A 72,089-nucleotide genomic window follows, 5' to 3' on the forward strand; every position below is an offset into this window, starting at 1 on the left:
GGGGAGAGAGAGAGAGAGACTGGGGTAGAGAGAGAGAGACCGGGGGAGAGAGAGAGACTGGGAGGGCGGAGAGAGAACTGGGGAGGGGGAAGAGAGACTGGGGGGAGGGAGAGAGAGACTGGGGGAGAGAAAGAGACTGGGGGGGCGGAGAGAGAACTGGGGAGGGGGGAGAGAGAGACTGGGGAGAGAGAAAGAGAGAGGGGCTGGGGAGAGAGAGACTGTGGAAGGGGAGAGAGAGACTGGGGAGGGGGGGAAAGACACTGGGGAGGGGGGAGAGAGAGACTGGGGAGCGGGAGAGAGACTGGGGAGGAGGGAAAGAAACTGAGGAGGGGAGAGAGACTGGGTAGGGCAGCGAGTGAGAGACACTGGGGAGGGGGTAGAGAGACTGGGGAGGGGAGAGAGAGAACGAGACTGAGGAGAGAGAGACTGGGGAGGGGGAGAGAGACTGGGGAGATGGAGAGAGAGAGACTGGGGAGGGGAAGAGAGACTGGGGAGATGGAGAGAGAGACTGGGGAGGGGGAGAGAGAGACTGGGGAGGGGGGAGAGAGAGACTGGGGAGGGGGAGAGAGACTGGCGGCGGGAGAGAGAAAGAGACTGGGGAGTGGGAAGAGAGAGAGACTGGGGAGTGCAGAGAGAGAGATACTAGGGACGGGGGAGAGAAACACTGGGGAGGGTGGAGAGATAGAGAGACTGGGGGAAAGAGAGAGACTGGGGGGGGAGAGAGAGAGAAATTGGGGGAGAGGGAGAGACTGGGGGGCAGAGAGAAAACTGGGGAGGGGGGTGAGAGAGACTGGGGAGAGAGAAAGACTGGGGATGGGGGGGGAGAGACTGGGGAGAGGGAGGGAGAGATTGGGGAGGGAGCAGAGAGAGACTGGGGGGAGAGAGAGAGGCTAGGGGAGAGAGAGACTGAGGAGGGGGGAGAGAGAAAGACTTGTGAGGGTGGAGTGAGAGACTGGGGAGGGGGAAGAGAGACTGGAGGAGAGAGAGAGTGGGGGGAGAGAGAGACTTGGGGGGGAGAGACAGAGAGAGTGGGGCAGAGAGAATGAGAGAGACGGGGGGAGAGTGAGCGAGACTGGTGGAGAGAGAGGGGACACGGGGGAGGGGATTGGAGGGGAGAGAGGGAACTCAGGGAAGAAGGATCTTGTTGTCCCAACCCCATTCCCTTTACACCAACACCCGATTTCTCGGAAAACTTGGTGTGAGTCAAGGAATGGTAGAAATCTGGAAGTCAAGGCACTGTCACTATTCACCTCATACCCAATAAACCTGTTAACAATCCACACACAATGGCCCATCTATGGTGTGGCGGGAGGCCGCGGTCAGGAACTTGGGCTGGGAGGGGCATGAACTTGGGCTGGTGGGTTCAGGAACTTAGGCTGGGGGTGTCAGGAACTTGGGCTGTAATGGGGGAGCTCTATCCTGTCTGGAGTCAGCAGTCAGAATGGCTCGAATTAAACTTTGCAAAGTCACTCAGAACTTGAGCTGGGCAGTTCTAATTACACATTCCAGAGAAACTGATGGGTGTGTCTTATCCTCCAAGTGGACCAATCAGCAATCAGGTCATGTGATCACAGAGACCCAATCAGAGCATTTCTCTCGTGCAAATAACTACATCCTTAAGAAATCCTGTTATCTGAAAATATTGTGACCAACAAAAATGCGTCCAGGTAAAGAAAGAACTTACACATGCTCAAGATGTCCCATATCATTACAAATATTGCATTACTTGTTACAGTGCAGTCACTCTTATTGTGCAGGCAGACGCAACAGCCAATTTGCATACAGAAAGGCTTCACAACCAAGAAATGGATGCTTTCAGTGATGTTGGTTGAAGGATTAGTATCAGCCAGGACTTCGTCTTGGAACAGTGTTGTAGGGTCTTAATCAGCCACCTTAATGGGCAAGACCGGCCCTTCTTTTAAAAACTGTTTGGAAAGATGGCACCTCTGACAGTGCAGCCCTGCCTCAGTTCTCCACTGACGTGTCAACCCAGATTATGTGCTCAAGTCCAGGAGTGGTTGACCCTACAACGTTCGGACTCAAAGATGAGAGTGCTTCTACTGGAGCTAAGTCAGTCATTGACAGTCCCTTGAAGCGAGGATGACTTGCTTCCACGCCGAAAAGGGATGAGTTCACAGGTGTTTCAATGAAGGACCTAATAGTCCAGGTCTCGAACTACATCTTGAAGGGTGGAAGATGTCTGTGCGTGGATTTTTTTAACATGTGGTGGCCGTTGCACACCAGCCACCACACGGGCTTGACAGAGCTAGTCTCGATCCAGTGGCAAGAGTTACCCAGGACGACTGGAGACCTGCTTTGCTGCACGGACCTAGTGCGCACACATATCACAGTGTGGGCTGGCCCATGGTGCCCCTGGGCCCTCGCTTCTTCTGGGCCACAAACCTTCGCCTCTCCTGGGCCCCGATCACGTCCCTCTACGAACTCTTGCCGCTCCTTTGCCCCGACCTCGCCACTCCTGCTGTACCTGCCCGCACTGCAATCAGCCGTCACCCTCCTGCAGCAGCACGTGTTGATCCCTGCAGTGGTATGCAGGCGCACGCTGCTCCCTCTAATGGCCCGGCCTGCTGATGGTCTTGCAAGACCATCAATTGGAGCTTAAGTAAGCTAGCAGCTCCGTGACATAGTTCTATGAATTTCTCAGACTAGTGCCATCACTGTAAAACGGACACACAAAGCATGATAGTCCAAACATTCAGGAACACTGTAATTCTTTAAACATACAGAGTTGCTGCACCTTTATCTCTATTACCCTGACAAAGCTGTGTGTTTACCTCATTATAGTTGTATAAGCACAGATAGTAAGTGTACAGCGAATTATTGTCAACAAATGCTTTATTACCCGTGGCGTTCAATAGTAAGATCACAGAAACAGAAGGAGAAGATTGTTGATCGGTCGATTTAAAACTGGCAGTGAGCCCACCATCCCCGTAAGCTGCGAGACATTGATCAATTGTACATTGAGGATGTTTGCTTATATTGGACAAAATATTTGGAGATTCAGTAGGGCAGCTTGGGTAATGTTAAATTAATGAACTGAGCAAAACATGGTTCCCCCTAATCTTGCAATCTCAGCGAATAAATGGCAGTAGTGAGCTGGATGGTTGTCCAATGCACAAGCACAGCCAGGGATGACATGAGCTTCATGAAATGAACCATGCTGATAACTGCTTTAGACAAAGGCTCGGGGAAATTGTGATGGGATTTCCAGGGCAGCTTTTCAATGCACTAATTTATCATATCCTTTCTTTTAAAAAAAAGCAGCAGAGAGCACATTCACAGCAGCACTGCGCTATAAAACGCTTGTTCAAACTCAAGGGAACCGGAACTGTCAGATTCATCCAGATTAGTATTCCATCATCCGCTTATTCAACAGTTCATTATTTATATCATCCTGGTAACAGAGCTTGGAATGCATAATGGGGTGTTGAACAACACAACGATCCCTTTTTTGTTCTGACAGAATTGTGGCCTGATCCATAATTTAGATAACATAGAAACATAGAAAATAGAAGCAGTAGTCGGCCATTTGGCCCTTCGAGCACCAAGCTCTAATTTTAAGATTATGCCCCCTTGTTCTGGAATCCCCCCCCCCCCACCAAAGGAAATAGTTTCTCTATCTACCCTATCAACTACTTTAATTGCCTTAAACACCTCAATGTGATCATGGCTGATCCTCTATCTCAACACCATATTCCCACTTTTTCCCCACACACCTTACCTTTTGTTTATAAAAATCTATCTATCTCCCTCTTAAATATCAGTGACTTGGCCTCCACAGCCTCCTGGGGTAGAGAATTCCACAGGTTCACCATCCTCTGAGTGAAAACATTTCTCCTCTCTCGGTCCTAAATTTCCTACCCCGTATCCTGAGACTGTGACTCCTTGTTCTAGACTTCCCAGCCAGGGAAAACATCCTCCCCGCATCCAGTCTCTCCAACCCCGTCAGAATTTTATACGTTTCAATGAGATCCCCTCTCATTCTTCTAATAATAGAATCTTATAGTGCAGAAGGAGGCCATTCGGCCCACCGTGCTTGTGCTGGCTCTCTGAAAGACCTATCCAATTCCTCCCACTGCACTGCTCTTTCCTCATAGCCCTGCAAGTTTTTCCGTTTTGAAGTAGAGAAACATAGCAACAAGAGGAGGCCATTCAGACCTTCGATCCAGCTCCCCCATTCAATTAGATCATGGTTGATCAGCTTCGTAAATCCATTTACCCGCCTTGGTTCCGTAACCCTTAATATCCTTGCCTGACAAAAATCTATCAATCTCCGTTTTTCAATTTTCAATTGACCCCCAACCTCAACAGCTTTTTGGGGGAGAGAGTTCCAAATTCCCACTCTCCTTTGTGTGAAGAACTCCTTCCTGACATTATCCCTGAACAGCCCAGCACTAGTTTTCAGGTGATGCCCCCTTGTTCTGATCCCCCTCCCTCACCAGAGGAAATAGTTTCTCTATCGACCCTATCAAATATTTTAATCAACTTAAACACCTCAATTAGACCACCCCTTCAACTTCTGTAGTCGAGGGAATGCAAGACTACTCTACGGAACCTGTCCTCATAATTTAACCCCGTTAACCCCGGTATCATTCTGGTGAATCTGCACTGCACCCCCTCCAAGGCCGATATATCCTTCCTGAGATGCGATACCCAGAACTGAATGCAGTGCTCCAGGTGAGGCCTAACCAGAGGTCCCTACTACTGTAATTTAACTCACCCCATTGCATTCCAGCCTCAAGATAAAGACGAACATTTCATTTGCCTTTTTAATTATTTTTGCACCTGTCCACTATGATTTAGTGATTTCTGTACAAGGCAAATGGTATGTTGGCCTTCATTGCAAGAGGATTTGAGTACAGGAGCAAGGATGCCTTACTACAGTTATACAGGGCCTTGGTGAGACCACACCTGGAGTATTGTGTGCAGTTTTAGTCTCTTTACCTAAGAAAGGATATACTTGCCATAGAGGGAGTGCAGCAAAGGTTCACCAGACTGATTCCTGGGATAGCAGGACTGTCGTATGAGGAGAGATTGGGTCGACTAGGCCTGTATTCACTAGAGTTTAGAAGAATGAGAGGGGATCTCATTGAAACGTGTAAAATTCTGACGGGGCTGGATAGACTGGATGTGGGGAGGATGTTTCCCCAGGCTGGGAAGTCTAGAACAAGGGGTCACAATCTCAGGATACGGGATAGGAAATTTAGGACCAAGATGAGGAGAAATGTTTTCACTCAGAGGGTGGTGAACCTGTGGAATTTTCTACCCCAGAAGGCTGTGGAGGCCAAGTTACTGAATATATTTAAGAGGGAGATCGATAGATTTCTAGACACAATCAAGGGGTCAGGGGAAAAAGTGGGAATATGGTGTTGAGATAGAGGATCAGCCATCATCATATTGAATGGCGGTGCAGACTCGAAGGGCCGAATGGCCTACTACTGCTCCTATTTTCTATGTTCCTATGTTTCTATGACCCCTCAATCTCTCTACTCCTCCACAGTTCCTAGCTTCTCATCCTTTAGAGATCCAATTCACTTTTGAAAGTCACTATTGAATCTGTTTCCACTACCCTTTCATCCAGATCTTCTCCCCAGTTCCTTTTGCCAAATATCTTGAATCCATGCCTTCTGGTTACCAACCCTCCGGCCAGTGGAAACAGTTTCACACTATCATCTCTATCAAAACCCTTTGTGATTTTGAACACCGCTATTACATCTCCCCTTTAACCTTCTCTGCTCCAAGGAGAATAATCCCAGCTTCTCCAGTCTCTCCACATAACTCAAACCCCTTCTTCCCTGGTATCCTTCTCTTGTAATCTGATCTGCCTCCTCTCTGAGGCTTTGATGTCTTTCCTAACGTGTTCTGTTTCTTTTTATTTAACGTGAATATTGCCGCTGCTCGGCTGCGATACCGCCTACTGAGGCGGGTCTGGTGCGGCCGAGATAGTTGGCGGACTGCGATCCCGCTCCCGGCTCCATCTCGTTCTGTGAAAAGAATTTTACGTTGACGAGGCTTGTTAAGCCCGCCCTCTGAGGTTCCCGGCCAATTAAAATGAAGCAGGTCTGATGACGTCATTTGATGATGCGTCATCAGCCGGTTTCCTTAAAGGGACCATGTCCACATTTACTTTGAAAGTTGTGCTGTCAGTGTTCTACAGCATTGAGGTGCTGCAAACACTAACAACCACTGCACAGAGGCACAGGGCTGCACCCAGGCTCTCCCATGACTCCCTCCATATGCTTATGGAGGGAGTCACAGCATGCAGGGAGGTTCTCTTCACTTCCCATGGGCGGAAGGGATCTCTCCAGGACACCTACGCAGCCTGGTTGCACATTACACAGGAGGGCACAAGCAAGGATGTTGTCAGGAGGACCAGGCTGCAGTGATGCAAACCTTTCAATGATCTCTGTAGATCACAAAACATTATAATAAAGCCACATTCAACCTCATCCTGCTTTGCCACTCATCACATCCCCATCACTCTGTCTTCCTTAACCTACATATCCTTACTCACACCAACTGACCTTGCACCTCCACCCATCCCTCTCTATCTATATTATCCCATCGCCATCTCACAAGTCACCCCTCACACACAGCCTCATCCTAGTCCAACTAACAACACACAAGGGTAGGCACTTGGGTCTTTTAGCCAATGTTAATGTAAAGTTTCTGTTAATGTGTTGCCAAACATTTAAATCTTTATTTTCTTTGCCTTCTTGGACAGATGTGTGTGCACCTTTGGAAGTGGCTTAGTGAGTTGCAGTGAATGGTGAGACATAACAGTAGCCCCTGCAATGGTAATGAGTGTGAAAGAAATGGCTTAGGCATTGTAGGGATTTTTTATGGTGTTAGTGTCATCATCATAGGCAGTCCCTCGAAATCGAGGAAGACTTGCTTCCACTCTAAAAGTGAGTTCTCAGGTAACTGTACAGTCCAATATGGGAATTACAGTCTGTCACAGTGGTTGGAGGAAAGGGTGGGCAGGTAGTCTGGTTTGCCGCACGCTCTTTCCACTGCCTGCGCTTGTTTTCTGCATGCTCTCGGCAATGAGAATCGAGGTGCTCAGCGCCCTCCCAGATGCTCTTCTTCCACTTAGGGCGGTCTTGGGCTAGGGACTCCCAGGTGTCAGTAGGGATGTTGCACTTTATCAGGGAGGTTTTGAGCATGTCCTTGAAATGTTTCCTCTGCCCACCTGGGAATCGCCTGCCATGTAGGAGTTCCGAGTAGAGCGCTTGCTTTGGGAGTCTTGTGTTGGGCATGCGGACAATGTGGACAACGGAGCTGGTCGAGTGTTGTCAGTGCTTCGATGCTGGGGATGTTGGCCTGAGCGAGAACACTGACGTTAGTGTTGGTGTGGGATGGTGCCAACCTGGCGCTTGATGTGGCAGCCAGGGTGTACAGCATCAAGTAAAATAAATTTGGCCTCCCGGGCACCAATGTGGTCAGGTGCTGATGCCCTGTGTCCTGTGCAGCATCAGGTGATTGCGAAGAAGATTGTTGATGCTGTTGGTGTGCCTGGTGTTGGGGCTGATCATGGTGGAATTCTGAGGGGACCAAGGTGAGATGTTTTCAAAGGCACCGAAGCTGATGGAATCGATGGCAGGTGAAATTGAGATGACAGAAACGATCTGTCAATGGTGAGAGAGGTTGTTCCAAGGATGTGACAGTGGTTAGAGAGTTTACTCCAAACACTTTCAACCTCCATAAAGTGTATTCCAAATCCTGAAGGTTCCAGCTTCTAAGACTGGAACTTGAACAGCTGTGAAATGGTTGCTTTCATACCACTTTTGCAGCTGTCAACTATTCTGAGGAATGGGGAGTCATTGAAAACCCAACACACACTTACCTGACGTGATCACCAAGTGCTGGGAACCTCATCAAAAAGCTGGAACAATTGCAAGTACATGGTAAAATGTTGTTTCTATCTTTTGACAAGCTCTTAACAATTTAAATTGCCTCCCCCACCACTTGGTGCCGGGTCTGTAAAGTGCTGACAGACCCGACACTTGGGAAACTGCCGTAGGGTGGGTTGACTGTGGACTGTTGACCCGCTGTCAATCTTTTATATTTTGACAGCGGACCCATCTTCGAACCCGCCCTCCGAGCGCCGGCAAAATTCCGGCCCGAATATGGAAACTATACAGTTTATAAATACCCTTTACAATGGCATGCAGGGCATTTTGAACAGTTTCCCTTTTGTCAATGCAATCAAAGTCTTGTTGGCACAATGTTCCTTTCAGCAAATTTGCACTTCCCTTCGTCAAGCTCACTGAGGTAGAGTATCAGTCATTATCCTTTCTTCATGACCTCTAACAGCGTCCCATCACTAATGACGCGCTGCTTCTTATCCTCCAACCACTTTTTGATCCAAGTTACAGTATCATCTCCTTTTCAGTGTGCATCTTATATTATCAATTAGTCACACAGGAAGGATTATCGATTGTTTAAGAGCCTTACTATGCAACATTAGCTGCTCATCCGCCCCTTGTCTGCAATAGTCAGCCTGCTGTAACAATGCTGGGAGTAAAGATGTTGCAGTACTGAACAGATTTTCTCAGTCAGGAATATCTCACGTCAGTATAAGTGCAGGGCATCTCAATTTCAAACTCTTTTAACAATCAGCGTGCTGCCGTTCTAAAGGCAAGTTGATGGTTTGTCAATTCCTGTAATCACAAAGGCAAATGAGCTTCCAAAATTCCTGCCCTAGATTGTGCTATCCTGACATTAACATCAAACAATGGCAATGGTAATTATGGGACCAAAAGTGAATGAGCACTGGCCCCTCAGATCAAACCAATGCAGAAATGGTGACTGTAATGCATGCACCTGTGAGTATGCTTAAAGGCTTGGACGCATTTCGTCGGCCGGATCCAACTTTTGTACGCCGCCGTGGAATGTCTGATTTAGGTTAACGGGTCTTTGACGGTGCCCCTTCGCTTTGGGAGAGGGGTGCACCAGGGATGCCCCATGTCCAGCCAGTTATATGCCATCTGCGTGAAGCCTTTCCTGCGCCTCTTGTGGAAGTGGCTGATGGGACTGGCTCTGCAAGGGCCAGGCATGGAGATTGTCCTCTCGGCTTACGCCGATGATGTGCTCCTCATGGTCAAGGATCCCGTTGACCTGCGGAGGATGCGTGAGTGCCAGGAGATTTACTCGGCTGCATCCTTCGCCAGGATCAACTGCGAGAAATGTTCCAGACTCCTGGTGGGTCAGTGGTGGATGAACTCCCTGCCGGAGGAGCTCAGGCCTTTTGCCTGGAGCACAACCCATCTCCTCTATCTGGGAGTCCACCTTAGCCCCGACGAGGAAGCCTGGCCGGCGAACTGGCAGGAGCTGGAGGCCAAAGTTGCTGTTTGCCGAGGACACTGGACAGGACTGCTCCGAGTGTTGTCCAACAGGGGTCGAGCACTAGTCATAAACCAGCTGGTGGCCGCTATGCTGTGGTACCGGCTGGTCACTTTGACCCCTCCCCCTGCGTTTGTCGCCAAGATACAGAAGAAGCTGGTGGACTTCTGGAACAACAGAAAGCACTGGGTCTCTGCTGCGGTTTTGAGTCTCCCGCTTAGGGAGGGCGGCCAGGCGTTCGTGTGCGTCAGCACCCAGCTCGCGACTTTCCGTCTTCAGATCCTGCAGAGATACCTGTACGTCGAACCCCCTGCTAGCTGGCGTGTGCTGGCGACTTATTTCTTCCGCCAGCAGTACAGCCTCAATTATGATACGCAGCTCATGTTTGTGAGCCTGGGGGGCATCAGGACGGCCATGCGGGAGTTTCCTGTCTTTTACCAGGAACTCATTAGAGTCGCCACCAAGCACAGCTCTCCCCCGTCTGGAGTGGCGGCTGTCCTGCAGGAGCTGCTGCTCAGGAATCCGTACCTCCACGACCGCGGGCGCACAAAAGGGCTGTGGCTGGTGGGGTGATCAGGGTCAGGGACCTGCTCGATGGCGGAGGAGCGGGCTGGATGGCACCAGATGTGCTGGCACAGTGCCTAAACTGGGCCGACGTCTGGCGCGTGGCCAATGCCATCGAGTCGCTAAAAACAGCGCTGGACCCTGACTCCGTTTGGTGTGTCACGGAGGCTCAAGCACGTGGGGAGATCCCATGTGAACTGACCCTCGTCCGGACGGAATTCCTCATCGACGCCAAGCCAGAAACCTCCCTCGGGAGCCGGCGCCTCACAACTTGAGCCTCCTCGGGGAAATCCCCTCCGTGCCTTTCAGTTCTGCACGGAGGGGTTTCCTGTACGGGCTGCTCCGACACACTCTCCACCTTGCCATCCTTGTCTGCCGTCCGGACACGCCATGGCGCACCATCTTGCTGTCCGGAGGAGGTGGGGGTCCCCAATGGAGTGCACTCTATGCGGGAGTTCTCCCTCCATTTATTGGGGGCTTGGCATGGAGGGTGTTGCACGGAGCAGTCCCGTGCAATATGTTTTTAAGTCGGTTCACCGGCTCCTAGGCCGCTTGTAATTTCTGCGGTCTGGAGGAGTCTGTGTTCCATGTTTTTATGGAATGCGTGAGGTTGCAGCCCCTGTTCCATTATTTGAAGGGGCTGCTCCTCAAATTCTGGTTGCACTTCAGTCCCATGCTCCTAATCTTTGGGCACCCTGTGCGGAGGGGAGCAGGCAGGTTGGAAGGCCTCCTCGTAGGACTGCTCCTGGGCATGGCCAAGTTGGCCATCAGCCGGTCCAGCCAGCGGGCGGTTGAGGGGGTCGTTCAGCCTGACTGCTTGCCTCCCTTCCGCGGTTACATCTGAGCCAGGGTATCCCTGGAGATGGAGCATGCGGTGTCCACCGGTATGCTCGCGGCCTTCTGCGAGAGATGGGCGCCGGAGGGACTGGAATGCATCATCACCCCTGGCAACCAAATAGTTGTAGAGCTGTTGCATTGTGAGTGGCGTAGCCAGTCACGTGGTGTTCACATGACTCAATAAAACCCCAGCCAGTTGGGTTCAGGGGATCCACGATGCTGTGAGCCCGGTGAATAAACTGGTAATGTGTAGTGTGATTGTTAAACCTTTGCTAATAAACCAACTAGTTCCTAATAGCAATGTGTTACTATGAATTCTTAAGCAAAGAACCTGTGAAGCAAATAAATTACAGAGATGAGAATATCAATAAATTAAATGGAGAAAACAGTGAGAAATGGACTTCATTGTGTTGCTTTACTTTCCTTACCTTTGCGTTAACTTCATGGTACAGGTAATAGTACAAAACAGGGTGAATGGAGGAGAAATTCAACACACTGCTGAAATGTTTCGCATGAGAAAATGGATGTCCGTCAGTTAGAAATCTGGGGAAGGGGGCAGAAGTGGGCACTGTGGTTGACCCATTGATGGCCAAGGTCTGTCATGGAACGGGCAAGCAGCCCGCCTGCCTAAAACAAGAGTCAGGACAATACAAATGCAAATTGGGGTCCTTCAGCGGATGAACAATTCAGGTACAAACCTGGCCCATGCCAGGTACGATTCCCCCTAGTTGTGCCAGGACATTTATAAAGCTCCAGTTAGGCCACAACTGGAGTATTGTGTCCAGTTCTGGTCACCGCACTTTAGGAAGGATGTGGAGGTCCTTGAGAGGGTGCAGAGGAGATTTACCAGAATGGTTCCAGGGCTGAGGGATTTTAGCTTCAAGGTTAGGTTGGAGAAGCTGGGGTTCTCCTTGGAGCAAAGGAGGTTGAGAGGAGATTTGATAGAACATAAGAACACAAGAATTAGGAACAGGAGGAGGCCATCGAGCCCCTCGAGCCTGCTCCGCCATTCAACAAGATCATGGCTGATCTGGCCGTGGACTCAGCTCCAATTACCCGCCCGCTCCCCATAACCCTTAATTCCCTTATTGGTTAAAAATCTATCTATCTGTGATTTGAATACATTCAATGAGCTAGCCTCAACTGCTTCCTTGGGCAGAGAATTTCACAGATTCACAACTCTCTGGGAGAAGAAATTCCTTCTCAACTCAGTTTTAAATTGGCTCCCCGGTATTTTGAGGCTGTGCCCCCTAGTTCTAGTCTCCCCGATCAGTGGAAACAACCTCTCTGCCTCGATCTTGTCTATCCCTTTCACTATTTTAAATGTTTCTATAAGATCACCCCTCATCCTTCTGAACTCCAACGAGTAAAGACCCAGTCTACTCAATCTATTATCATAAGGTAACCCCCTCATCTCCAGAATCAGCCGAGTGAATCGTCTCTGTACCCCCTCCAAGGCTAGTATATCCTTCCTTAAGTAAGGTGACCAAAACTGCATGCAGTACTCCAGGTGCGGCCTCACCAATACCCTGTACAGTTGCAGCAGGACCTCCCTGCTTTTGTACTCCATCCCTCTCACAATGAAGGCCAACATTCCATTCGCCTTCCTGATTACCTGCTGCACCTGCAAACTAACTTTTTGGGATTCATGCACAAGGACCCCCAGGTCCCTCTGCACCGCAGGATGTTGTAATTTCTCCCCATTCAAATAATATTCCCTTTTACTGTTTTTTTTCCCCCAAGGTGGATGACCTCACATTTTCCGACATTGTATTCCATCTGTCAAACCTTAGCCCATTCGCTTAACCTATCTAAATCTCTTTGCAGCCTCTCTGTGTCCTCTACACAACCCGCTTTCCCACTAATCTTTGTGCCATCTGCAAATTTTGTTACACTACACTCTGTCCCCTCTTCCAGGTCATCTATGTATATTGTAAACAGTTGTGGTCCCAGCACCGATCCCTGTGGCACACCACTCACCACCGATTTCCAACCCGAAAAGGACCCATTTATCCCGACTCTCTGCTTTCTGTTAGCCAGCCAATTCTTGATCCATGCTAATACATTTCCTCTGACTCCGCGTACCTTTATCTTCTGCAGTAACCTTTTGTGTGGCACCTTATCGAATGCCTTTTGGAAATCTAAATACACCGCATCCATCAGTACACCTCTACCCACTATACTCGTTATATCCTGAAAAAATTCCAGTAAATTAGTTAAACATGATTTCCCCTTCATGAATCCATGCTGTGTCTGCTTGATTGCACTATTGCTATTTAGATGTCCCGCTATTTCTTCCTTAATGATAGCTTCAAGCATTTTCCCCACTACAAATGTTAAACTAACCGGCCTATAGTTACCTGCCTTTTGTCTGCTCCCTTTTTTAAACAGAGGCGTTACATTAGCTGCTTTCCAATCCGCTGGTACTTTCCCAGAGTCCAGAGAATTTTGGTAGATTATAACGAATGCATCTGCTATAACTTCCGCCATCTCTTTTAATACCCTGGGATGCATTTCATCAGGACCAGGGGACTTGTCTACCTTGAGTCCCATTAGCCTGTCCAGCATGACCCACCTAGTGATAGTTATTATCTCAAGGTCCTCCCTTCCCATATTTCCGTGACTAGCCATTTTTGGTATGGTTTTTGTGTCTTCCACTGTGAAGACCTAAGCAAAATAATTGTTTAAGGTCTCAGCCATTTCCACATTTCCCATTATTAAATCCCCCTTCTCATCTTCTAAGGGACCAACCTTTATTTTAGTCACTCTTTTCCGTTTTATATATCGGTAAAAGCTTTTACTATCTGTTTTTATGTTTTGCGCAAGATTACTTACATAATCTATCTTTCCTTTCTTTATTGCTTTCTTAGTCATTCTTTGCTGTTGTTTAAAATTTTCCCAATCTTCTATTTTCCCACTAACCTTGGCCACCTTATACGCATTGGTTTTTAATTTGATACTCTCCTTTATTTCCGTGGTTATCCACGGCTTGTTATCCCTTCTCTTACCGCCCTTCTTTTTCACTGGAATATATTTTTGTTGAGCACTATGAAAGAGCTCCTTAAAAGTCCTCCACTGTTCCTCAATTGTGCCACCGTTTAGTCTGTGTTTCCAGTCTACTTTAGCCAACTCTGCCCTCATCCCACTGTCGTCCCCTTTGTTTAAGCATAGTACGCTCGTTTGAGACACTACTTCCTCACCCTCAGCCTGTATTACAAATTCAACCATACTGTGATCACTCATTCTGAGAGGGTCTTTTACTCGGAGATCGTTTATTATTCCTGTCTCATTACACAGGACCAGATCTAAGATAGCTTGCTCCCTTGTAGGCTCTGTACATACTGTTCTAAGAAACAATCCCGTATGCATTCTATGAATTTCTCCTCAAGGCTACCCCATGCGATTTGATTTGACCAATCGATATGTCGGTTAAAATCCCCCATGATTACTGCCGTTCATTTTTCACATGCCTCCATTATTCCCTTGATTATTTTCCGCCCCACCATGATGTTATTATTTGGGGGCCTATAAACTACGCCCACCAGTGACTTTTTCCCCTTACTATCTTCAATCTCCACCCACAATGATTCAACATTTTGTTCATTAGAGCCAATATCATCTCTCACAACTGCCCTGATATCATCCTTTATTAACAGAGCTACCCCACCTCCTTTCCCTTCTTGTCTATCTTTCCGAAATGTCAGATACCCCTGTATGTTTAATTCCCAGTCATGGCCACTCTGCAACCACGTTTCTGTAATGGCCACCAAGTCATACCCATTTGTAATGATTTGTGCCGTCAAATCATTCACTTTATTTCGAATGCTGCGTGCGTTTAGGTAGAGTGTTTTAATACTAGTTTTAAAACCATGATTTTTAGTTTTGACCCCTCCTGCAGCCCCTTTATATTCATACATATTGTCCCTTCCTTTCACCTTGTGGTTTACACTTACCCCAGTGCTACTCTGCTCTGTTGACTCCTGCCTTTTGCATTCTTTCTTGGGGTCCTGTTCATCTGAGCTCTCACCCACTCTAACTAGCTCAGAGCCCTCTCCTGGGTTCCAAATACTCCTTGCATTGAGGCACCGAGCTTTCATGCTTGCCTTTTTATTACACTTTGACCCTTTAGAATTTTGCTGTACAGTGGCCCTTTTTGTTTTTTGCCTTGGGTTTCTTTGCCCTCCACTTTTACTCATCTCCTTTCTGTCTTTTGCTTCTGTCTCCATTTTGTTTCCCTCTGTCTTACATAGAAACATAGAAACATAGAAAATAGGTGCAGGAGTAGGCCATTCGGCCCTTCTAGCCTGCACCGCCATTCAATGAGTTCATGGCTGAACATTCAACTTCAGTACCCCATTCCTGCTTTCTCACCATACCCCTTGATCCCCCTAGCAGTAAGGACTTCATCTAACTCCTTTTTGAATATATTTAGTGAATTGGCCTCAACAACTTTCTGTGGTAGAGAATTCCACAGGTTCACCACTCTCTGGGTGAAGAAGTTCCTCCGCATCTCGGTCCTAAATGGCTTACCCCTTATCCTTAGACTGTGACCCCTGGTTCTGGACTTCCCCAACATTGGGAACATTCTTCCTGCATCTAACCTGTCTAACCCCGTCAGAATTTTATATGTTTCTATGAGGTCCCCTCTCATTCTTCTGAACTCCAGTGAATACAAGCCCAGTTGATCCAGTCTTTCTTGATAGGTCAGTCCCGCCATCCCGGGAATCAGTCTGGTGAACCTTCGCTGCACTCCCTCAATAGCAAGAATGTCCTTCCTCAGGTTAGGAGACCTGCATTGATTCCCATCCCCCTGCCATATTAGTTTAACTCCTCCCCAACAGCACTAGCAAACACTCCCCCGAGGGCATTGGTTCCGGTCCTGCCCAGGTGCAGACCGTCCGGTTTGTACTGGTTCCACCTCCCCCAGAACCGGTTCCAATGCCCCAGGAATTTGAATCCCTCCCTGCTGCACCACTGCTCAAGCCACGTATTCATCTGCGCTATCCTGCGATTCCTACTCTGACTAGCACGTGGCACCGGTAGCAATCACGAGATTACTACTTTTGAGGTCCTACTTTTTAATTTTGCTCCTAGCTCCTTAAATTCTTCTCGTAGGACCTCATCCCTTTTTTTACCTATATCGTTGGTACCAATGTGCACCACGACAACTGGCTCTTCACCCTCCCTTTTCAGAATGTCCTGCACCCGCTCCGAGCCATCCTTGACCCTTGCACCAGGGAGGCAACATACCATCCTGGAGTCTCGGTTGCGGCCGCAGAAATGCCTATCTATTCCCCTTACAATTGAATCCCCTATCACTATCGCTCTCCCACACGTTTTCCTGCCCTCCTGTGCAGCAGAGCCAGCCATGGTGCCATGAACTTGCCTGCTGCTGCCCTCCCCTGATGAGTCATCCCCCTCAACAGTACTCAAAGTGGTGTATCTGTTTTGCAGGGGGTTGACCGCAGGGGACCCCTGCACTACCTTCCTTGCACTGCTCTTCCTGCTGGTCTTCCATTCCGTATCTGGCTGTGGACCCTGCACCTGCCGTAAGACCAACTCGCTGCACGTGCTACTCACGTCATTCTCAGCATCGTGGATGCTCCAGAGTGAATCCACCCTCAGCTCCAATTCCGCAACGCGGTCCGTCAGGAGCTGGAGGTGTATAAGATTAGATAAGGTAGGCAAAGAAAAGCTGTCCCCATTAGCTGATGGCACAAGCACTCGGGGGTCACAGCTTTAAGGTTTTGGGCAAGAGACACAGGGGGGGATGTGAGCAAAAACTTTTTTACGCAGCAATGGATATGACCTGAAACTCGCTGCGGACGAGAGTGGTGGAAGCGGAGATGATCAATGATTTCAAAAGGAAATTGGATAGGCACTTGAGGGAAATAAACTTGTCGGGCTACAGGGATAGAGCAGGCGAATATGACAGGCTGGAATGCTGTACAGAGAGCTGGCATGGACTCGATGGGCCGAATGGCCTCCTTCTGTGTCGCAATGACTGCAAGGGGCTGAAATTGCATCCCTCTTCAAGGTCCATTACTGCCTCTAAGTCCTTTCCGACCGGGGGCCGGCGGATGGGCCGGCCTATCCAGAATTGCCCTCAGGCCGGGGCGGCAGAAATGGGTTTCCGCCCCGCCCATGTTCCTGCCCCGGTGGGCACGTGCCGACCCCTTACTGTCCCACGAGGGAAATTGCCCCGGGGGAGCGGAGCCACCGCCGCTCGGTGCCCCCGACAGCTTTTCCCGGCGGGAAGCTGCCAGTGGCCGGATGGCACCGCCGCTGCCACCATTGTATTTTAATGTCGGGCCGACTCTGAAGTTGGCTCAACAATGGTGGCCGCGGATTCGCCCACTGGCCCTCCTTCCGCCCCACAGACAGCCCAAACACCACCCAGACAAGCTTAAAAACTGCTTAATTTCCATCTATTCTCCGCCCCATGGATTCGGGCGCAGAATATTAATTTAATTCGAACTATCCGCCCGTTTGTTGCGGTGGGCAATTTCGGCTGCTATGACTCCACGACCGTTGACTAGCCCCAGGACTGACATGCGCATATGGAAACCCGGCCACTTACGACTGCGTACCGTGTAAATAGGCCCTGTAAAATCTGGGCCAATGTGGAGAACTCTAACCCATGTAACTGCAGGGCAAACCTCTCTCGCACAAATTTATCCCCCCACCTTCATTCCACTTGCATCAAAGTTGAGGAGAAAAAACAACTGGTCAAATCTTATCTCTGTGCTGCTGTAACAGTCCTAGGTTTTAGGTGCTTCGGTCTGCAATCACCACTCATCATCATCAAAGAGTTGCTGCTAATGATAAGTATCTTATTGAAACATACAAGATTCTGAGGGGGCTTGACAAGGTAGATGCAGAGAGGATGTTTCCCCTTGTGGGGGAATCTAGAACTAGGGGGCACAGTTTCAGAATAAAGGGGACCGCCCATTTCAAATGGAGATGAGAAGGAATTTCTTCTCTCAGAGGGTTTTAAATCTGTGGAATTCTCTGCCCCAGAGAGCTGTGGAGGCTGGGTCATTGAATATATTTAAGGCGGAGATAGACAGATTTTTGAGCGATAAGGGAATAAAGGGTTATAGGAAGCGGGCAGGAAAGTGGAGCTGAGTCCATGATCAGATCAGCCATGATCTTATTAAATGGCGGAGCAGGCTCGAGGGTCCAAATGACCTACACCTGCTCCTATTTCTTATGTTCGTACGTTACCTCTTTCTTAACCTTCACAAATTCTTTTAGAGAGGCCTTTTCTGGAAATTCCCTCAGCACATTAATTTCTGTTACCAGACGGCCTCTTAAAGGGGAAGTTTATGGTCCTATGATTGCTGAGTTGCCAGTTACTACTTATTTATTAAAAAGAATAAAAATTCTTGCATTTATACAGCATTTTTCATGACCTCAGGACATCCCAAAGTGCTTTACAGCCAATGTAGTCCTTTTGGAGTGTAGTCACTGTTACAATGTAGGAAACACAGCAGTCGTTTGTGCACAGCAAGCTCCCACAAACAGCAATGTGATAATGACCGGATCATGTTTTTTTGTTATGTTGGTTGAGAGATAAACATTGATCAGGACACGGGGATAACTCCACTGCTCTTCATCGAAATAGTGCCATGGGATCTTTTACGCCCACCTGAGAGAGCAGATGGGGCTTCGATTTAATGTCTCATTCGAAAGACGACACTGCCGACAATGCAGCACTCCCTCAGCACTGCACTGGGAGTGTCAGCCTCGATTTATATGCTCAAGTCTCTGGGGCGAAGAATGATTTGGGTCGCTAGCACCATGGGACCCTGATCCATCATGACTGTGCCCCTCACCACCCCCACCTCCTCCCCAGAACAGACCATGTTGCCGGACGCCCATGCCTGATATTGAGGCCTGTTTTGGTGTTCTGTGGCTCGCCTGCCACATGTAAAATCATCAAGGTTTTCTTCACCACTGGAATGGGCGGGAGACCAGTCAGCCATCCAAAAGTCAAAATAGTCACCACAATATCCAATGGGTTCAAAGAGCCTTAATGATCCTCCTGTTTAATGTTGTGAGGGATAATTTGTAATTATCAGGGGAATTTTAGCGTGGAGGAAGGTGTGGGTTTGGGTGCGGGTGAGGGGTTAAATCTGACAAACATGCGAGCTCGTCAGGAAGCCGGCTCCATCATCATAGGCGGTCCATCGAAGCGAGGATGACTTGCTTCCATGCGAAAAAGGCGTTTCAATGAAGGACCTAATATTCCAGATCCCGAACTAAATCCTGAAGGGTGGGAGATGCCTGTGGGTGGATTTTGTTAATGTGTGGTGGCCGTTGCACACCAGCCACCACACGGGCTTGACAGAGCTAGGTCTTGTTCCAGTGGCAAGGGTTAACCAGGACGACTGGAGACCAGCTCTGCTGCACGGGCCTAGTGCGCGCACATATCGCAGTGTGGGCTGGCCCGTGCTGCCCCTGGGCCTTCGCCTCTTCTGAGCCCCGAACTCACGCCTCTCCTGTGCCCCGGTCACTTCCCTCTACGAACTCTTGCCGCTCCTTCGCCCCTCCTGCTGTGCCTGCCTGCACTGCAATCAGCGACCTGGCTTCGCAGCCGTCGCCCTCCTGCAGCAGCACGCGCTGCTCCCTGCAGTGGTATACCACCGCACGCTGCTCCCTCCAATGGCCCCGGCCTGCTGATGGTCACGCCGGCTCCAACCCGCTGAGTTCAGCATTTCACTGGAACGCGTTAGGCTGCGCGCACAACCCAATCACTCAACTAGAGCGATATGGACCGAGATTTCTGTGCTTAATGTCGGGTCCACGAGTTTCCCGGGCTTCCTCGACCTCGCCAGCGAAGGCAAGGTGAGAACACAGCATCAATTGAGGGGCTGAATCAAACTCAGGGAAATATGCCAATAGTCAGCACTCATAACTGCTCTCGTACCTGTTAGTGGGAAAGGGTTTGTTCACAGGACTTTTGCTGAGAAGTTACTTTCTACACTTTGGAGGTTTCATCCACATGTTGTAAGTCAAGGCCTGGAAATTTGATAGCATCGCGAAGTTTGGGTTGAAAATGGCGTCCAAGCCACGCGCACAATTCTGGTGCGTGCTGCGCCGGACGCCATCTTGGTGAGGGCATTAGTGTCGGCGCTGGGAGTAGGTGCCAGAAATATGTAGAGTGGGCAGATCGTGTAGTTAATCAGCGCGCACTGCTGATTTGAGGCCAGCGTTGTCATTTTCATCCTCAACGCTGGAACTAACGCCCAGTGTTAACCTCGCACAGCTGAACAAGTTCAGCAGCAGCAATACCTCCCACCAGCGAAACTTAAAGGGATCAGCAATCACTCTCGGATTCCTTGCTGATTAATTTCTGCTGGCTCTGTGTGAGTTTGTGGAAGTGTTTGGAGCTTTCTCGAGTTGTGTAAAGTTGGTGAGGTGACAGGGAGTGGTAGTGCAAGTGGAGAAGGCCTTGGTTCTGATTTCAAGGGTTCTGGTCAGGCCACTTGCTCCCATTCATGGGGGCTCTAGCTATCATCCCCCTTGGCCTGCAGCATGACAGGGAGATGGAGCAGAGTCAGCGAAGAGGACAAGCTGCTCGCAGAGGGAGGAGGAGGGGCAGGAGGGTTCTCAGCAGGAGGCCTTACCCACCCAGGGTCCTCCGAGAGCAATTCCTTTCCCTCAGCCTGAGCCAGGAGCAGTGTGTGAGGTGTCTGCGCTTTACGAAGGATGTTCTCACAGAACTCTGCCACCTCTTGCACCCAGACCTGCAGCATCACTCCAGGGCAAGGACAGCGCTGCCCGTGGGCTGTGAACAAATATCAGGCTGATCACCTTGGGATAGACCTCAACCTGATGATCTCGGGATATACCTTAGCCTGACCATAGAATCATAGAATTATAGAGATTTACGTCACGGAAGGAGGCCATTTTGGCCCATCGTGTCCGTGCCGGTCAACAAACAGCTATCCAGCCTAATCCCACTTTCCAGCTCTTGGTCCATAGCCCTGTAGGTTACAGCACTTCAAGTGCACATCCAAGTACTTTTAAAATGTGGTGGGGATTTCTGCCTCTACCACCCTTTCAGGCAACGAGTTCGAGACCCCACCACCCTCTGGGTGAAGAAATTTTCCCTTAAATCCACTCTAAATCTCCTACCAATTACTTTAATTCCATGCCCCCTGGTTGTTGACACCTCTGCCAAGGGAAATAGGTCTGTCATATCCACTCTATCCAGGCCCTTCATAATATTATACACCTCAATAAAGTCTCCCCTCAGCCTCTTCCGTTTCAAGAAAAACAAACCCAGCCTATTCAATCTTTCCTCATAGTTAAAATTTTCCAGACCAGGCAACATCCTCGTAAAGCTCCTCTGTACCCTCTCTTGTGCAATCATATCTTTCCTGTAATGCAGTGACCAGAACAGCACGCAGTAATCTAGCTATGACCTAACCAGTGTTTTATACAAGTTCAAGCATAACGTCCCTGCTCTTGTATTCTATGCCTCGTCTAATAAAGGCAAGTGTTCCATATACCTTCTTAACCACCTTATCTACCTGGCCTGCTACCTTCAGGTATCTGTGGACCTGCACTCCAAGGTCCCTTTGTTCCTCTACACTTCTCAGTGTCCCACCATTTATTGTGTATTCCCTTGCCTTGTTAGCCCTCCCCAAATGCATTACCTCACACTTCTACAACTCTTTTAGAGTAAACAAAATAAACATTAGATCAAGTGCCCCCCGATCTGGGGGACACTCCAGACACTTTTAACTGCCCTCTTTTTTTAATTTTTGGGGGATTTTTTGTGTTTTTTTTGTGATTTTTTTTGTGATTTTTTGGGCATTAAAATTATATATTTTACAAGTGCCCCCTATAAACGGGGAGGGGGACACTAAAACCAGCAATTAAAACAAATTAAACTTTAAACCATATGAAATCAAATTAAAATTTGGTTGCCGAGGGTAACGATGCACTCCAGTCCCTCCGGCGCCCACCTCTCGTGGAAGGCCGCGAGCGTACTGGTGCACACCGCATGCTCCATCTCCAAGGACACCCTGGCTCGTATGTAACCGCGGAAGAGAGGCAGGCAGTCAGGCTAAACGACCCCCTTGACTTGGACCGGCTGATGGCACCCTTGGCCGTGCCCAGGAGCAGTCCTACGAGGAGGCCCTCGGACCTACCCGCTCCCCTCCGCACAGGGTGCCCAAAGGTCAGGAGTATGGGACTGAAGTGCAACCAGAAATTGAGGAGCAGTCCCTTTAAATAATGAAACAGGGGCTACAACCTTGCACATTCCATAAAAACATGGAACACGGACTCTTCCAGACCACAGAAATTGCAGGCGGCCTGGGAGCCCGTGAACTGGCTTAAAAATTTGTTGCACAGGACTGCTCCGTGCACTCCCCTCCAGGCCAAGTCCCCGATGAATAGTGGGAGGACCCCTGCGTAGAGTGCCCTCCATCGGGGACCCCCGCCTCCTCCGGACGGCAAGATGGTACGCCATGGCGTGTCCGGAACGGCCGGCGAGGATGGCAAGGTTGAGAGTGTACAGGAGCAGCCCGTACAGGAAACCCCTCCGCGCGGAACTGAAAGGCACGGAGGGGATTTCCCCGAGGCGGCTCAAGTTGTGAGGCGCCGGCTCCCGAGGGAGGTTCCGGGGTTTGGTGCCGATGATGAATTCCGACCGGACAGGGGTCAGTTCGGACGGGATCTCCCCACGTGCTTGAGCCTCCTCGACACACCTAACGGAGTCAGGGCCCAGAGCTGTTTTTAGCGACTCAATGGCATCGGCCGCGTGGCGGACGTCAGCCGAATTTAGGTGCCGTGCCAGCATGTCTGGCGCCATCCAGCCCGCTTCTCCGGTCACACTTCTACAGATTGAATTCCATTTGCCACTGTTCTGCCCACCTGACCAGTTATTTGGTATCCTCCTGCAATCCACAGTTTTCTTCTTCATTATCAACCACACAGCCGATTTTTGTATCATCTGCAAACTTCTTAATCATACCCCCTATATTCAAAGCCAAATCATCGATATATACCACAAAAAGCAAGGGACCTAGTACTGATCCCTGCAGAACCCCACTGGAGATATCCTTACAGTCAAAAAAACGCCCATCAACCATGACTCTTTGCTTCTTGCCTCTGAACCAATTTTGGATCCAACTTACCACTTTGCCTGCATCCCATGGGCTTTTAATTTCGGAACCAGTCTGCCATGTTTAAAAAAGGAGGCAGACAAAAAGCAGGAAACTATAGATCGGTTAGCCTAACATCTGTCATCGGGAAAATGCTGGAGTCAGTTAGTAAGGAAGCAGTAGCGGGACATTTGGAAAATCATGATTCAATCAAGCAGAGTCAGCATGGTTTTATGAAAGGGAAATCACGTTTGACAAATTTGCTCGAATTCTTTGAGGATGTAAAGAGCAGGGTGGATAAGGGGGAACCAGTGGATGTGGTGTATTTGGATTTCCAGAAGGCATTTGATAAGGTGCCACATGAAAGGTCACTGCACAAGATAAAATTTCACGGAGTTGAGGGTAATATATTAGCATGGATAGAGGATTGGCTAACCAACAGAGCAGGCAGGGAAGTGGAGCTGACTCTATGATCAGATCAGCCATGAATTTATTGAATGGTGTATCAGGCTCGAGGGGCCAAATGGCTTACTACTACTCCTATTTCTTATGTTCTTGTGTTCTTATGTAGGACCTTAACAAATGTCTTGCTAAAAATCCATATACCCCACAACATACGCATTACCCTCATTGACCCTCCTGGTTACCTCCTCGAAAAATTCAATCAAGTTAGTTAGACACGATCTTCCCTTAAGAAATCCATGCTTACTGTCCTTGATTAATCTGTGTTTTTCAAAATGAAAGTTTATCCTACCCTCAGAAATTTTTCCAATAATTTTCTCACCACCGAGATTAGGCTGCCCTGTAATTAGTCGGTCTATCCCTTTGTCCATTTTTAACAAAGCTACAACATTAGCAGTCCTCCAGTCCTCTGGCACCGCACTGTAGCCAGAGAGGATTGGAGAATGATGGTTAGAGCCTCTGCTATTTCCTCTTTTGCTTCCCCTAACAACCTGGGATACATTTCGTCTGGGTCTGGGGATTTATCCACTTTCAAAGCTGCTAAGCCCCTTAATACTTGCTCTGTCACTATGTTTATTTCATCTAATATTTCGCACTCCTCCTCCCTGATTGCAATGTCTGCATCGCCCCTCTCTTTTGTGAAAACAGACGCAAAGAATTAATTAAAAACCATAGACATGTCTTTCGCCTGCACACACACATTACCTTATAGGTCTCTAATCTCTAGTTATCCTCTTGCTCTTAATGTATTTATAAAACATCTTTGGGTTTTCCTTGATTTTACTTGCCAACATCTTTTTATGCTCTCTCTTTGCATTCCTAATGCCCTTTTTAATTGCACCCATGCACTTTCTATACTCCTGTAGATTTTCTACCATATTGAGCCTTTGGTATCTGTCATAAGCCTACCTTTTTTTCTTTATCCTATCCTGTTTGTCCCGGGGGCTCTAGATTTGTTAACCCCACCCTTTTTCTTTAAGGGAACATACATGCTCTGTACCCTCAGGATCTCCTCCTTGAATGCTTTCTCGGGATAGACTTCAGCTTGACCATCTCGGGATAGACCTCAGCCTGACCATCTCAGGATAGACCTCAGTCTGACCATCTCAGGATAGACCTCAGTCTGACCATCTCAGGATAGACCTCAGTCTGACCATCTCGGGATAGACCTCAGACTGACCATCTCGGGATAGACCTCAGTCTGACCATCTCGGGATAGACCTCAGTCTGACCATCTCGGGATAGACCTCAGTCTGACCATCTCGGGATAGACCTCAGCCTCACCATCTCGGGATAGACCTTAGCCTGACCATCTCGGGATAGACCTCAGTGTGACCATCTCGAGATAGACCTTAGCCTGACCATCTCGGGATAGACCTCAGTCTGACCATCTCAGGATAGACCTCAGCCTGACCATCTTGGGATAGACCTCAGTCTGACCATCTCAGGATAGACCTCAGTCTGACCATCTCGGGATAGAAACATAGAAACATAGAAAATAGGTGCAGGAATAGGCCATTCGGCCGTTCTAGCCTGCACCGCCATTCAATGAGTTCATGGTTGAACATTCAACTTCAGTACCCCATTCCTGCTTTCTCGCCATACCCCTTGATCCCCCTAGTAGTAAGGACCTCATCTAACTCCTTTTTGAATATATTTAGTGAATTGGCCTCAACAACTTTCTGTGGTAGAGAATTCCACAGGTTCACCACTCTCTGGGTGAAGAAGTTCCTCCGCATCTCGGTCCTAAATGGCTTACCCCTTATCCTTAGACTGTGACCTCTGGTTCTGGACTTCCCCAACATTGGGAACATTCTTCCTGCATCTAACCTGTCTAACCCCGTCAGAATTTTAAATGTTTCTATGAGGTCCCCTCTCATTCTTCTGAACTCCAGTGAATACAAGCCCAGTTGATCCAGTCTTTCTTGATAGGTCAGTCCCGCCATCCCGGGAATCAGTCTGGTGAACCTTCGCTGCACTCCCTCAATAGCAAGAATGTCCTTCCTCAGGTTAGGAGACCAAAACTGTACACAATACTCCAGGTGTGGCCTCACCAATGCCCCGTACAACTGCAGCAACACCTCCCTGCCCCTGTACTCAAATCCCCTTGCTATGAAGGCCAACATGCCATTTGCTTTCTTAACCGCCTGCTGCACCTGCATGCCAACCTTCAATGACTGATGTACCATGACACCCAGGTCTCTTTGCACCTCCCCTTTTCCTAATCTGTCACCATTCAGATAATAGTCTGTCTCTCTGTTTTTACCACCAAAGTGGATAACCTCACATTTATCCACATTATACTTCATCTGCCATGCATTTGCCCACTCACCTAACCTATCCAAGTCGCTCTGCAGCCTCACAGCATCCTCCTCGCAGCTCACACTGCCACCCAACTTAGTGTCATCCGCAAATTTGGAGATACTACATTTAATCCCCTCATCTAAATCATTAATGTACAGTGTAAACAGCTGGGGCCCCAGCACAGAACCTTGCGGTACCCCACTAGTCACTGCCTGCCATTCTGAAAAGTACCCATTTACTCCTACTCTTTGCTTCCTGTCTGACAACCAGTTCTCAATCCATGTCCGTACACTACCCCCAATCCCATGTGCTCTAACTTTGCACATCAATCTCTTGTGTGGGACCTTGTCGAACGCCTTCTGAAAGTCCAAATATACCACATCAACTGGTTCTCCCTTGTCCACTCTACTAGGAACATCCTCAAAAAATTCCAGAAGATTTGTCAAGCATGATTTCCCTTCACAAATCCATGCTGACTTGGACCTATCATGTCACCTCTTTCCAAATGCACTGCTATGACATCCTTAATAATTGATTCCATCATTTTACCCACTACCGATGTCAGGCTGGCCGGTCTATAATTCCCTGTTTTCTCTCTCCCTCCTTTTTTAAAAAGTGGGGTTACATTGGCTACCCTCCACTCTATAGGAACTGATCCAGAGTCAATGGAATGTTGGAAAATGACTGTCAACGCATCCACTATTTCCAAGGCCACCTCCTTAAGTACTCTGGGATGCAGTCCATCAGGCCCTGGGGATTTATCGGCCTTCAATCCCATCAATTTCCCCAACACAATTTCCCGGCTAATAAGGATTTCCCTCAGTTCCTCCTCCTTACTAGACCCCCCGACCCCTTTTATAACCGGAAGGTTGTTCGTGTCCTCCTTCGTGAATACCGAACCAAAGTACTTGTTCAATTGGTCCGCCATTTCTTTGTTCCCCGTTATGACTTCCCCTGATTCTGACTGCAGGGGACCTACGTTTGTCTTTACTAACCTTTTTCTCTTTACATATCTATAGAAACTTTTGCAATCCGTCTTAATGTTCCCTGCAAGCTTCTTCTCATACTTCATTTTCCCTGCCCTAATCAAACCCTTTGTCCTCCTCTGCTGAGTTCTAAATTTCTCCCAGTCCCCAGGTTCACTGCTATTTCTGGCCAATTTGTATGCCACTTCCTTGGCTTTAATACTATCCCTGATTTCCCTTGATAGCCACGGTTGAGCCACCTTCCCTTTTTTATTTTTATGCCAGACAGGAATGTACAATTGTTGTAGTTCATCCATGCGGTCTCTAAATGTCTGCCATTGCCCATCCACAGTCAACCCCTTAAGTATCATTCGCCAATCCATCCCAGCCAATTCACGCCTCATACCTTCAAAGTTAGCCTTCTTTAAGTTCTGGACCATGGTCTCTGAATTAACTGTTTCATTCTCCATCCCAATGCAGAATTCCACCATATTATGGTCACTCTTCCCCAAGGGGCCTCGCACAACGAGATTGCTAATTAATCCTCTCTCATTACATAACACCCAGTCTAAGATGGCCTCCCCCCTAGTTGGTTCCTCGACATATTGGTCTAAAAAACCATCCCTTATGCACTCCAGGAAATCCTCCTCCACCGTATTGCTTCCAGTTTGGTTAGCCCAATCTATGTGCATATTAAAGTCACCCATTATAACTGCTGCACCTTTATTGCACGCACCCCTAATTTCATGTTTGATGCCCTCCCCAACATCACTACTACTGTTTGGAGGTCTGTACACAACTCTCACTAACGCTTTTTGCCCTTTGGTGTTCTGCAGCTCTAGCCATATAGATTCCACATCATCCAAGCTAATGTCCTTCCTAACTATTGCCTTAATCTCCTCCTTAACCAGCAATGCTACCCCACCCACCTCCTTTTCCTTTTATTCTATCCTTCCTGAATGTTGAATACCCCTGGATGTTGAGTTCCCAGCCCTGATCATCCTGGAGCCACGTCTCCGTAATCCCAATCACATCATATTTGTTTACATCTATTTGCACAGTTAATTCATCCACCTTATTGCAGATACTCCTTGCATTAAGACACAAAGCCTTTAGGCTTGTTTTTTTTAACACCCTCTGTCCTTTTAGAATTTTGCTGTACAATGGCCCTTTTTGTTCTTTGCCTTGGGTTTCTCTGCCCTCCACTTTTCCTCATCTCCTTTCTGTCTTTTGCTTTTGCCTCCTTTTTGTTTCCCTCTATCTCCCTGCATTGGTTCCCATTCCCTTGCCATATTAGGATAGACCTCAGTCTGACCATCTCGGGATAGACTTAAGTCTGACCATTCGACCTCAGTCTGACCATCTCGGGATAGAGCTCAGTCTGACCATCTCGGGATAGAGCTCAGTCTGAAAATCTTGGGATCGACCTCATTCTGACCATCTCGGGATAGACCTCAGTCTGATTATCTCAGGATAGACCTCAGTCTGACCATCTCAGTTTAGACCTCAGCCTGACTATCTCAGGATAGACCTCAGTCTGACCATCTCAGGATAGACCTCAGTCTGACCATCTCAGTATAGACCTCAGTCTGACCATCTCGGAATAGACCTTAGCCTGACCATCTCGGAATAGACCTTAGCCTGACCATCTCGGGATAGACCTCAGTCTGACCATCTCAGGATAGACCTCAGTCTGACCATCTCAGGATAGACCTCAGTCTGACCATCTCGGAATAGACCTTAGCCTGACCATCTCGGAATAGACCTTAGCCTGACCATCTCGGGATAGACCTCAGTCTGACCATCTCAGGATAGACCTCAGTCTGACCATCTCGGGATAGACCTTAGCCTGACCATCTCGGGATATACCTCAGTCTGACCATCTCAGGATAGACCTCAGTCTGACCATCTCGGAATAGACCTTAGCCTGACCATCTCAGGATAGAGCTCAGTCTGACCATCTCGGGATGGAGCTCAGTCTGACCATCTCGGAATAGACCTCAGTCTGACCATCTCAGGATAGACCTCAGTCTGACCATCTCGGGATAGACCTCAGTCTGACCATCTCGGGATAGACCTCAGTCTGACCATCTCAGGATAGACCTCAGCCTGACCATCTCAGGATAGACCTCAGTCTGACCATCTCAGGATAGACCTCAGTCTGACCATCTCGGGATAGACCTCAGTCTGACCATCTCAGGATACCTCAGTCTGACCATCTCAGGATAGACCTCAGTCTGACCATCTCGGGATAGACCTCAGTCTGACCATCTCAGGATAGACCTCAGCCTGACCATCTCGGGATAGACTTTAGCCTGACCATCTTGGGATAGAGCTCAGTCTGACCATCTCAGGATAGACCTCAGTCTGACCATCTCGGGATAGACTTTAGTATGACAATCTTGGAACAAACCTTAGCCTGGCCACCTCAGGATAGACCTTCACATGATCAACTCTGGATATGCTTTATCCTGAGCATGTTAGGGTACATATCAGTCTGAACATCTCAGTACAGACTTCAACCTCGCCGTCTCATGGTAGATCTTAGCCTGCCCTTCCTGGGGAAGATCTCGTGTAATCAGAGGTGAAATGTTCACCAGAGGCAGGGAAATTGCAAGGGGTCGTTGCACATCTCCAAGCCGCCAGTTAGAGAGTTCTGCTGTCATAATTGGATTTGGAGTGGTGCTTGAAACATGGGAACCTAAAGAGTGATCAGGAAGGCCAATGGAATCTTGGCCTTTATTGCAAAGGAGATGGAGTAAACAAGCAGGGAAGTCATGCTACAGTTAAACAGGGTATTGGTGAGGCCACACTTGGAATACTGCGTACAGTTTTGGTTTCCATATTTAAGAAAGGATATACTTGCTTTGGAGACAGTTCAGAGAAGGTTCACTAGGTTGATTCCGGAGATGAGGGGGTTGACTTATGAGGAAAGGTTGAGTAGGTTGGGCCGCAACTCATTGGAATTCAGAAGAATGAGAGATGATCTTATCGAAATGTATAAGATTATGAAGGAGCTTGACAAGATGGATGCGGAGAGTATGTTTCCACTGATGGGGGAGACTAGAACTAGAGGGCATAATCTTAGAATAGGCGGCCGCCCATTTAAAACTGGGATGAGGAGAAATTGCTTCTCTCAGAGGGTTGTAAATTTGTGGAATTTGCTGCCTCAGAGAGCTGTGGAAGCTGGGACATTGAATAAATTTAAGACAGAGATAGACATTTTGTTAACTGATAAGGGAATAAGAGGTTATGGGGAGCGGGCAGGGAAGTGGATCTGTGTTCATGATCGGATCAGCCACAATCGTATTAAATGGCGGAGCAGGCTCGAAGGGCCATATGGCCCACTCCTGCTCCTATTTCTTATGTTCTTACGTTGTGGACAAAGCGGATTTAAAAGAAGTCATAGCAATATGAAGTGATGCAGAGATAACTAATAACCAAAAGAACTCAAGTACGATTACAAAAATAAAATACTGCGGATGCTGGAATCTGGAATACAAACAGAAAATGCTGGAAATCTCAGCGGGTCAGGCAGCATCTGTAGAGAGGAAGCAGAATTAACGTTTTGGGTGACCTGAAACGTTAACTCTGCTTTCTCTCCACAGATGCTGCCTGACCCACTGAGATTCCAGGCATTTTCTGGTTTTATAACTCAAGTACTATATTGTGAGTCAAACATTTTTACTGATCCATACCATAATTCACGTGTTTTCTCGGCGGCAAACAAGACAAGTTTGCATCGCTCACCAAAGATGCACTCCAATAATTCCAGGAGGGACTCTTCACAATCAGCTGTAAGATTGGTCTTAGTTTCTTTGGCTGACTGGAATCCTGCTCAGCTAATGAATCAGATCGATTTCGTAATTACTCTCACATTTTGATTACCCAGGTGTACTTTATTGGCCACATAAGCCAACGGCAGGATGTTAGATGTAGATTGTTCTCATTTTATTTTCATTCAGTAGAGATCTGTCAAGTTCCACATCTTCAGTTCCAAACTTCAGCTTGAATACAGCAATTACTTTTATAATACTACATTTTAAAAGACACTTCGGACTTGTATCATTTCACTTCTCCTGTAGTATGGGTGCATCACTGCCAATGTAGAGGTATTTCATATGTGGTGGGCAATAACCCACTCAATGTTTTTAATAATGTTTTTTTATTAAACTTGAATACTTAAGTCTGAAACTAGAGTCTCAGGCCCAGAAATTTGGGTTGTTTACGCCTCCTGTTAGCGCCCCCGATTTTTCGTCCAGGTGCAGTGCGGCTAATGACTCCCGCTAAATTGCACGGGAGTTTAGCGGCGTTGGTCATCGGTAACGCCCTGCTCCGCCAGGCCGGCGTTGATGACTTCATCACCGCCCACAGTGCTCCGTTTTCGCCCCGGAACAAAAATCTGGGAGCGTCCCCTGAAGCTGTTCCGGGGTGTCCTCAGCGACAGCTTCAAGGGACGTGAACCGGGTGGCAGGCCGCCCGCGTGGCACCAACGTAATGGGGACGCGGCGGCCATTTAAAGAACAACATCTGTCGACTTTGGCTGTTGACACGGCACCCCCGCTCTCCGGTGGTCCAGGGAGGTCCGATTCATCCCTGCAGAGTCTTCAGCTTGGGCCCTTCCCGTTCATGTGGGGAAGAGACTCACTCTACTCAGCAGTGCTACACGGCCTACTGCGCCCCACTCCCAACCTGTCCACCCCACTGCCACCCCAGAAAGGAAGTGGAGCGTGTTATTTTGCACTCCACTTCCTTTCTGGGGCGGTGACCCGAATTTGTCGAGCGTGTGTTGCGACCCCCAACGGTATTTCACCCCCATAGAGTATAAGAGCTGGGATGTCATGGTAACCCTGGTTAGGCCCCAGCTGAAATATTGAGTCCAATACCATACAGTTAGGAAGAATGTCAAGGCCTTGGAGAGGGTGCAGAGGAGATTTACTAATTACGAGAATTATACCAGGAATGAGGGACCTCAGTTAGGTGAGAGGTGTTCAAAACAATGAAGGTTTTTGACAGAGTAAGTGAGAAAATGTTTCCGGAGGCAGTGGGGCCAGTAACCAGAGGACACAGGTTTAAGGAAACTGGCAAAAGAGCCAGAGGTGAGATGCGGAGAATTCTTTTCACGCAGCGAGTTAGGATGATCTGGAACAAGCTGCCTGAAAGGGCGGACTCACTAGTAACTTTACACAGGGAATTAGATAACTGCTTGAAGGGAAGAAAGGGGCAGTGCTATGGGGAAAGAGAAATGAAGAAAGACTTGCATTTATCTAGCGCCTTTCACGACCACCAGACGTCTCAAAGCGCTTTACAGCCAGTCAAGAACTTTTGGAGTGTAGTCACTGTTGGAATGCGGGAGGTCGGGGTGAAGGAGCAGTGAGAGATTGCAGAGCGATGTGATCGGGGCCCAGGAGAGGCGTGAGTTCGGGGCCCAGAAGAGGCGAGGGCCCAGGGGCAGCACGGGCCAGCCCACACTGCGATATGTGTGCGCACTAGGTCCGTGCAGCAGAGCTGGTCTCCAGTCGTCTTGGTTAACACTTTCTGCTGGATAAATGCCTAGCTCTATCAAGCTCATATAGTGGCTGGTGTGCAACGGCCACCCCATGTTAAAAAAATCCACGCACAGGCATCTTCCACCCTCCAGGACGTAGTTCAAGACCTGGAAAAAGTCATCCTCTTTTGGCACGGAAGCAAGTCATCCTCGTTTCGAGGGACTGTCTATGATGATGAATGTGGGAAACGCGGCAGCAAATTTGTGCACAGCAAGCTCCCACAAACAGCAATGTGATAATGACCAGATAATGGCAGGGGAGTGGGACTAATTGGATTGCTTTCAAAGAGCCTGCACAGGAACAATGGGCTGAATGGCCTCTTCCGTGCTGTAACATTCTATAATTGTCAATGAGATCACCCAGGAAACATTATTTTGGTGAAGACATTTTGAAATGGAGCTCAAAAGTATGTTGCTGTGAAATGATTTATTTATCGCACTGAGAATGGACAAAATGAAAACATTCCCCCTTCATTTTGTACAAGTTTAGAATGAACAGAAGGTTAATTAAAAGCTGCCGAAGATGTAGTGATATAACTAATAACTACCGAGCATCAAATTAAATTTCAATATTCTGTACTTTGTCCCTTTGCTTGAAGAATTAATTCAGACTGCACACAGGCTTTAAGCATTACTAATTATGCTTATACCAGAAAAACTATAACAAATTCAATGAAATGATACATAATTGAACTTAATTTAAAACACACAGATGCAAATTGCATATTGAAATTATTACACTGCAGAAATAAATCAATTACAGTTCTATCACGCAACACTTACTCACCAATAACCTGCTCATCGATGCTCAGTTTGGGTTCCGCCAGGACCACTCTGCTCCAGACTTCATTACAACCTTGGTCCAAACATGGATAAAAGAGCTGAATTCCAGATGTGAGGTGAGAGTGACTGCCCTTGACATCAAGGGAGCATTTGACCGAGTGTGCATCAAAGAGCCCGAGTAAAACTGAAGTCAATGGGAATCGGGGGAAAACTCTCCACTGGCTGGAGTCATACCTAGCACAAAGGAAGATGGTTGTGGTGGTTGGAGGCCAATCATCTCAGCCCCAGGACATCGCTGCAGGAGTTCCTCAGGGCAATGTCCTAGGCCCAACCATCTTCAGCTGCTTCATCGATGACCTTCCCTCCATCATGTCAGAAATGGGGGTGTTCAGTTCCATTGGCAACTCCTCAGATAATGAAGCAATCTATGCCCGAATGTAGCAAGACCTGGACAACATTCAGACTCAGGCTGATAAATGGCAAGTAACATTTGTGCCACACAAGTGCCAGGCAATGACTATCTCCAACAAGTGAGATTCTAACCATCGCTACATGACATTACCATCACTGAATCCCCCGCCATCAACATCCTGGGGGTCATCATGGACAAGAAACTTAACTGGAGCAGCCACATAAATACTGTGGCCACAAGAGCAGGTCAGAGGCTGGGTATTCTGCAGTGAGTGTCTCACCTCCTGACTCCCCAAAGCCTTTCCACCATCTACAAGGCACAAGTCAGGAGTGTGATGGAATACTCTCCACTTGCCTGGATGAGTGCAGCTCCAACAACACTCAAGCAGGCTCGACACTATCCAGGACAAAGCAGCCTGCTTGATTGGCACCCCATCCACCACCGTAAACATTCACTCCCTCCATCACCGACGTACCGTGGCTGCAGTGTGTATCATCTACAAGATGCACTACAGCAACTTGCCAAGGCTTCTTCGGCAGTACATCCCACACCCGCAACCTCTACCATCTAGAAGGGCAAGGGCAGCAGGCACATGGGAACACCACCACCTTCAAGTTCTCCTCCAAGTCACACACCATCCTCACTTGGAAATATATTGCTGTTCCTTCATCGTCGCTGGGTCAAAATCCTGGAACTCCCTCCCTAACAGCACTGTGGGAGTACCTTCACCACACGGACTGTAGCGGTTCAAGGCAGCTGCTCACCACCATCTTCTCAAGGGCAATTAGGGATGGGCAATTAATGCTGATCTTGCCAGCAATTCCCACATCCCAGGAATGGATAAAAAAAAATATTGCGAACTCCACTCCATTTTTATTTCCCTCTCTAAATTGTCTGAAAAACCCTATAACCAGGAATGTTGAGCAGCCTTTCTTGCCCTTCCTTCAGCCATGTTTCAGTAATAGCTAAGATATCATACTCCCACATATCTGTATGTGCCCTCAGCTCATCTGCTTTATTCCCTAGACTTCTTGCATTGAAGTATATACCATTTAGCACTGCCAAACTCCATTGTTGTCTATTTTCGAGCCTTTGTTTCCTCTGTCTTCCAAACTCACGTACTAATTTACTGCCTTCCAATTCCAGCTTTGCTTCTCTCCCTATGGAATCTATTTTCAGGTTCCCATCCCCCTGCCAAGCTAGGTTAAACCCTCCCCAACAGCACTACCAACCACCCCACCCCCCGAGGATATTGGTCCCAGCTCTCTTGAGGTGCAACCCATTCGGCCTGTGCAGGTCCCAACTCCCCCAAAAACAGTCCCAATGCCTCAGGAATCTAAAGTCCTTCCTCCTGCACCATCTCTCCAGCCACGCATTCATTTACTCTATCCTCCTATCTGTACTCACTCACGCATGGCACTGGGAGTAATCCGGAGATTGCTACCATTGTGTATGGAGAAAGAGTCAGACTGAACACTGTGAGCTCAAAATAAACTGTGACCATTGTCTTTTATTGCAGGTCTCCAGAGTGCCTCTCCAACCTGTGAAGCCTCCTTAAATACCTGTGCTCCCAAGGGATTATGGGATCCCTTGGGACTCCAGGGGATGAGCCCTCTGGTGGCTGTACAGAGTAAATACAAGTATACATATATAACAACACTCCCTCCCAAAGTCAATAGTGTAACTATTTACAATGTGAGTCGATCTGGGGCCCTTCGTGCCTCGGTTGATCATCTCGGTGTGAAAGCTGGTGTTGTTGAATCATTTGTTGGGCCCTCGCTGGGCTGCTGTGGATGATGGGTTCTGCTTCGTGGTCAATCATGGTGTCGGTTGCCACTGGTATGTATGTTGAGGGATCAAAAAAGGTAGGGTCCAAGGTGGGTTGCTCAGGATAGTCCGTGAATCTGAGTTTGATTTGGTCCAAGTGTTTCTGGTGAATGAGTCCATTTGAAAGTTTGACCCAAAACACACTGCTCCTCTCTTTGGCCACGACAGTGCTGGGAAGCCACTTGGGAACTTGTCCATAATTGAATACAAATACAGGATCATTGATTTCAATCTCGTGTGACACATTTGCGCTATCATGGTATGCACTTTGTTGAAGCCGCCTGGATGCGGGCCGATGCGTTGGTATTTATCCCTTTACTCTCGGAGAATGGGGATATGAATGGCTTATGGTCAGTTTCCAATTCGAAATTTAGCCCAAACAGGTATTAATGCATTTTCTTTACCCCATGGACACACGCTAACGCTTTTTTCTCAATCATGCTGTTGGCTCTCTCAGCCTTAGACAGACTCCTGGATGCATAAGCAACCAGTTGCAGTTTCCCGAAATCATTAGCTTGTTGCAATACACACCCGACGCCATATGACGGCGCATCACATGCTAGTACCAAATGTTTACATGGATCATACAACACAAGCAATTTGTTTGAGCATAACAATTTTCTCGCTTTTACAAAGGCAATTTCTTGGCTTTTGCCCCAAACCCATTCGTCCCCTTTTCATAGTAAGACATGTAATGGTTCTAACAGTGTGCTGAGACCCGGTAAGAAGTTACCAGAGTAGTTCAGGAGTCCAAGAAACGACCGCAGTTCCGTCACGTTCTGTGGCCTCGGTGCATTCTTGATTGTCTCCGTCGTTGCGTTGGTGGTCCTGATGCTGTCCGCCGCAATCCTCCTTCCCAGGAACTCCACTTCAGGCACCAGGAAAACGCACTTCGAGCCCCATGCAGTTGAGTCGACTAAGAACCTCCTCTCGGTTCTGCAGATGCTCGACTGTGTTCCGACCTGTGACCAAGATGTCATCCTGGAAGACCACGGTGTGCGGGACCGACTTCAGTAAGCTTTCCACGTTTCTCTGGAATATCACCGCCGCTGATCGGATTCCAAACGGGCATCTGTTATAAACAAAAAGACCTTTGTGCGTGTTGATGCAGATGAGGGCCTTCGATGATTCCTCCAGTTCCTGCGTCATGTAGGCTAAAGTCAGACCCAGCTTCGTGAACATCTTTCCTCCCGCCAGCGTTGCAAAGAGGTCGTTGGTAGTGGTATTGGTTCTGCTGGGCGAAACGATTGATAGTTACTTTGTAATCGCCACAGATTCTGACTGTGCCGTCTCTCTTGAGGACTGGGACGATAACACTGGCCCACTCATTGAACTCGATCGGGGAAATGATGCCCGCTCTTTGCAGCTGGTCTAGCTCGATCTCTACCCTTTCTCTCATCATGTACGGTACTGCTCTTACCTTGTGATGGATGGGTCGTGCTCCCGGCATTAGGTGGATCTGCACTTTTGCTCCTTGGAATTTCCCGATGCCTGGTTCGAACAGTGAAGGAAATTTGTTTACGACCTGGGCACACGAAGTGCCTTCCGCGGACGATAGCGCTCGGACATCATCCCAGTTCCAGCATATCTTTCCCAGCCAGCTCCTGCCGAGCAGCATGGGACCATCGCCCGGTACCACCCAGAGTGATAGCTTGTGCACCGCTCCATCATAGGAGACTTTTACGGTAGCACTGCCGATTACAGAAATCAATTATTTCGTGTAAGTTCTTAGTTTCGTGCAAACTGGAGTTAAGACTGGCTTTGAGGCCTTGTTGCACCACAACCTTTCGAAAGTGCTTTTGCCCATGAAGGACTGGCTCATGCCCGTGTCCAGCTCCATTGAAACCGGGAGTCCATTTAGTTCAACATTCAGCATTATCGGGGGAAAATTCATGGTGAATGTGTGTACCCCATGTAGCTCTGCCTCCTCGACCTTAGGCTCTGGTTCGTCGTGATCTTCCGTGGATCTATTCTCCTCTGCAACATGCTGGTTTGCAGGTTTAACAGGCTTTGCAGCTCGCCTGCACACTCATTTGAGGTGTCCCATTGTTCCACAGCCCATGTAAACGTACCCTTTGAATTGGCATGAATGGAAACGATGATCACCCCCGCAGCGTCAACAAGGTGTTAATGGCCTTGCATTCATCACCATTGATGATGGACTCTGAGACATCTGCGGACATGTAGCTGCAGGTATATGTGACTTGCCCTGTATGTTACAATTCAAAAACAACATCACTTTGTTCATGGTACTTGTAGCAGCACTTGTGTGCTGAGAGATTTGCTTAGTATTGTCACTGGTGGCAATGAACGCCTGGGCTATCTCTATGGCCTTACTCAAGGTTAGGGTCTCTCCAGTCAAATGTTTGCGAAGTATGGTTTCATGGCCAATGCCAAGTACGAAAAAGTCTCTGAGCATGTGCTCCAAACGTCCTTCAAATTCGCAATGTCCTGCAAGGCGTCTTAGCTCGGCGACATAACTCGTCACTTCCTGGCCTACAGACCTTTTGTAGGTGTAGAGCCGGTACCTCGCCATCAGAACGCTTTCCTTCGGGTTCAAATGCTCTCGGACCAGTGTGCACAAATCGTCGTACGATTTCTCCGTGGGTTTCACTGGAGTGAGCAGATTCTTCATGAGGCCATACGTTGGTGCCCCACAGATGGTGAGGAGGATCGCCCTTCATTTGGCAGCGCTCTCTTCCCACGAAGTATTGATCAAGTCGCTCCACAAAAGTTTCCCAATCATCTCCCTCTGAGAATTTCTCCAGGATGCCCACTGTTGTCTGCATCTTTGGGTTTGCTATCTGTATCTCGTCACCAGTTGTTGTGCATGGAGAAAGAGTCAGACTGAACACTGTGAGCTCAAAGTAAATTGTGACCTTAGTCTTTCTTTGAAAGTCTCAAGAGTGCCTCTCCAACCTGTGAAGCCTCCTTAAATACCTGTGCTCCCAAGGTATTATGGGATCCCTTGGGACTCCAGGGGATGAGCCCTCTGGTGGCTGTACAGAGTAAATACAAGTATACATATATAACAACTACCGTTGAGGTCCTGCTTATTCATCCCTTTCCTAGCTCCCAAAAATCTGCTTGCAGGACCTCATCCCTCTTTCTACCTACGTTGTTGGTACCCATATCGACCACGACCTCTGGCTGTTCACCCCTTCCCCCTCAGAATGCCCTGCAGCCACTCGGTGGCATCCTTGATCCTGGCACCAGGGAGGCAAGATACTATCCTGGAGTCATGTCTGTGGCCGCAGAAATGCCTGTCTGTTCCCTAACTATCGACTCTCCTATCACTATTGTTTTCCTGATCTTCCCCCTCCCGCCCTGTACAGCTGAGCCATGGTGCCATGGACTTAGCTCTGGCTGCACTCCCCAAAGGAACCATCGCCCCACCAGTACTCAGTACTGAATACTGGTTGGAGAGTGAGATGCACTCAGGGGACTCTTGCACTACCTGCCTGGTCCTCTTTTTCTGTATTGCGGTCAGACATGCTATGCACGGAGCTCTCAGTCCCGCGGAGGCACCGCAATGACTCCAGCCGTTGTTCAAGCTCTGAAACCTGGAACTCGAGCCGCTCGAATTGCCTACACTTCCTGCACGTGTGGTTGTCCAGGGCAGGAGAAGTATCCTGGAGTTCCCACATGGCACAGGATGTGCATCCCACAGTATTGAGGTGTCCTGCCATGCCTCTATTTAATAGACTACTAACTAAGATTTTGTTTACCTTACTAGCCTAACTTAGAGAGAAATAAGTCAAAACTTTACTCAAGTTTAACAAGAAGTACAAAGATACTAAACACAAAGGGTTAGAAATTGATGAGCCTCGCGTCCCTGGAAATGGACAGAACAGCGGCGCTAAAGGGGGCGGAGCCGTGAGTGCTGGCATTCAAACTGCTCGGCACATTCAGTGTTGGTGCCGGTGGCACTGACCAGTATCGCCCGGAGGCATCTAGCCGGTGTGCAATGCCCTCGGGTGTGACAGTGCGATCATTTTTGTTTCACGCTGACCCTGTAGCGCCCCTAGTGACACCATCTGAGAAAGCGGGCGGTCCGAGCTGGCCCGACGGTGGTGAGGGAAGGAATTGCTGAATGAGGTAAGTGTGATTGTTGTTCTCATTTTTATTTTTGCCATTTATCTTGATGTGCGGTGAGCAAGGTATTGGGAATGTTTTTGGTGTTTTTTTGGGGGCGATATTTTTTGGGGGCGATATTTTTTGGGGGCGATATCTTTTCCCCGGGGAAGCCTCTCTTCAGGTGCTCCGAGGCCCGCTGTTTAGCTGGGGATTTTCACTTGCTCAGCCGGCCTAGCGCCCTGAGAGAGGTGTGGAACCCCTCCCTTAGCGCCCCGCCCCACACTCAGGGTCCAGCTGGTGAATTTTGTGGCTGCAGATGCAAACCATTTCCCGGTGTAAAAATTTACCGCCCCACCACCATTAGCGCCCTAATTAGCCCCCAACCAAATTTCCACCCCAAATAAACTATATATTAGATATCTAGATACTTAACTTAGAGTCCATTTGAGTTGGACATGAGAAACCACCTCTCCACCAATTCCTACTGTCACCAAAGTCTTCCATTCTCTGCCTGCGATCCACTCCAATTGTGATATTACCCAGCTCTGTCTCCAAGCTCTGTGCTCAAGCTCAAGCAAGAAGGAAGCAGAGGGAGGAGGCATCCTAGACAGTCCCTTTCTGGCCACGATATCCGGGATGGAGTCATCCACCTGCGGTCCCAGTGACCACAACCCCAATTCCCCTTTCAACATTAGTCCCACACCTCTGTTACTGACCATCACAGCGTCCTCTTGGCCACAATGCTAAAATAAAGGCCACCACAAAGCAAACTTTCCAATCCAACTTTATACATCCATCCATCCAGTATCACATCAAGAGATCAACTCATCACCCTTATACATTCCCTTAGTGACTGTCTTGTGTGTGCCTTTGCCTATCCTACTGATGTCATACAGTGCTATCCCAGTGACTGCAGCATGGCTGGTGGGAGGCTGCTGACTTTCAGTGGGGGACACTGCAGATGGCCTTGCTGGTCGACCTTGAGGAGCTGGTGGCTGGGAGTGTGAAATCAAGTGATGGTGTTTCTTCTTCTTCACTCTCCTCTCCCTCTTCTTGGTCACCCATTGGCTGGGCAGGCTGCATTTCCTGGGGTTGTGAAATGAGGAAGGCACAAGGGTGGAGTTGTGGTGAGGGGAGCGTGGGAAAGCAAGAGATGCATGCCAGAAGGAGGATAATGTATGAGGTTTTCAGCATCTTGTATCCTTTCAGCCCCAATGCTGGCCAAGGGCTCAGCCATGCTCCTGCCAACAATGGCCTGCACCATCTCCTCCAAGGGGGTGAGGTGAGGCTAGGATGGGAGATGTGCCTCATTATTGTTACAGATTGCTGGTAGGATACTGATTGGGGTGGGAGTCGTGCAGTGAGCAGTGAGTGAGGCTAGTGATTCAGTCGGTAGGAGACGGCTTTTGAAGATGAATTCACTGACCTTGACCAGTGGTCTGAGGTCATGAAGCTGCTTTGGGCACTGGAGCCAGGTGGTGGGGGCAACACTGCTGGCAGTGACGGCCTCGGTGATGTAGCCCCACATCGTTCTTTCTGGAGGGCCTCCTGGCCCCTGTGGGTAGAGGACCGGTCTTGCAGTGTTGACCCCCTGCACAAAGCTGGAGTGCTGTGTGCGAGACCCTGGGTGCCCATTCCCTGGTTTGCTGAACCATTTGTGTTAGTGCTGAAGCACCTTTCCCATTTTCTGAGGTGGGGAAAGGAGTTCAGCTTTAGGAGCTGAAGACTCCCATTTGGGAATTCTTTTTAATGTTAATTTTTTTTTAAGGAAATGAGGACTGAAAACTGCATTTTTTTTAACTTCATTTTTACTTTTATTAGTTATCTGAAGGCATTGCCCCTTTAATGCATTGTCCTTTTACTGTCCCACAATGCCTAGCGGACTCATTGTCTCACTTGCAGACGCTGTTGGATGATGGAACGCCTCTTCAGGACATCAACCTCACCTCCCGATGCCTGCACTGATGCCACTAGGAGGGCATTACATGCTGAGTTAGCGCTGGACGCAAATGTTTCTCTTCTACCGTCGCAACGTTTTCAGTGGCCCAAGGTCCAAGACCGCGGCGATACTTGCAACTCTCGTGGTGGCCACAAATTTCTCGTGCATTGTTGGTGCAAGATTACCAAGAATGGCTCTTTCACGTAACAGTGACTTCAATGAACCCTCTTCTGGAAAAGTATCAAGAATTGATGTTCTTATCTGCAGACATCACAGCACGGTGACAGACTTGGACTTGAGACTTTGAATTTTCTTGCATTTAACCGATTTGGAGTTGTTTGTTATCTTCACTGAGAGATTGCTCGAGGGGGAATATAGAAGACTTACATCCAAACGTACTTCTGTCTCCTTTATAAAATCACCAAGCCTGGGCATAATTTGTTTGAAAAGTTAAAATTGATTGGATCAATTAATATGAGTTGCTGTTCAAGCACTCGAGAAGAGGAATTTACCTGACGTTTAAGGGGATAATCAAATGTTATTTTTGAAAAGGTGCAGTCTTAGTGGTTCTGTCCAAAACTGTGTATAAAGAAAGCAGTTTGGGGGGGAAAACTGTTGTGTTAAATGTAACTAACATCCTACATCTTGCAGACTGAATTGCTCTCTGCAATTAGGATAATTTTGAAATGATAGATTTGGATTCAGGCACAATATTTTGAGAATAGTCCATAAGTGTTTAAGTAAAATGAACTAAAATGTGTTGATGAATTGGATTGATTTGGGAACTTTGTTAAATGGAAATAATCATATTGTATTGGAAAGGAAAGTTTCCCCAGGGCTCATGAATGAAAGAAAGACTTGGATTTATATAATACCTTTCACAACCACCCGATGTCTCAATGAGCTTTACAGCCAATTAAGTACTTTTGGAGTGTAGTCACTGTTGTAATGTGGGAAACACGGCAGCCAATTTGTGCACAGCAAGCTCCCACAAACACCAATGTGAGAATGACCAGATAATATATTTTTGTTATGTTGATTGAGGGATAAATATTAACCAGGACACTGGGGATAATTCCCCTGATCTTCTTCGAAATAGTGCCATGGGATCTTTTATGTCCACCTGAGAGAACAGACGGGGCCTCGGTTTAATGTCTCATCTGAAAGACGGCACCTCCAACAGTGCAGCACTCCCTCAGCACTGCACTGGGAGTGTCAGACTAGATTTTTTTGTGCTACAAGTTCCAACAACCTTCGAACTCAGAGGCCAGAGTGCTAGCCACAAAGCCTCAGCTGACACTATGAGGTGAATGAGGTGAAATGGTAATCTAACAAGCAGTGTAAAATTGGATCAGAGGAAGTGAGTTAGGATTTAAAATAGGAACGGCGATTTTTTTCTAAAATAATTTTGCTGGGTGATTATGGATGAATTTCAGGAACCCGATCAGAAGTTCAGAAAAGTGCCATCCAGAGTATCATAATTCACCTCGGCATGAGTCCTGAAAATACTTTAATTTCGTATCGATGTAAATTCTATTGAAAGTCGGAAAGTGTAGCTGAGGATCCTTAATTGATATGTTTCTCTTGGAGTTATTTGTGTCTTTGCCGATACTGAACAATGAGAAAATGTACTTGATCGTCTGACCACGACCCAACATTGGGACCATGCAGGGTGGAGATGAGAAAAGATCTCCAATCTTTTGATAAGGTCACTTAAAAGCCCAGGACTGGCTTGTTTCTGAGGTCAAGTGTGGAATAATATTATGTGTGCAATTCGATATGTTGCACATGAGGAAATGTATGGTGAAGATGCACTGAAGAACAGATCTCAGACACGCTCAGACATTTGACAACAGCACGACAGCAAATGATAAATGTGGATGAGGAGAATGAGAGAAATTTTAAACACGGCACTGACATATGCTTCATAGTGAAATTACTGCAACAATATTGGGCTCAATTTTCCCCATTGCCGTTTTTTGGCATATTGCCAGAGTTACGCCCGTTTTTTCTGGTCCCGACTACTCCCAGAAAATAAGTACCACGTTTCCCCGTTCTATTTTTTGAAATTGGCGTCGCACAGCCTGTCTTTCAGCTTCGGTGGGGGTGGGAGGGGGGGAGCCTAATGTCTGCGCTGAAAAAATGATGCCTTCCCCCCTTCTGCGCATGCACAAAAAAAAAAAGAATTTTTTGACATGACTGCTATGGGCGCGCTTGCCCAATACAGCTTCCGGTCTGCATTCGGCCATTTTTAAAGAGCCTGTTGTGTGTGAGAACTTTAATTATCATTGGAAAAATCGGAGCTGCAATACAATGTGCAATGTGGCTCAAGGACCAAGAATTTCTTACAGGATGAAGTGGAGGCACTAGTTACTGTGATTGAGGGCAGATGACACGAACTGGACACCAGCAGAGGTTACATAAATGTTTCACCAAAAGAAATGAAGAAACGCTGGAACCAACTTGCAGAAGATTACTGTGCAATGGTGACCACCCTGAGGTCTGGAGGCCAGTGCAAAAAGAAGTGGCAGGACCGTGGTCAAGTAGTGTAAGTAATATTTTCATTTATTCAATGGAATTGCAATTGTAATTGTGACCAGCTGTACATGTCCAATCCTACAGAAAGACAGCTCTAAAAAGTTATATTTTCATCTTTGCAGAGGAAGATGGCACACAACAAATGGGAAAGAACTCGAACAGGAGGAGGACTGGCAAATCTGCACCCACTGACACCCTGGGAAGACAAGGTCGCTGCTTTGATGAGTCCTGCCTGGAGAAAAGCAACCACAACTTCACATTCGAGGGAGAGGGTAAATCCTGCAAATTCCACAGTCTGGCTTTGCTAAATGTTAAGTACTGTGCGGGCTAGTCATGTTTCGGTTCATGGGGGTGTCTCCGTTAGCTACGCTTCAGTTGATGCAATGTGCTATCATTCATCGTGGTCCTTCAAATCAGCCTGCTGCCTGCGCTGTGTGAGCCTACTCATGCCACCCTGCTCACTCCTCTGCTGCTAACCATTTGTCTGTTCTGTTATATTTTGGAAAACTTGAGGCCAACCCTGACGATGCAGAAGTTTCAGACACGGACAAGCCTGCAGAGGAGAACATCTTCCAATCCCACCTTCCAGACCAAGAGCATAGACATAGAAACATAGAAAATAGGTGCAGGAGGAGGCCATTTGGCCCTTCGAGCCTGTACCGCCATTCAATAAGATCATGGCTGATCATTCCCTGAGTACCCCTTTACTGCTTTCTCTTCATACCCCTTGATCCCCTTAGCCGTAAGGGCCATATCTAACTCCCTCTTGAATATATCCAATGAACTGGCATCAACAACTCTCTGCGGCAGGGAATTCCACAGGTTAACAACTCTCTGAGTGAAGAAGTTTCTCCTCATCTCAGCCCTAAATGGCTTACCCCTTATCCTAAGACTATGTCCCCTGGTTCTGGACTTTCCCAACATCGGGAACCTTCTTCCCGCATCTAACCTGTCCAGTCCCGTCAGAATCTTATACGCTTCTATGAGATCCCCTCTCATCCTTCTAAACTCCAGTGAATAAAGGCCCAGTTGATCCAGTCTCTCCTCATATGACAGTCTAGCCATCCCTGGAATCAGTCTGGTGAACCTTCGCTGCACTCCCTCAATAGCAAGAATGAGGGTGAGGGGGAGGTGTAGGGGGAGGGATAGGAGATGGATGAAGCCCCCACTGTTATATTCACTTTGGAGGAGGTGCAGGTGCTGCCCATTGAGGTGCCAGCCCCTTTCCTCAGTGGTACGATGTTGCTGGGACATTCCATGGTTTCTCACAGTCCAAGGCTGGGAATTCCAGTGGGGTGCAGCGAGGCACACCCAGGGCCCCATCGTCCCCGGCTGCGAGTCCTAGTGAGATGCAGCAAGGCACACCAGGGCCCCACCGTCCGGGGCTGCAGGTCCCAGTGGGATGCAGCAAGACACACCCAGGGGCCCACCATCCCAGGCTGCGGGTCCCAGTGGGATGCAGCGAGCCAACCCAGGGTGAGGAGGGGAAAGAGAGCTCGACAGTGCTCTCCTGAGGTGCATGACCTAACAGATGTGGTTCAGATGACGGCAATGTGTGCGGAGAGCATCAACCTTACACAATCACTCCTGGACACAATCAGTGGGGTGGGTTTTGAGGTATTAGGACTGTCGGGAGAAGTAACAACACTCTCACGTGAAATGGGAACACTATCTGGGAACATGAGGGAGGGAATGTCTCAGGCAGCAGGTACAATGTCGGTGCACATGAGGGAGGGAATGTCGCAGGTAGCTGATGTGCTGTCAGTGAACATGAGGGAGGGCATGTTGCAGGTAGTTGACACACTGTCAGGGCACATGAGGGAGGGAATATCGGAGTGAGCTGCTGCAATAAGGGAACACGTCCAGACCCTGTGCCCATTGACAGAATCAACTGCCACTCCCACTCCAATCCCCAGACCAGCCTCTGAAGAGATCCAAGCTGGGCCTTCCACATTACCCGCGTGCACCCACCAGCCCCCCACCCCCCCACATCAAGATGTGCGCATTACCTGAGATGTTCGCAGGAATAAGCTTGGTACCAACCCGAGAAATGCTGCGCCACCGCCTGTGGGCAGGGGTGGAGCCACCAAGACCAAGCGCAGCGGGCAGTCTCAGAATAAGGTGGAGGAGAGATGGGTGCAGCCTTTCTTTGCTGCTGCTGCTGCTGTTGTTATTATTGTTACTGTTACTGTTGTAACTGTTCTCAAATTAAAAGTTTTTTGTAAGTTATGTATATTTACAAGTTTGAAAGTTTAGTAATCTTAAAGTTTTTAAGTGATCTTAGAGTTTGTAAGTGATGTTAAAGTTTGTAAGTGATCTTAACTGAAAACTTTAAAGTTTGATACAAGAATATTTTTATTAAAGTTAAATACAAACAAATGTTTGTTAAACTTTTGAATAAAATATATTTTAAATTATAACTGAATAATTGTCATTATTTGTTCCATTATGAACACAACTTTTTGAATTAAACAAGAATCATTTGCATCATTTGTTCCATTAACACAACACAACATTATGGACCAGATCCAAACAGTGAACATGGTCCATGTGGAATAGTTGTCGCTGAGCCTTCAGGCAGCAAAGCGTTCACGGATGAGCTGCCGGCGCAAGGCTCGAGCAATCGTTAAAGGGGCATGACGGCCCGCCTTCCTCCGCCGTCGAGCTCTGGGTTCAGGTAGGTGCATGGCTTCCTCCTCCTCGTCGTCCTCATCCTCCTCCTCATCATCTGCAGCTTCCTCCTCATCATCAGCCACTCTCACCTCAGGTGGGTCTTCCACGACCAGCTGCTGCTGCCTCATGATGGCTAAGTTATGCAGCATGCAGCACACAACAGTGAACTGACCGACAATCTCAGGGGAGTATTGCAAGTAGCCTCCGGAATGGTCCAGGCATTGGAAATGCTGTTTCAAGATGCCAATGGTCCTCTCTATTATGCTGCGCGTCGCAATGTCAGACATGTTGTATTTCCAGTCAGCTTCCGTCTGGATTACGCGTAGGGGCGTCATGAGCCAGATGGCGAGGCCGTACCCTTTGTCTCTTAGTAGCCAGCTCTGCCCTTCTGGCTGCTGCTGAAACATAGTAGATATAGCACTCTCGCATAGGATGAACACATCATGGGTGCTCCCAGGGTATCTTGCATCAACTGACAAGATGTGATGCATGTCGTCACACACGAACTGTACATTAACAGAGTGGAAGCCTTTTCTGTTCCTGTACATCTCAGAATCCTTCAAAGGTGCTCGCAAGGCGATGTGGGTACAATCAATGCAGCCCTGTACCTTTGGGAAGCCAGCAATCCTGGAGAAGCCCACAGCCCTTTCATGCATTGCCTGAGTGGTCATGGGGAACTTTATGTCGTCATTCCACTGAACATATAATGCAGCAGTCACCTGCCGAATGCAGATATGTGTTGCATGTTGAGAAATGGCCTGGAACGATCCAGATGCATAGAATGAAAGTGCAGCAGTAACCTTCACTTCAACTGACATAGCAGTCCTCCTGACGCTTCTAGGTTGCAGGTCTGCTTTTACTAACTCACAGAACTCAGTTACAACTTCTTTGTGGAAACGCAGTCTTCTGACACAGTCTGCATCACTCAGGTGCAGGTCTGAACACCTGTCTCGATACACCCGACATGGGTAAGGCCTCCTGTCCATCATCCTACGTGTCCTGAGGTTCCTCATGTGATGACGTTGAATCAATTGTCTCCTCCGCAGCACCATCATGCAGAAGGCTGGCACGAGGTGTGGCATTGTCAATACTGTCCCCATGATTAAATTGTACCTTTGGAAGAAGCTCAAAACGGCAGGCAGGACGAGCTTCTTTGTTGTCTCTCTCCCCAAGCTCGACGCCCTAGTATGGACCACACCCAGGTCTGAGCATGCGCAATAGGCTTGCTTAGTTCGGGAAACACCCACTCCCCATCCCCACCCCCGGACTTCATTTGATGCTGCTTGCTGCATAGTGGCATAGTGTAAGGGTTCTCCTGCCTTCAGTTCCGCTTCTATGACCCCCCACCCCCTCAAAACCCGGGCTTCTTTTTATGCATAGTGGCATAGTGCAAGAGTTCTCATGCCATCAGTTCAACTTCCACAGCCACCCCTGGCTTCTTTACAAGCCGAGCCTTGAGCCCCTGTGTCTGGGCGAGGGGCCAATTCTGCCGGCCGACGCTCAGACCCTCGAGCCCGGTTTGGAGACGTTCAGTGGTGGTGTGGCACTTTAAAAAAAATCCAAACTTAAAGAATTGCGTGAAACTTCCATTTTAAGCTTGATGATGCATATTTATGTGTTCTCGTCTCCCTGCAAAACTTCGCCTAAAAACAATGGCGTCTTTCTGCGCCAACCTTTTGATGTGCGCTGGTTTTTCTTAAGTGCCCAGAAGGTTTTGTGGGGATTGGTCACACACGCCATCCTGGGAGAATTATAAGTTTGTCAAACTTGCATAATTGTGAAAAACTGGCGCAGGCATCAGGTTACGCCCTCCCATGACCCAAAAAAAACTTACCTAAAAAAACTAACTAACTGAGTTACGCTGGCGCACAATCTTTGGGGAAATTTGGATTTTTTAATTGAGGCCAAAAAAAGCGGCACACGCCCATAAAATGGTGCAAATCACTGGGGACAATTGAGCCCATAGAGTTAAACATATTGGGCTAGAACCTCCAATTTTGTGCTTATCACCCAAAAATGGGCGTTATTTCCGGAGTGGGCGGTAAAAAAGGTTTTCAGGTCACCGGCTTCTCGCCCATTCTCAAAACACCTCGTTTACATTTTTTTAAATAGGCGTTACCGCGAGCGATATCAAATGGGCGGTAGCATTAAAATTTTTTGACCTCCAGCCGTAAAGTGTGGCCGTCCTTAGCAACGGCAAGGCAATGCTCGATTCCTGTGATTCTGGAGGTCAAGGGTCACCATGACATGCGCAGAAGAGGAGACAGAGAGGGAGCTCAGAAGGACTGAAGGTATGTCTGGGTGTGGTGTGGCTGCTTTGGGAGGAAGGAGGGAGACTTTAGAACTTCACAGCAAGTAGGCAAACAAAAATTAACAGCAACATATTTCACTGAATTTGCCCTATAATGGAGGGAGAAGAGGAGATCGATGCTGGAGAGAGCAGTCAGGTGGGAGAGGAGCACATTGGAGGACACAAAAGAGCCAGGAGGTTCTTGGACGAGGCAAATGCCTCCCTCCTGCAGGATGTCAAGTTACACTGGGGTGATTTGACACAGGGAGGATATGGGAAGCCCACCGCAAAGGCCTGTCAAAGCATATGGACTGAGATAGCAGAGGTGGTCTCGTCGGCGACCAATGAGGTGCGTGAGGGCAACCAATGCCGCAAACGATGGAACGACCTTGTGGGATCCGCAAGAGTAAGTATTACATTGATTTACATGTACTTATGAAGAGATCGCAAAGATTCTGTTTAAAGAATGGACTAAGTCGAATATTTTGTGGATTTTATGGGGTCAGCCTGCGCAGATATGTGAAAAAGCTGGTTTTGTTCAAACTCCAGAGGCCGCATGGCAGTTAGCTGTGACAAAAGAACTGTCAGTCATCCAGAACGGGTTTGCCCACCAGTCACAGCTAAAGGAAGGGGGCCACGAATATTGACAAAAGAGCTGTCGGCCAGGAAGGGGGGGCCATTGACAAAGTCACTCTAATATGCAAAAACACTTCTCACCTCCATCCCAGAAGGAAAACAGAACGGTTATGGATGGAGAAAGAGTCAGACTGAACACTGTGAGCTCAAAGTAAAGTGTGACCTTAGTCTTTTATTGCAGGTCTCCAGAGTGCCTCTCCAGCCTGTGAGGCCTCCTTAAATACCTGTGCTCCCAAGGGATTATGGGATCCTTTGGACTCCAGAGGATGAGCCCTCTGGTGGTTGTACAGAGTAAATACAAGTTTACATATATAACAACACTCCCCCTCTCCCCGCCCCCCGCCAAAGTCAACAGTATAACTATTTACAATGTGAGTCGATCTGGGCCCCTTCTTGCCCTGGTTGATCGTCTCGGTGTGAAAGCTGGTGTTGTTGAATCATTTGTTGGGTCCTTGCTGGGCTGCTGTGCAGCTGACCTTGCTGGGCTGCCTGGTGTGTTAGGTTCTGCTTGGCTGCTGTGGATGATGGGTTCTGCTTCGTGGTCAACCGTGGTGCCGGTTGCCACTGGTGTGTATGTTGGGGGATCAAAAAAGGTAGGGTCCAAGGTTGGTTGCTCAGGATAGTCCATGAATCTGTGTTTGATTTGGTCCAAGAGTTTCCGGTGAATGAGTCCATTTGAAAGTTTGACCCGAAACACCCTGCTCCCGTCTTTGGCCACGACAGTGCCGGGAAGTCACTTGGGACCTTGTCCATAATTCAATACAAATACAGGATCATTGACTTCAATCTCGCATGACACATTTGCGCTATCATGGTATGCACTTTGTTGAAGACGCCTGCTCTCTACCTGTTCATGTAGATCAGGGTGAACTAACGAGAGCCTTGTCTTAAGTGCTCTTTTCATGAGCAGGTCAGCAGGTGGGATCCCAGTGAGTGAGTGGGGTCTCATGCAGTAGCTAAGCAGGACTCGGGATAGACGAGTCTGCAGTGAGCCTTCAGTTACCCTCTTCAAGCCTTGCTTGATGGTTTGCACTGCTCTCTCTGCCTGACCATTGGACGTTGGTTTAAACGGGGCAGATGTGACATGTTTGATCCCGTTATGGGTCATGAATTCTTTGAACTCAGCACTGATAAAACATGGCCCGTTGTCGCTCACCAGGACATCGAGTAGGCCGTGGCAAACATGGCCCGCAAGCTTTCAGTAGTGGCAGCGGACGTGCTAACCGACATTACCTCACATTCAATCCACTTATAGTACGCATCTACAACCACAAGGAACATTTTACCCAAGGCCTGCATAGTCGACGTGCACCTTAGACCTCGGTTTGGAGGGCCAAGACCATAAACTGAGCGGCGCATCCCTGGGTACATTGCTTAACTGCGAGCATGTATTACATCTGTGAACGCAGGACTCTAAGTCCGCATCGATACCGGGCCACCACACGTGGGATCTGGCTATCGCTTTCATCATTACGATGCCTGGGTGGGTACTGTAGAGATCATTGATGAAGGTGTCTCTGCCCTCCTTGGGGACCACTACTCGATTGCCCCACAGAAGGCAGTCTGCCTGTATAGACATTTCATCTTTGCGCCGCTGGAACGGCTTTATCTCTTCCTGCATTTCCATTGGGACACTGGACCGCTCCCATGAAGCACACAGTTTTTGATGAGGGACAATAAGGGGTCCTGGCTCGTCCAGGTTTTGATCTGCCGGGCAGTGACGGGTGATTGCTCACCCTCAAATGCTTCCATAACCATGGCCAGATCTGCAGGCTGTGCCATTTCCACCCCTGTGGTGGGCAATGGCAGCCTACTGAGAGCATCGGTGCATTTTTCTGTGCCTGGCCTGTGGCAGATGGCGTAGTTGTATGCGGACAACGTGAGCGCCCATCTCTGGATGCGGGCCAATGTGTTGGTATTTTTCTCTTTACACTCGGAAAAGAGAGATATGAGTGGCTATGGTCAATTTCTAATTCAAATTTGAGCCCAAACAGATATTGATGCATTTTCTTTACCCTATAAACACACGCTAACGCTTCTTTTTCAATCATGCTGTAGGCTCTCTCAGCCTTAGACAGACTTCTGGATGCATAAGTTGCAATTTCCCAGATTCATTAGCTTGTTGCAATACACACCGAACACCGAATGACGACGCATCACATGCTAATACCAAGCGCTTACATGGATCGTACAACACAAGCAATTTGTTTGAACATAACAGTTTTCTAGCTTTTACGAAGGCATTTACTTGGCTTTTACCCCATACCCATTCGTCTCCTTTATGCAGTAAAGCATGCAGTGGTTCTAACAGTGTGCTGAGACCTGGTAAGAAGTTACCAAAGTAGTTCAGGAGTCCTAGAAACGACCGCAGCTCCGTCACATTCTGTGGCCTCGGTGCGTTCTCTATTGCCTCCGTCTTCGAATCGGTGGGCCTGATGCCGTCTGCCGCGATTCTTCCCCCCAGGAACTCCACTTCAGGCGCAAGAAAAACGCACTTCGAGTGTTTTAACCTGAGCCACATGCGATTGAGCCGACTAAGAACCTCCTCCAGGTTCTGCAGGTGCTCGATGGTGTCCCGAGCTGTAACCAAGATGTCGTCCTGGAAAACCACGGTGCGCAGGACCGACTTCAGTAAGCTTTCCATGTTTCTCTGGAATTTCGCCGTGGCTGATCAAATCCCAAACGGGCATCTGTGTAAATGAAGAGACCTTTGTGCGTGTTGATGCAGGTGAGGTCCTTCGATGATTCCTCCAGCTCCTGCATCATGTAGGCCGAGGTCAAGTCCAGCTTCGTGAATGTCTTTCCTCCTGCCAGCGGCACAAATAGGTCATCTGTCTTTGGTAGTGACCATTGATCCTGCAGGGAGAAACGATTGATAGTTACTTTGTAATCACCACAGATTCTGACAGTGCCGTCTCCCTTGAGGACTGGAATAATCGGAATGGTCCACTCGTTGAATTCGATCGGCGAAATGATGCCCTCTCGTTGCAGCCGGTCCAGCTCGATCTCCACCCTCTCTCTCATCATGTACGGTACCGCTCTCGCATTGTGATGGATGGGTCGCGTCCCCGAAGCAGCGTGGGGCCATCGCCCGGTACCACCCAGAGTGGTAACTTGTGCACCACTCCATCGTAGGAGACCTTTACAGTAGCACTGCCAATTACTGGAATCCGTTCCTTTGTATAAGTTCTCAGTTTAGTGCGAATGGAAGTCAGGACTGGCCTTGAGGCCTTGCTGCACCACAATTTATCGAAAGTCTTTTTGCTCATAATGGTTTGGCTCGCGCCCTTGTCCAGCTTCATTGACACCGGGAGTCCATTTAATTCAACCTTCAGCATTATCGGGGGACACTTTGTGGTAAATGTGTGCACCCCATATAACTCTGCCTCCTCGGTCTGAGGATCTGTCCTCCCCTGCAACATGGTGGTTTGCAGGATTAGCAGAGTTTGCAGCTCGCCTGCACATATATTGGAGGTGTCCCATTGTTCCACAGCCCTTGCAAACGTATCCTTTGAAGTGGCATGAATAGAAATGATGATCACCCCCGCAGTGGCAACAAGGTGTTAATGGCCTGCATTCATCACCCTTGATGGTGGACTCTGAGACATCTACGGATGTGCAGCTGCAGGCATGTGAGGCTTGCCCTGTACATGGCTATTCAAAAACAACATTACTTTGTTCACAGTACATGTAGCAGCACTCGTGTGCTGAGAAATTTGCTTGGTATTGTCACTGGTGGCGATGAACGCCTGGGCTATCGCTAAAGCTTTACTCAAGGTTGGGGTCTCTACAGTGAAGAGTTTGTGAAGTATTACTTCATGGCCAATGCTAGGTACAAAGAAGTCCCTGAGCATGTGCTCCAAATATCCTTCAAATTCACAATGTCCTGCAAGGCGTCTTAGCTCGGCGACATAGCTCGCCACTTCCTGGCCTCAGACCTTTTGCAAATGTAGAACCGGTACCTCACCATCAGAACGCTTTCCTTTAGGTTCAGATGCTCCCGGACCAGTGTGCACAAATCATCATATGATTTCTCTGTAGGTTTCGCCGTAGCAAGCAGATTTTTCATGAGGCCATACGTTGGTGCCCCGCAAACAGTGAGGAAAATCGGCCTTCGTTTGGCAGCATTCGCTTCTCCTTCCAGCTCATTGGCCATGAAGTATTGGTCGAGTCACTCCTCAAAGGTTTCCCAATCATCTCCCTCCGAGAATTTCTCCAGGATGCCCACTGTTCTCTGCATCGTTGCGTGGGGTTCATCATCTGTATCTCGTCGCCAGTTGTAGTGTATGAATAAAGAGTCTGACCAGATATTGTGAGCTCAAAGTAAAGTGTGACCTTAGTCTTTTATTGCAAAGTGCCTCTCCAGCCTGTGAGGCCTCCTCAAGTACAGGGGCTCCCAAGGGATTGTGGGATCCTTGGGACTCCAGTGGATGAGCCCTCTGGTGGTTAAACAAGGTATTTACAGCTTTATATATATAACAGTTTTGGTCTCCGTATTTAAGGAAGGATAGGATAGGGCATTTGAAGATGCGTTCACTGACTTTAACTACTCGTGTGAGGTCATTAAACTTCTTGCAGCACTGGATCCAGGCCCTGGGGGAAAGACTGTTCGCCGTGACGGCTTCTGCTGTCTCCTCCCACTGCCTTTGTCTCCTGCCTCCCTGTGGGTAAAGGACCCATCTCCTCCTGTACACACCCTGCACCAAGGCCTCCAGAGCTGCAGCTGAGATCTGAGATGCGAGTGACTATAATATGGAGAAATGTGCAATAAAGTTGTTAGAACTATTTGGGTCTTCTCCACCTGGCCAACCTCTGCCGACAAGTCCATATAATAAGGGCAAAGGAAAGGGACAGAACCAAGACCTCACCTGGTTGTGCTTGACACTGAGATGTGGAGGGATTTTCAGTCAGTATTTATCCCATGCTGTACCTGAGTGGTTGTGCTTCATTGGGCATTGTCAGGGGAGCTGGACACTTAAAAACCGATGCTGTGAACCAATTAGAGAGAGAGCTTTACTCTGTATCTAACCCGTGCTGTACCTGCCCTGGGAGTGTTTGATGGGACAGTGTAGAGGGAGCGTTACTCTGTACCTAACCCGTGCTGTACCTGACCTGGGAGTGTTTGATGGGACAGTGTAGAGGGAGCATTACTCTGTATCTAACCCGTGCTGTACCTGACCTGGGAGTGTTTGATGGGACAGTGTAGAGGGAGCATTACTCTGTACCTAACCCGTGCTGTATATGAACTAAGAGTGTTTAATGGGTTGCTGCTTTACCCATTATTGCCCATGATGCCCCCTCGATTTATTGCTCTGACGGTCCCAATGTTTGATACCCCTAATGATCCGTCCACCTATTGCGTCTGATACCGCTTCCTGTTACAGGGAATAGACTGGTTTCAGAATACAGAAGGTGTTGTAATCTCCTTGCCTCATCCCAACATCATTCCCTCAAACTGCCTCTCATTGCCAAAGCAGGAGGGAGACACACAGCCTGATATAAGGCTTCGGGGTGTATCAAGCAAGGGCTGGACATGGAGGCATTGAATAGTAGAACCTCAAATTTGGAGGATGGGAGGGAGAATTCGTAAGGGATATGTTTGGGAGGCTGTGCTCGCTTCCTAAACTCTGGAATTCCCACCCTAAACCTTTCCGCCTCTCTACATCTCTTTCCTCCTTTACGACGGTCCTTAAAACCTACCTCTTTGACCAAGCTTTTGGTCACCTGAGAGGGAGAATTCGTGAGGGCTATGTTTGGGAGGCTGTGCTCCCTGCCTGGAGTCTCAGTACATGGGAGTGGGGTCGGGGACAAGACTGAGTGTTCAACCTGCGCTCGTGCCCAGTGAGACTGCACCCCAGGGAGCGAGCCTGGTCATGTGACCCTGTAACACCTCGAGTGGGCGCGACTTGGGCTGCTTTGGGACATCGTTCCTGGCTGCTGTTGTGATTGGCTGCTGGCTCCTTTGTGATGTCACCTGGAGACAGGTTTACGCCCCTGGTTACACACCATCAGTGGGAGTTATTGTGGGAGGAGCTGGAGTTGACAGTTGACACTGTGAGTGAGTCTGATCTCTGTAAATAGGGCAAAGGAACAAAAAGAACAATTTAATAGTAAAGTGCATAATATAACCAAATGAAATTAATTGTGAATATACAGGCAACTCTCGATTATCCACACATGGATGCAATGGGAAACCGTTGTAATGGCATTTAAAATTCTGTGTGTGTGCGCACTGCTGCAGCCGCTGTCTCTCATGGCCGCCGCTGACGTTGGAGTTCTTTCGGCTTGGGAAGGCATCGGGCCGGTGCGTTTGGAGACCTTTCGGTCCAGGAAGGCATCGTGCTCCTCCTACCGAGACCACCTGCATGCATGCTGGTAATGTCCACACTTAGCTGCCTTGTTATGGTTGTAGCTGATTGCACAGTATTTATTCATTGAAGTTTTAACTTTATAACGTCAACTCGCTCTAACGGAGAAATTGTTTACCCGGCATAGCCCAAACCCCGAGGGACCCGGATAATTGAGAGTTGCCTGTATTGAAATTAAATATAGGGCCAGAATTTGCTGGAGCAGAGCATCTTGTGGCACGGGTAGTTAGACTTTCTCCTGCACCCTTCGGCTCAAAAATTGTTTGCCCCGTAAGTTGCTGAAAGTATGACCTGCTAATAGCATGGCAAAGGTAACAGGGCATCTGGGAGCTTGGTGAATGACGGGACCAACAGTATGAGCCGAAAATTGCGGCCGGAGGCTTCCTCCGGATGAATGTCTCTGACCTGAAAAAACTCTATAAAACTACCTGTTGGTCCCAGAGGAAGGTAGGATTCCGGTCTGAGGCCTTCATTCGCTGCGCAGCACATGGGGAACATGTCTTTCATGGACGGACATCTGTGTTGGGATTGCGTGCCTGGACCACCAATCACCATGCAGTATTCTCATTGATAAAAATGGGAGCTCTGTTTGTATGGATTCCCATTATTATCGATGAGAAAAAACTCTAAAACACCAAAACACAGCATAATAAATAAATAAAATACCTCACATATTTCAAAATAATTGAAATTAAACGTAATTAAATGTTTTAGAATAAAAATATTTTTTGGAATTATTTTTTTTAATATGTTTTAATAGGGTTAAAAGTAAACTTACCTTAATGGACAGGGTTTTTAATATAAAAATGAGTGATTAAATTTAATTTTTCTATGTTTTAAAAGTGTCCCGCTGGTAAAAATTTACCAGGCATAAGAGTTTGAAGGATATTCGCTGGGCAAGAGTTGAGCAAATAGCCCAATCTCTGCCGCGCGGATGTCCTCCCGGGGATGCGTAGAATCTATCTAAAGACATTTTGACAGATTGGAAAAGCTGGTTTTCGGCGCGTGCGCATCGCGCCCCGAGAACCGGCTTTTGCGAGGCCTCACCGGGTCCATGCGCACATCATACGCGCCTGGAGAGGCCGCAATTTTCAGCCCCATATCTCCTTATCAAATGATATTTATGGATTGAGAAATAAACAGAGAAAGGACTGAGAAGGAGGGATTACAGTGGGTGAATTCAATGTCAAATCAGGTGCAAAAAGGGAAACAAAGAGATGGAAAGAAAGATTGGATGAAGAGAGAGAGAGAGAAGAAGGAGATGGGAAGGAAAAGTAAGAAAAAAGAATATAATCATTTAGGCCGTGAAATTCAGAGTTTCAGCGCCGGTCGTTAAGGTCAGTCTTGCAGAAAAAATGGCGGCCACCTCACTTCCGCCCGCTTCCGGTGGCTCCCGCGGTGGCCGCCATTTTGTGAAGGTCGATAGCTCTGCTGTTGCCTGCGCTCGCTCCAGATATTTAGATTAGTCAGATCGTGATGTCAATATGTGTGTGATGCTGATTTGACGCCCCATTTGCCATTCTCGATGATTGCCATTCCAATTACCGCCCTCTCCGAATCACGACCAGCTGACCAAGCGCTCAGCAGCAGGAAGGATCCCCAGCAATGCTATTTAAAGGGACCATCAGCAACTTGCAGCTGACTTGCTTTTTGATCTCGACTGGCCCTCTCTAAGTTTGTGCAACAGTTTGGAGCTTTCCCCAGTTATTTAAAGTTGGTGAGGTGACAGTGAGTTTTGCTGCAAGTGGAGCACACCTTGCTCCTCTGCTCCCACCACTTGCTCCCAGCTATGGCGCTCTAAATATAGTCCCCCTCACCCTCAGGTATGACAGGGCGATGGACCGGAGGCAGCAAAGAAGAGGACAAGGTGCTCACAGAGGAAGGAGGGGGAGGTGCAGGAGGGTTCTCAGCAGGAGGCCTTACCTACCTAGGGTTTTCAGGGAGCACTCCTCCTACCTGCACGTAAACCAGGGGCGGTGAATTAGGATGCTCCACTTAGAACATTAGAACATAAGAAATAGGAGCAGGAGTAGGCCATGTGCCCCTCGAACCTGCTCCGCCATTCAATAAGATCATGGCTGACCTGATCTTGGCCTCAAATCCACTTTCCTGCCCACTCCCCAAAACCCTTGATTCCCCAGTAGTCAAGAATCTGTCTATCTCAGCCTTGAATATATTCAAGGACTTCACCAAGGAGGTGCTCACAGAACTCTGCCACCTCTTGGAACCAGACCTGCAGCGTGAGAGCAGGGTGACCACGGCTCCCCCAGTGGCCCTCAAGGTCGCCCTGCCCCTCATTTTTTTTTCGCCAGTGGATCCTTCCAGTCTGGAGCTGGAGACATAGCTAACATCTCCCAGCTCGCCGTCCATCGCTGCATCTGAGAGCTCACGGAGACTCTCTACTCTGAATAGAGAGAAGCAGGATGAGCGAGCATGTGACCTTGCCAGGGTAGCGAGCTTCCCCATGGTGCAGTCTGCCATCAACTGCACACATGTGGCTATGTGGGCGACACATACCAATCCTGAGCTGTTCTGTAACTGCAAAGGCTTGAGAACGTATGAGAAAAGATTAGTGGGTAACACAAAGGGGAATACTGAAGTCTTTTATAAACATATAAATAGGAACACAATAGTCAAGGGAAGGGTAAGAGACCAAAAAGGAGATCTTCTTCTGCAGGCTGAGGGCTAGGCTGAGGAACTGAATGAGTACTTTGCATCTGTCTTCACTAATCATAAGGATGTTGTCAATGTAACCGTAAAGGAGGATGTAGCAGAGAAATTGGTCAGGATAAAAAAAGATAAAGGGCAGGAATTTAAATCTTGGCAGCACTCAAGGTAGAAACGTTGCCCGGTCCAGGTGGGAGGCTTCCTAAGTCACAGAGGGAAGTAAGGGCGGAGATAGCAGAGGCTCTGGCCACAATCTTCCAATCCTCCTTAGATATGGGAGCAGTGCCAGATACAGGAGGGTTGACAATGTTACACCCCTGTTTAAAAACGGGGAGATGGATAAACCCTATAACTACAGGCCAGTCAGCCTAACGTCGGTGATGGGGAAACTTTTAGAGGCAGCAGAACGGGACCAAATTAATTGTCATTTGGACAGACATGGTTGAATAAATGTTAGTCAGTTAAAGGCAAAGCGTGTTTGAATAACTTGATCGAGTTCTTTGATGAAGTAACGGAGAGGGTTGATGAGGGTCGGGCGGTTGATATTGTATATGTGGACTTACAGAAACATAGAAACATAGAAATTTACAGCGCAGAAGGAGGCCATTCCGGCCCATCGTGTTCGCGCCGACCGACGAAGAGCCTCACGGCCCTTTGTCAGCAGCCCGAAAGGTTACATATAAACCTATGAGCAATGACAGAAAGGCAAAGAACACCCAGCCCAACCAGTCTGCCTCACACAACTGCGACACCCCTTATACTGAACCATTCTACACTCCACCCCAACCAGAGCCGTGTGATCTCCTGGGAGAGGCAAAAACCAGATAAAAACACAGGCCAATTTAGAGAGAAAAAAATCTGGGAAAATTCCTCTCCGACCCATCCAGGCGATCGAAACTAGTCCAGGAGATCACCCTGGCCGTATTCGATTCCCTGCGGCACTTACCATTATATCTGCTCTGTCTAACAAAAGGTCATCCAGTCTAATCCCAATTACCAGTTCTAGGTCCGTAACCCTGCAGGCATTTGATAAAGTACCACATGATAGACTTGTCAGCAAAATTAATGCCCATGGGATTAAATCGTAGTGGCAGCACGGATATGAAATTGGCGGAGGGACAGAAAGCAGAGAAAAGTCAGGAACGGTTGTTGTTCAGACTGGAGGGAAGGATACAGTCATGTTCCCCAGGAGTCAATATTGTGACCACTGCTCTGTTTGATATATATTAATGACCTGGACTTTCAGATGAGATGTTAAACCATCTGCTCTCTCAGGTGGACGTAAAAGATCCCATGGCACTATTTCGAAGAAGAGCAGGGGAGTTATCCCCGGAGTCCTGACCAATATTTATCCCTCAATCATATGACCCCACCTCCACAGCTCTCTGAGGCAGAGAATTCCATAGATTTATAACCCTCTGAGTGAAGAAATTCCTCCTCATCTCAGTTTTAAATGGGCGGTCCCTTATTCTGAGACGATGACCCCTAGTTTTAGTTTCCCCCACAAGAGGAAATATCCTCTCTGCATCCACCTTGTCGAACCCCCTCATTATCTTATGTTTCAATAAGATCACCTCATTCTTCTGAACTCCAATGAGTATCGGCCCAACCTACTCAACCTATCTTCATAAGTCAATCCCCTCATCTCCGGAATCAACCTAGTGAACCTTCTCTGTACAGCCTCCAATGCAAGTATATCCTTCCTTAAATACGGAGACCAAAACTATACGCAGTTTGCTGTTTGTGGGAGCTTGCTGCGCTCAAATTAGATCCTGCAGTTCCTACATTACAACAGTGACTATACTCCAAAGATACTTCATTAGCTGTAAAACGCTTTGAGACGTCCAGTGATCTTTCTTTTTCTTTCTTTCTTTGGACTTTGGTATACAGGGCAGAATTTGAAAGAGTGCAGGTAACACAAAACTCTGATGTGTAGCTAACAGTGAGGAGGATAGCGATAGACGTCAGGAGGACATAGAGAGACTGGCAAAAGGGGCAGACACACGGCAGATGAAATTTGAAGTGTGAAGTGATGGAATTTTGGCAGGAAGAATGAGGAGAGGCGATATAAACTAAATGTACAAATTTTAAAATGGTGTAGAAACAGAGAGGCCTGGGGCTTAACACAGAAGGTGGCTGGAAATTGTGATATGGATGTTAAAAAAGCATATGGGATTCTGGGCTTTATAAAAAGAAGAATAAAGTACAAAAGCAGGGAAGTTATGCTGAACCTTTATAAAACACTGGTTAGACCCCAGCATGAGTATTTTATCCAATTCTGGACACCGCACTTTAAGAAGGATGTCACGCTTTTGGAGAGGGTGCAGAGGAGATTTACTAGAAAGGTACCAGGGATGAGGGACTTCAGTTATGTGGCGAGATTACAGAAGCTGGGATTGTTCTCTTTAGAGCAGGGAAGGTTAAGGAGAGATTTAGTGTAGAGATTTAACATTTTGAGGTGTTTTGATAGAGTAAATAGCATTACATAGGATATATGGTGCAGAAACAGGCCATGCAGCCCAACCAGTCCACACCAGCTTTTATGCTCCATTTGAGCCTCCTCCCGTCTTTCCTCATCTAAATCTATCAGCATAACCCTCTATTCCCTTCTCCCTCATATGCTTGTCTAGCCTCCTCTTAAATGCACCTATACCTATCGCTTCAACCACTCCCTGTGGTAGTGAGTTCCACATTCTCAACCCCCGATTCTCTTCTCAACTGACCAGATCACTACTCACTTGACTGTCCTGACCTCACGTGTCACGGCCATTTTTTATATCCCTTTTCTGAGATATTTGCCCACCATATACGTAATTGTATAAGTTTAAACAAAGGAATAATCTTAGACAATGACTAGGTCTTTCATTCTCTTATCTCCTTGTTGCAGTTTTCTTCTTCACAGTTCCCAGACAATGCCTGTGAGAACTGTCTCTTTGCAGCTGTGAGATGTTAAAACACATGAGAAAGTCTTTAGAATTTGCAAAGCCTTTTGGGTCACAAAAAATGGTCAACCCATCTTTCAGCCATCCTAGAGCAGTTTGCAAACACAGTTATTATCAGAAAATGAACTGAAAAAAACATTGTAGTATTACGAGGATGATGGCACAACTGTGGCAGAAGTCGCCCGATTCCATTCCACCAGTTTGAATGGAAGGGTTCCGTTAGCATCGCTCCTCTCTGTACTTCCTCCATATGGTGTGTAAGGCCCATGGGGTTAAAGGTGAAAATCGAACTCCATGAAGGTAAATCTGACTCTGGGTGATGGTGTAAAATGGGCGGTATCAGGTCAGCTGCCATTTATACATCTCTCCCCATTTTAAAATCCAGTGACTTCAATAGTAATGTAAACGGGGAGAAATGTATAACGGTCGGCTGATCCTATATCTGCCATTTTGACACTACTGCCAAAAGTCAGAGGGGTGGAAACTGGGTTACTTAGCGCCCCTGGAAAGGGTTGGAACAGGGGCGCTAAAGGGGGCGGAGCCGCAAGTGCTGGCATTCGCACCGCCCGGCATATTCAGTGTGCCAGTACCAGCGTCGCTGAGCAGTACCTCCCGGGAACGTTCGAGCCAGTGTGCAGCGCCCCCGGGTGCGACAGCGCTATGATTTTAGTTTGACGCTGACCCTGTAGCGCCCCATAGCGCGCCCTAGTGGGACCATCTGGGAAAACAGGCGGTCTGAGCTGTTCTGGCGGCGGCGAGGGAAGGAATGAATATATGACGTACGTGTGATTGCTTTGTTTATTTTTATTTTTGCGATGTATCTTGATGTGGGGTGAGCAAGGTATTGGGAATGTTTTTTTGTGGGGTCCTTTTGTGATTTTTTTCCCCTCCAGGCAAGCCTCTCTTAGGGCGCTCCGAGACCGGCTGTTTAGCTGGGGATTTTCAATTGCTCAGCCGGCCTAGTGCCCTGAGAGAGATGTGGAACGCCTCCCTTCGCGCTCCACCCCACACTCAGGGCCCAGCTGGTGAATTTTGTGGCTGCAGACGCAAACCATTTCCCGGCATAAAAATTTACCGTCCCACCGCCATTAGCGCCCTAATTAGCCTCCGACCGAATTTCCACCCCGGAATGTTTCATGAAAGTGTCCAATTTAAAGTTCTTGAAGGTATTGCATAAGATTAATTTCCCTTAGCTACATGGCCATGTTCCAGCTCATTTAAAACGATGCTGGCATTTCTTTGTGTACTGTACAATATTACCGGTCGTATATGACTGAGATCGATAGTCACTGAGGAGACACACTGGGCAGTGACGGTGAACACACAATGCAGCATTGAATGATGCTGGAGCTGATAAAAGCTGTGAATACTGCACAGGGTACAGAGCTGTCAGCACAAGGCTTGTATTTTTGTCTATCATTAATTACTTAGCATGGACGAGGTATTGGATGGCCTGCCAAGGAATTTCAACACTTTACTGAAAGTGTGGAGAAGTTCAGTTGCAACTTGTGAGGTTTCATCTTGTACTGTGTCAGCCGTGGCTCAGTGGGCAGCACACTTGCCTCTGAGTCAGAAGGTTGTGAGTTCAACTCCCACTCCAGGAAGTTGAGCATATAAATTCTCGGCTGACACTCCAGTGCAGTGCTGAGGGAGTGCTGCACTGTCGGAGGTGCTGTCTCTCAGATGAGACATTAAAGCGAGGCCCCGTCTGCCCTCTCAGGTGGACGTAAAAGATCCCATGGCACTATTTCGAAGAAGATTAGAGGAGTTATCCCCGGTGTCCTGGGCAATATTTATCCCTCAATCAACGTAACAAAAACAGTTTATCCGGTTGTTATCACATTGCTGTTTGTGGGAGCTTGCTGTGTGCAAATTGGCTGCCACGTTTCTCACATTACAACAGTGACTGCACTCCAAAAGTACTTCATTGCCTGTAAAGCGCTTTGAGATGTCTGGTGGTTGTGAAAGGTGCTATAGAAATCCAAGTCTTTCTTCTTTCTTTGTTATAGCATCAGTGTTGTGTTCACATACTATTTGTTTGCTAAAGAATACGAGACGGGCATTAGGACACTGTGGGAGCTATTCATAGAAAATAGATGCAGGAGTGGGCCATTCGGCCCTTCTAGCCTGCACCGCCATTCAATGAGTTCATGGCTGAACATGCAACACACGTTGCTGTAAACATTCTGGTTCATGCTGGTTTGGGGACACCATTTTGAGAGTTGCTATAAAGGACACAGTTAGTTACACTACTCCTGTTTCAGTTAGTCTGTTATTTATGTACACAACATAATTTGGCGACAAGGATGAATCAAATTAACTTCCCTACAAATTAATCAAATCAGCCTTTCCTCTCCACACCCTCCAATTCCGTGGCCAAGATGGATAAAAAGCTTTTCTATGTACATCACGGTGAGTGGGTTCGATGGCGACAACGTAACACCAGCTCGCCGCCGTGCAATACATATCCACTGCCTCGGCATCGAAGGCCAACGCAGCTATGGCCAAATCAAAGACACAGAGTCCTGCGACAAAGCGGTAAGTGTCCTAGAGAAATATTTTGGGCCAAGAAAAGTATCATGATGGAGAGATACAAATTTCATCAATGGGGGCAAGAGAACGGTGAACCAATCAAACAGTATATCATTTCATTAACTGAACTGGCCGCTGTGTGTAACTTTGGAGAACTCACAAAGGAAATGATCAGGGATCAAACTATTGAGAAAACAACAATCCCCCGCATTCGGGAACGCGTGCTAATGGAGGATGATAAATTCACATTGGACAAAGCAACTAGTTTGGCCATCCAAATTGAATCAGCACTTTCCGATTCAAAAGCGATCAGATCCCCTGCTCCCCCTGTGCGGCAGACTGCAGTTACAGCACATGTGCAAGGCATTCGTCCAAAGCGGAAATCACAGCAGAGATCCAGGGCTAGAAATAAACCACACACGAAGGATCGCGGGCCTAACTTCCACTGCTTTGACTGTGGGGACAAATCTTATTCAGCAAAGAGTCCTAACTGCCCTGCACATGGGAAGAAATGCTCTGCATGTGGTAAAATGAACCACTTTTCTAGTATCTCTGTCGCTCATTGCAGCATATTCGACATGTGGACAACCCCGATAGTGATTGTGATAAACTCAGTATGGATTACACCGTTAGTGACATTTCGCACATCGGTCCAGGCAAATTCAAGGACTGTGATGAAAACATTGACGGCCCATCTGCCTCCTCATTGACCTTGGAGCCAAAGTTTCCATATTGATCGAGGCTGTGTACAAAACCCACTTCACGCATTGTCAACTGCAGCCCGCAACTTCCACTCTACATGCGTATTCCGACTCCAAAATTGAGGTACTTGGGGTCATATCTGTTATGTATGTAACCCTTGGCAACCTATATCACACCACCACCAGAGGGCCTACCTGTTGGAGTCCCAAGGGATCCCAGCATCCCTTGGGAGCAAGGTATATAAGCAAGCCTCCCACGCTGTACCTGCACTCTGGAGTTTAATTAAAGGCGCTAAGGTCACAGTTACTCATTGCATACAGTACTCAGTTGTATGACTTTATTATGAGCATATCAATATCTGTTCCGATATACTACAAGGAGATAACATTGGAGAACTTTTCCTTTCATGTCGTGACGGGACGAAGCCTCATGGGTGTTGACCTTTGTGACAAGCTCGGGTTCAAAGTTTACGATCCAACCGGCACACCTGTGTACATGGTGGACTTTGACAAGCAGTATCCCTCAATCATCACAGGGTTTGGAGTGACAAAAAAAATTCTGCCATCATCCCCGCGTTGACCCTTCCATCAAAATGGTTACGCAGAGAATTTGCCGTCTCCCATTCACGGTTTGCGACCAAGTATCAACAGAGTTAACGCGACTCGAATCTCAGGGAATCATTGAGAGCATCGACTCCTCACCCTGGATCTCGAACTTAGACATTGCTTGGCGTAAAAATGGGGAGATCCGCCTGTGCATCGACCTGAAAGAGGTCAAAAACGCCATCATCCCCGATAACTACCCTCTTCCTACCATCGACGAACTGTCTTCAGAATTCCATGGGTCAATAGTTTTTACGAAACTCGACATGCGCCGCAGTTGCCTGCAAATACGCCTAGCGGAGGACAGCAAACCGCTCACGGCATTCACGATATGTGATGGTCTGTAACAGCATCTACGCATGTGAACGCTGGCTCATAAGAACATAAGAAATAGGAGCAGGAGTAGGCCATAAGGGCTCTCGAGCCTGCTCCGCCATTCAATAAGATCATGGCTGATCTGTGTTGGACTCAGCTCCACTTCCCTGCCCACTCCCCATAACCCCTTATCCCCTTATTGTTTAAGAAACTGTCTATCTCTGTCTTAAATTTATTCAATGTCCCAGCTTCCACAGCTCTCTGAGGCAGAGAATTCCACAGATTTACAACCCTCTGAGAAGAAATTGCTCTTCATCTCAGTTTTAAATAGGTGGTCCCTTATTCTAAGATCATGCCCTCTAGTTCTAGTCTCCCCCATCAGTGGAAACATCCTCTCTGCATCCATCTTGTCAAAACCCCTCATAATCTTATACGTTTCGATAAGATCACCTCTCATTCTTCTGAATTCCAATGAATAGAGGCCCAACCTCCTCAACCTTTCCTCATAAGTCAACCCCCTCATCTCCAGAATCAACCTAGTGAACCTTCTCTGAACTGCCTCCAAAACAAATATATCCTTTCGTAAATATGGAAACCAAAACTACACGCAGTATTCCAGGTGTGGCCTCACCAATACCCTGTATAACTGTAGCAAGACTTCCCTGCTTTTATACTCCATTCCCTTTCCAATAAAGGCCACAATTCCATTGGCCTTCCTGATCACTTGCTGTACCTGCATACTAACCTTTTGTGTTTCATGCACAAATACCCCCAGGTCTCGCTGTACTGCAGCACTTTGCAATCTTTCTCCATTTAAATAATAATTTGCTCTTTGATTTTTTTTCTGCTAATGTGCATGACCTCACATTTTCCAACATTATACTCCATCTGCCAAATTTTTGCCCACTCACTTAGCCTGTCTATGTCCATTTGCAGATTTTTTGTGTCCACCTCACACATTGCTTTTCCTCCCATCTTTGTATTGTCAGCAAACTTGGCTACATTACACTCGGTCCTTTCTTCCAGGTCGTTAAAAAAGATTGTAAATAGTTGAGAACCCAGCACCGATCTCTGCGGTACCCCACTAGTTACCGGTTTCCAACCAGAGAATGAACCATTTATCCCGACTCTCTGTTTTCTGTTAGTTAGCCAATCCTCTATCCATGCTAATATATTACCCCCAACTCCGTGAACTTTGATCTTGTGCAGTAACCTTTTATGTGGCACCTTGTCAAATATCTTCTGGAAGTCCAAATGCATCACATCCATTGGTTCCCCTTTATCCACCCTGTTCGTTACATCCTCAAAGAATTCCAGCAAATTTGTCAAACATGACTTCCCCTTCATAAATTCATGCTGACTCTGCCTGACTGAATTTTGCTTTTCCAAATGTCCTGCTACTGCTTCTTTAATGGACTCCAACATTTTACCAACCACAGATGTTAGGCTAACTGGTCTATAGTGTCTTGTTCTTTGACTGTCTCCTTTTTTAAATAGGAGCATTACATTTGCAATTTTCCAATCTGTTGGGATCTCCCTAGAATCCAAGGAATTTTGGTAAATTACAACCAATGCATCCACAATCTCTGCCGCTACTTCTCTTAAGACCTACCTCTACCTCTATGGCAGGAAACTTACCCTCTGTACGGATCACCAAGCATTAAGTACGCTACTGGCTACAACTGGATCTGGGCACAAACCACTACCAATCAGATCGCCTTCATCAGTCTAACTTTGAAGTTCAGTACATCGCTGGCAGTCGCAACCACGTAGCTGACATGCTCAACCGCTCGACACCTGTTTCGGATTCTGGTGTTGACTTGTTCACACATGACGACACATATGTCATGTCAATCATCACTCAGTCCATCAGAAACCTTGTCTCCTGCGACAAACCCAAAACAGAATCACAGAGTGATGCTACGCTCCAGCACGTATACCATTTCCTCCAGACTGAGTGGTCCAAGCAAATTCCGGAAGAGCTGAAAACTTTCCACAGAATTTGCGATTATTTTTCCATTTTCAATGATGGCTGCCTAGCTCGATAGAGCTGCCTAGATAGAGCAGTAATTCCCAGGTCGCTTCAACAGCGCGTTCTCTCATTCGCACACAATGGACACTCTGGCATTGTCCGCATGAAGCATAGATTCAGTATGGTGACCTAGGATTGACACTCGCATTGAGAAATTCGTCTCACACTGTGAAGCATGCAATCTGAGCGAAAAGGCCACAAACAACCGACCAGTGGCAGTGAATCCCATTCCATGGCCACAAAGGCCACGGCAACAACTTCGGTTGGATATCTTTGGGTCAGTTGAAGCAGCTCCATAGCACCAGCGTTTCCTTGTTGTAGTACATGACCTGCATCCAAATGGCCAGAAATCGCTACAACAAGTTCAGTGACCTCATCAACGATCGTCACTATTCTGCAGTGTATGTTCACGAAGTGGGGCCTCCCAGAGGTCATAATCACTGACAATGGACCACAGTTCGCGGATTTCCTCATATCATGCTATCGAGCATCGCCTTACTGCTCGGTACAATCCTCAAAGCAATGGACGTGTTGAGCGATTTAACCGCGTCATCAAAGAAGGTTTGAAAGCCAACCTCTCAGCAGGCCAAACATTCAATGAAGCGATTCAAACCATTCTCTGCAAATACCGTTCGACAAAGCACTCGCTAATGGGGAAGGCGCCTGCTGAGCTCATGGTTGGGCATTCTCAAACCCCCAGCCAAACCTAGCGCGAAGATAACCACACTCGCATCCCAGATTTCGGATCGCCAACGAAAAGCGAAGTTGTACACTGACAGAAAATGACGCACTCAAAAGCCCCATCTGAAGAACAGAGATGGAGTCAGAGTTAAGCGCCCAAACCATAGTCATAAGCTCGCATCTTCACTTTCGCCTCCAAAACAGATCGGGCGAAAGTTCAGCCCTCACACCTACGAGCTAAATGATAGAACTCGATGGAACGCTCGTAGACTGATCCCAACTCACAGGCCGACAGAACAGCAGGATGGTTTCTCAACCGAAAACCTCGATCAAACACCACAAGCTCCAAGCCGGTCTCAGTGTATCAGAACACGACTTGGCTATCTCAAGGACTTTGTCTGTACATAGACTGTGTTTTCAGAAGGGGGGAAATATGTTGTGTTCATACTCTATTTTTTTGTTACCGGACACTAGGCAGGCATTAGGACCCTGCGGGAGCTATTCACACACTGCTGTAAACATTCTGGTTCATGCTGGTTTTGGACACCATTTTGAGGGAGTTGCTATAATCATAGGCTGTCCCTTGTATTGAGGATGACTTGCTTCCACACTAAAAATGGATGAGTTCACAGGTGTTTCAATGAAGGACCTAATACTCTAGGTCCCGAACTACATCTTGAAGGGTGGAAGATACCTGTGCGCGGATTTTTTTAACGTGGGGTGGCCATTGCACACCAGCCACCACACGGGCTTGACAGAGCTAGGTCTTTGTCCAGTAGCAATGGTTAACCAAGACGACTGGAGACCTGCTCTGCTGCACGGACCTAGTGCACACACATATCGCAGTGTGGGCTGGCCCAGGGCCCTCGGCTCTTCTGGGCCCCGAACTCATGCCGCTCCTGGGCCCTGATCACGTCGCTCCACGATCACTCGCCGCTCCTTTGCCCCCCACCTCGCTGCTCCTGCTGTGCCTGCCCACGCTCCAATCAGCGAACTGGACCTTGATGACGTCCAATTCAGCTTACAGTGGTATCTGCAACACCAGACTCTGAAATGTTCAACATGGCGGATGTTGGAGCGGTTTATAGCGGTTGCTATAAAAGTCACTACTCCTGTTTCAGTTAGTCTGTTTATTTACCTACACAATAATCAGTACTCTGTGTCATGTATGCAAACTCTTTGTATTCACTATGTAACTATGTATGATGTACCACCTGAGAGCGCTACTGTTGGAGGCCCCAGGGGTTACCTGCCCTGGTGTGCAAGGGCATTTAAAAGGCGGTCAGCCATGCTGCCCCTCACTTTACAGTTGTATTAAATGGACTGAAGTTACACAGCTCTTACTCACAGTACAAGGCCTTGTGGAGTTATTCGATGGTAATTGCAGATATAATACTCTGTGGTCTGCTCTGTGGGGAGTGGTCACCTCCAGGGACACTGCAGACACTCACAAAGGAGTCAGAGTCACTCGCCTTTGCAGCTTTAAAAGAAAATCAAATGACTGCCAGGCACATGCTGGGCCCCACAGGAGAGAGAGATGCCCACTTTCAGATTGGCGGACTGAATAGAATAGGGGCTTTCAAGAAGTGTCTCCCCTTCTGCGGTCTGTTCCCCTGCGAATCAGCGGGAGTGATGAGCCTCAGCTCGCAGGAGAGGCAGTGGCACTATGGGAGCAAGCGCTCTACTCGGAACTCCTTCACGGCAAACGAGCCTAAGGTGGGCAGAGGAAACGTTACAAGGATACCCTCAAAGCCTCCCTGATAAAATGCAACATCCCCACCGACACCTGGGAGTCCCTGGCCAAAGACCACCCGAAGTGGAGGAAGTGCATCCGGGAGGGCGCTGAGTACCTCGAGTCTCATCGCCGAGAGTATGCAGAAATCAAGCGCAGGCAACGGAAAGAGCGTGTGGCAAACCTGTCCCACCCACCCCTTCCCTCAACGACTGTCCCACCTGTGACAGGGACTGTGGTTGTCATATTGGACTGTTCAGTCACCTAAGGATTCATTTTAATATTGGAAGCAAGGCTTCCTCGATTGCGAGGGACTGCCTATGATGATGATGATGGGAGAGGTAGCTGTTGCCCTCTCTCAGGCTGTCAGCATGTCCGCTCCTTTACCACACCCTCAACCAATACCCGCTGCGGTGCCAGCAAGTCAGCTGTGCCCGATTTCCCCGGCAATAGCTGAGTGGGAGCAGTCAGCGGCTGAGCCTCCCAAGCTCGAGCACCCACAACTCACGGGCCACGAGCATCTCAACGGTCCCAACATGAGGAATAGCAGCAATGCTGAGACCACCAGGAGTAGTAGAGTTAGTAGACCTTTGTTTGAGAAAAGCACAATGGGTTGATCATTTGGTTGAGTAATAAATGGAAGATAATTATTATGTTTGCCATTAAATTAATCACCTTCATCACCTTTGGCAGGGTGGTCAGCTGTGGCTCAGTGGGTAGCACCCTCGCCTGAGTCAGAAGGTTGTGGGTTCAAGTCCCACTCCAGGGACTTGAGCACAGAAAACTAGGCTGACACTCCCAGTGCAGTGCTGAGGGAGTGCTACACTGTCGGAGGTGCCGTCTTTCGGATTAAACTGAGGCCCCGTCTGCTCTCTCAGGTGAATGTAAGTGATCCCATGGCACTATTTCAAAGAGGAGCAGGGGAGTTATCCCCGGTGTCCTGGCCAATATTTATCCCTCAATTAACAGAAACAGATTATCTGGTCATTATCACATTGCTGTTTGTGGGAGTTTGCTGTGCACAAATTGGCTGCCTCGTTTCCCACATTACAACAGTGATCACACTTCAAAGAGTACTTGATTTGCTGTAAAGCACTTTGAGATGTCCGGTGGTTGTAAAAGGTGCTATATAAATCCAAGTCTTTCTTTCTTTTTGTCTGCAGTGTAGTTTAATTGCAGCTTCAGTGTCGGCACTAACAGAATGTCATTGATATAGAAGGTAACTGAATGATTTGAATGTTCTTTAATACACAATGAAGGGAGTGGTGAAGGATCTATCAAGGCCTGTATCGGTTCTCTGGACAGGTTATTGGAATCGCTGAGCAATGAGCTGATCCTTCACCTCTATTGCTGCAAGATGTTGAGGTGGCCCTCCTTCTTCTTCTGCTTCCAAAGCTGGCCCCGATCTTCCTCATGCAATGAGGACAGCAACTGCAACTACTCTGCCTCCTCCAAATGGAGTTCTCGCTATATGGTGAGGTTGTACAGCACTATGGCGTGGGAGACCCTGGGACATATTGCATGGAATTCCCTCTGACCGGTCGAGACAACTGAACCTCTTCTTCAACTTCCCTGGTATGCTCAATATCACCATCATAGGCAGTCCCTCGGGATCGAGGAAGACTTGCTTCCATTCTTAACATGAGTCCTTAGGTGGCTGTTCAGTCCAATACGAGAACCACAGTCCCTGTCACAGGTGGGACGGATAGGCGTTGAGGGAAAGGGTGGTTGGGACAGGTTTGCCGCACGCTCCTTCCGCTGCCTGCACTTGTTTTCTGCATGCTCTCGGCGATTAGATGCACTTCCTCCACTTAGGGCGGTCTTTGGCCAGGGACTCCCAGGTGTCGGTGGGGATGTTGCACTTTATCAGGGAGGCTTTGAGGGTGTCCTTGTAACGTTTCCTCTGCCCACCTTTGGCTCGTTTGCCGTGAAGGAGTTCTGAGTAGATAATGATCCTGGTGATCCACTGACTTTGATTATATCTGTAATAAAAACAGAAAATGCTGGAAATCTCAGCGGGTCGGCCAGCATCTGTGGAGAGAAACAGAGTTAATGCTTCAGGTCGATGACCCTTCGTCATAACTGGCAAAAGGTCTAAATGTAACAGATTCTTAAGGAAGTGCAGGGGGGACTGAAATGGGGAGGGGAGGAAAGAACAAAAGGGAAGGTCTATGAC

Source organism: Pristiophorus japonicus, chromosome 9 (genome assembly GCF_044704955.1).
Source record: "Pristiophorus japonicus isolate sPriJap1 chromosome 9, sPriJap1.hap1, whole genome shotgun sequence".
In the NCBI taxonomy this organism is placed as follows: domain Eukaryota; kingdom Metazoa; phylum Chordata; class Chondrichthyes; family Pristiophoridae; genus Pristiophorus; species Pristiophorus japonicus.